This window comes from Micropterus salmoides, unplaced genomic scaffold (genome assembly GCF_014851395.1).
Source record: "Micropterus salmoides isolate LMB-PRFRI ecotype aquatic unplaced genomic scaffold, ASM1485139v1 Ms_hic_scaffold_20, whole genome shotgun sequence".
NCBI lineage: Eukaryota > Metazoa > Chordata > Actinopteri > Centrarchiformes > Centrarchidae > Micropterus > Micropterus salmoides.
Window position 1 is genome coordinate 1,918,386 of NW_024041151.1, and position 72,089 is coordinate 1,990,474.

The following is a 72,089-nucleotide window of genomic DNA, read 5'->3' on the forward strand; positions in this document are numbered from 1 at the left end:
CAGAGGATCTGTGCCGACGCTTCACTTTTATTTGAATTTAATATAGAACAGGACTCGGCCGACATTGTTCCAGAAGGACTTCCAGATCGGCCTGGGTCGGCGCGGCTTTGCTTCTGAATTGTGCCGGGTGTTTGGACCCCGATACTTAGTTTTAAAATGAAACTATATATTTGTGAGGACTTTTTAAAGAGTGGCGTCTTCAGAAGGAACCAATGGGCTTTGTAGCGACAAGCGGCCTTCTGCAAGGAAACCCGCTCTCTCGGGTCACCAACTCCGGGCGCCCTTAGCGCATTATGACTTCAGATAGCACTCAGGAAAAAGGGCGACCTCTGATAACGAGCTAGTTCAGTACTAGGTACTGGCCTGAGCGTCTGTACTGAATGTCTGACTCCAGATTCAGAAGTTTCCTGGTCAGCCACTTCACTCCTCTCTCACTTTAGGTTGCAGAGAGTAGGGCCCTGAACACATCACCTGGAAGGAGTTCCTTAAAGGAGCAGTTTGCTGCTGATCTGTAATGAGCTGTGTTAATGTCGGCAGTGTGGATGTTAAAGTAGAAGAATACTAACTTACCAGTCCGGAAGAGGAGGAAGAAAATGAAGACAAAAAGAGACAAAACTCTTTCTAGTTTCTTCAGGCGTGCACCCAAAGAGAAACTGATTTATTTTCAACAAATGTAAAAACAGAAGCCCCCAAAAGTTCCCCCTTTTCCTCCTCTTTCGCCCCTTCTTTATTTTCCCCTAATTCTTCTTGAGCTCTGGGGTCAGCAACTGAAATAATAATGGGCAGGAAGGACCTCAGCCCTTTTCCAAACGTTCATTGGCTGCTATAAGTTAGCCATCACACTGATTGGTTCTTACATTCTGACCTCACATCCTTCCTCTTCTTTATAGGTACCGTACACTTCCTGCCAGTAGTTGCAACACCCCTTTGCTCTCGTCACAAATGAACAAGAAAAATATAAAACATCATGTACAAAACTGTGATTGTGTAATCTTCTCATTTCCAAAGCATCCAGAGCAGATACAGCAGGTCTCAGTTTAAAAACAAGACTAAATGAGCATTTCTTCTCTTCTACATCTTAAATGCATCACACAAATGAAAATCACACACAAGAAGCAGAAAAGACATCAATCATGGGTTGTCACCATCTTTTTTAAAGAAAACCTTCTGTTCTTTAATCTCAAAATGATGTTGCTTTCATTTTCACAGTGGCTGCTGACGTTTAGGCAAATAGTGCCTTCTTTCCTGATTAAAATGATTATCTTGATGTCATCAAGACAAGTCTTACCGTTGACTAAAAATGATAGAAGCGTAAAAAGTAAAACTCTTGACCTTCCCCTCTGCATCACACCTTTTTTCACACCTCCCCTCATGTGCGCTAGATACACAAATGCGTCGTCAGGGACGCTTTAGCTTTTGGTTTAATTTACAGCAAAAGAGTGGACCTTAGCTTCCTCTGTACTGGAAACTAGCGTTATTTTGAGACTTGAGACATGTCTGTCCGTACCCAGACAAAGGTTTCTAGAGGCAAAGATGAGGTCCGGCACAAGATGCAGAGATACAGGACTTATTAAAGAAATAAAGACAGTATCTCAAATTAAACATCTTTCTTCAAATGTTCTACTTTTGTAATCTGAGCTCAGCAGTTAACCATTATCACTCTGAAAGCAAATCATGTTACTATATGGCTTGTAAATGTGTCAGGCAGTCAAACTGTGTCTGTGAAGGCCCCCCAAGAACCAGAACCAGAGGCTTATCCATCACTAGAAAAGAGTAAAATCCTGGACTGAGCTGATGGTGGGTTGTGAGGCAGCTGAGATGAGCTCCTTGGAGGTCCTACTCTGCTCCCTGAGCTCCTTCCTCTTCAGTCGGCCCTCCTTCAGCTGCAGAAACACCCGGGTTATAATAATCCAGCTCGATGTCCTCCTGCCTGCCCGGCTTCTGCCCCCTGCTGGCCTGGAGAGACATGACAGCACACACATGTGAGTTAGTGCATCACTCCTCCTCTTCTTCAGGTCAGTAAACACAGAGCGAGTGCTTCATCTCAGGCCTCTAAACAACAGACGTGTGTCAGTACCTTACGGTAGAAACAAAGGGCAGCGATCACCAACAGCAGAGTCAGCGGCAGGACGACCACTTTGATGAGAAGACCTGTTGGATCTGATCAAACACATGGACAGACATCACATCACACACATCATGAGTCCATCAGCTCCCATTAAACACAAACTGTAGAGACCTGAAATCTCCCAAAACCACTTCAGTCCGTCAGGAATCTCTATCAACACATATCTGAACGCAGAATCTGGAGAAACAAGCAGAGCCGTCGCAACCAGAGAAGAAGTTCAACTGCCTAAAGCCTCCAGCTGAAAGGGGGTCCTCGAGAAGGGCTGATTATGTAGGCCTACTTGATCCACAGCAATGACACGTGTATTAGCACCTTCTAAATACTATGATCAGTCGTAAGCCGGAATTCCCCTAACGAGGCCCCGCCCACTAGTTTGCAGCGTAGAAACCTCATGTGGGCAGTGCCCACCTGTAAAGAGCTTTGTGGTGGCAGAGCGAAGAATCTGGGGGCAAGAAACAAGCAGAGGGGCAAAGAAGTTCAACTGCCGAAACAGTTTATAGTTGTTTTACACTAAACAAATATAATTTATTGTGCTTAAAACGCAACACAAATCCAGCTGCTGCCCTTACAGCCAATGAGAAGGTGGAACAGCGTTGTCATGGCTACCAGCTACAGGTGTGCTGGAAGCTGCAGTGATGTTGACAGGTACGCGTCCTGCGTCTCGAGTCATTAAAATATATATTTATAATAATATATTTAAAATGTTCAGTTCTAATCCTGAATTTATTCTAGTTAACGTAACGTTAATCGTGATTATTTGAGGGTTCATGTGTTTATCGTTGTTGTTGGACAGAAGTAGGAGAACATGGTCTGGAAGCTGAATAAGCAGCGACATCAAGTCTGTCATCAGAAACTAATCAGTAGATCTCTGCAGCCTTTGTAATGAAGTTCGACTCTGTTTATGTAGCTGTCATGATAAAGAGTGAAATCAATAAGAAGATCTGTGAAGGTGACGTTTCAGCTGCTCTGCTTCAGCTTACCTGAGACAGTGAGAGACAGCCGACGGCTCTCAGAGGAGAAGTCATGAGAAAAAACATGGACGTGATAAACACAGCTGTAGCTTCCTTGGTGGGCGGGCTCTGCGGCAGGAAACAGGAAGTGGGCAGAGTGATTGACAGCTGGCAGGATGTAGTTGTGTGATGTGATGGAGGAGGTGAAGGCGAGCTGGAAGGAGCCTCCTGGGTACTGTGGCTGGATGGAGCAGCTGATGGTGAAGGTGGAGCCCCTGGACACCTGAAAGCCCTGCTGCTGGGCCTCGGAGACCCCGTCCACGGAGGAGGACGCAGAGATGTTGGGCTGAAGCAGCAGGTCTGTAAACACACAGATGATGAAAGGTCACATTCACCCTCCGTTCAACAAAATGGCCCCTGAAGAAGGAAGTGATGTCACAGGTCTGACACGGGTAACAAACATGGAGCAGAGCGATGACAGACTGTAAAAGGAGGGACTGGATCCACCTGGTGGGACGTCCCCAAACACAGAGACAGACAGACAGACAGGTTCCTCCAGGTGTGTCCTGTCAGGTGAAGCTTCCAGAAACAAGCCCACCTCTCTACACTTTAGGACGTCACTGTCCTGGAGAACTTTACAGTTCAGTCCAATGGAAACCACTGAGACACTGAGACAGAGGAGAGGACACACTGGAGACATTACTGTCATACATGATGTCATACATGATGTCACTGATGGGCTTACCTGAGCAGGTGAGATCCAGGATGGAGGAAGAGGAAGATAATGTACACACTCCCTCAGATTAGATCCAGACTGAACACAGTCAGACCTGATCCACCACACAGGTCTGACTGAGGACTCCTCTCTCTGTCCTACAGAAACAGCAGAGCCACAGTCCAGATCTCTACAGAACAGCTGCTGTCTCCAGGGTCCAGAGAGAGAGAAGGTCACTCATTGGTCTCCAGTCTCCCTGATTTTTCAGCTCCAGTGTTCCTGCACAGCGACTGGCTCCTCCCACCAACCTGACAGGCTCTGAACAGAAACCAGAGAGTCATCAGTAAAACAATAAAGTGAGTTTCATCAGAAGAGAAATGAAGCAAATCAAAGCTGCAGCTCCTCTTCTACCTGAGCAGGTGAGTCCAACAGCTTTTCCAGGTGAGCAGGTGTTTCTAGCTGAGCCTGAGCTTCTACAGTCCAGGAGAGCAGACTCATGGCCTCCACACTGGAACTCTTTGGTCCACATCGGAGCCTCCACTTCTCCATAGAGCGCCCCCTGGAGGACTGAAGGAGCCCCACAGCCAGCTCCCTACAGACCACCTCTGCATCCTGCTGGTCAAAGTCAGCTTCACACACTGAGGACCACCTCTGGTTAGACTTCACCTCCAGTCTGCCTGAGCACAGACTAGTCCCGTCCAGCAGCCTGACAGAGTCTGGAGAGATATAGAAGATGAAATAGAGATAAAGACAGCAGACACAAAAGAAAAACATGTCATGAAACAACAATTCAGTGATTCAAGGTGGACTCAGCACAACTCCAACATCAGTTCATCATTAACAACAGAACACATCTTTCTACCAGCACAGACTGCAGCAAGTTCACCAGCACATTTCCATTTAATACTCTGTCACACTTGTTCTCCACGTCTGAACACTTTCAACACTTGCTGGACTCTCTCCTTTGAAGGAGCTGCCAGGGTGGAGGACGCCACGTGGGCGTGGAGATACTGACGAGCCCCCGGCTGAGCTCAGCTGCTCAAAGTTGTGGCCAGTAAGCAGGGTTGGGGAGTAACGGATTACATGTAACGGCTTTACGTAATCGGGATCCAAAAACAGTAGCTGTATTCCGTTACGTGGCACACCTGAGGTAGTGTGAGCACATTTCACCTGCTTTCATACAGGTCGGTAAACTGTAAATAACCCAGAACTACTGACTTTATAACATCAGGCTTTACTAACGTGATTGTTTGTTAAACGTTTAGAGTATGTATGATGATTTCTGACATGTGTAAAGAAAGGAAGTCAGTTTGTCCTGTCAACGTTTTCCCGCGATGACGCCATGTTGGCTCTACGAATACCGGACATTTAAAGTTTATGGTGGGAAAGTGTTGTGACGGCTCCTGTTCACTGTAGATATTCCAGATGTCTGTTTGATAAGATGTTTATAATTAATATACCTTGCCAAAATGACTGACAACAGGTACCTGAATATTGATACGTCTGTTTTCTGCTAAATATATGGTTAGAACATGTAACATGAGCATTTTCTAGTTACATTTCAGTGGACTGTGATTATTACAGAAGGTTATTGTCAGTGTTGACACATTAAAGGGGCAGTACGCCTCAGCTCAAGTTAGATTAGACGTATATTAGACGTAAATGGTAGTGTTTAGAGCAGTTATATCCTGTAAGGAGAAAAGGTATTTAAATGACTAAAGATGTTTACTGAATGTGAAAGTCAATGGAAATGTGTTTATCACAGAAACAGTAAGTGACCAGAGTGAGAAGAGGTTTTATTGAAACGGTGAGAGTGTTAATATGTGATGAAACTTTATTGGACCTGGACATTGAACTGAAATGCTCAGAACAGAAACGTGTTGTGTTGACATGATTTTGAGTTGTTTAATAAAACAACCAGAGAAGCAATCTGGAAGGAAACGAGACGCACCGTCTCTTCATTGCTGCTGTTTCACCTGCTTTCATACAGGTTACATATCTGTGACTGAGGTACCCATCCCTGGGCCCCGTAACAGGTACAGTACAGAAAATAAAGACGTCATCAGATTACAGGTACATCTGGGATTACTCATAGGGATTACTTTAAGCAGGAAGTTTCCATGAAACAGAAACGCAGTGCTGTTTGCCTCCGTATATGTTTTTTATCTGCAGTCTGTGGTGTCAGGGCTTAAAGCAAGAAATCTTTCTGTGCTTGAAATGTGTTCGGGGTTTACTGCAAAGATGGAGGGTGGGGGGCCAGAGCCTGACTCTGTGTTGAAAAGTGATGGGGACATAGGGGCTCAGATTAGGGGTGTCCCAGGTGAAAAGAAATATACTTAAGCACTTTTTTTGGATGCACTTATCACATTTTAATTGTACTATACTAAGTGTATATTCAATGTGTTATTTTAAAAATACTCTCCAGTCATCCATCCATTGTCAACTGCTTATCCTGCATACAGGGTCGCGGGGGTCTGGAGACAATACCAGCTGACATCAGGTGAAAGGCGGGGTACACCCTGGACAGGTTGCCAGTCTATCGCAGGGCCTAATTAGTCAACTTTAAGATAATTGCACTATAGTTTAATATACTTAGTTGTGTTAAAATGGAACCACTTTAAGTACTTTCACTGTAATTTAAATATACTTATTTAAATTTAACTTGAAATACCCTTTTGTGCTGTACAGTTTAAATATATTTTATATGAAACCATTCAGTATGAGAATAATTCATTATTAATGCATTAAAAATACCTTGCAAAATGCCCTTTTAGCATAATAATAAAAGTCAGTAAAACATTTATTTTATAACAGACACATACAGAAAACTAAAATGCTTTAATTTTGTGGACATTACAAAATAACTTCCTGTACATTAAAAGGTACAGCAGCATGTATCACATCTTGACCAAAACACCTTTAAATAACATAAAATCAGTAAAATGAAAAGTACACTACACATCCCATCATTAATGTTACCCATGGGGGTCCCTCATACGGTTCGGACTCTGGGCCCGGCTCAGACGACCTCACAGCAAGCCGTCCCACTTCTGACACCATATGCGGCCAGAGGCGAGAGCAGTCACCCTGCCCAGATTCAAATCCAGGTCTACAGGGTACCAAACATGCAACTTTGACAGCAAGGCCAAAGAGCCAGGCTCGTTGGTATGGCAGTCCAAGCGCTTACTCAGCTGTAGTGAAGGTACTCAGTCACAAGCATGCAGTACAAATGGTGGAACCAAACTGAAACGGGTCACAATCCTTATCCTTGGAGTGGAGGGTCGCTTATCTTTGAGTAGGACTCATTGCATTGACACTATGGGATTTTATCACACAGCATCTGTGGAAGGGAAAAGGAAATATTTTGTCTATACCAAAGCAATATTACCTCTAATTAACAACCACTGTCAGATTTTTCATTTTGTTTAAAGTTGCTTAAACACAATGACATTACGTACACATGGAGTGAGTAGTGGTGCAATATAAAATGATTCTGTAGTGGGAGCATTATTATCAGTCATCAGAATACGCTACCCCTGAAATGATGTTATAATATAATCAAAAAAGAGAATATGTCATAATACTGTGAAAGTTATAGCTTTATGGGATTGGAAAAGGTAAGGTTTTTGATAGGGCAGAGCGACTCGATAGACTCGATAGATTTGCGCTACGGTAGTATTTTTCGACAAGGCAGCATAGATCGTCAGAACACAGGCAACCGCGGCAGAGCAGTAACGCGCCGTAGCCGGAGTCGGTGGATTTTAGGGATTAGTCATCTGTGAGTGAGGCGACGATCCCAGGAAGCTCTAAAAGAAAAGAAATGCAGTTGCAAATGAGATATAATAAATATTCAGTTAGGCCAGTACGTCCACCTAGTTTAGGTCTTCTTTTGCATATCAACACTGTAATTCTATTCTTATAGCAAATCCTTATTATCATTCTTCATTTACTTTTCTTGAGCTAAAGCAGGAAATTCCAACTCTGGGTTTAGCATTAAGTTGGTTAAAGTTGGCAAAGGGTAGGTTCAAGTTTTAAAAGTTGAATACAGGATCTATGACCACATAAATGGACATAAAGTTGAGCAGTATTTTATAAAACATCACATGCTATTATATTGTGTGGTGGCACATTGCAGGGCACAAAAACATTATATCAAGCGCGTCTTAAAACAATTCTCACATACCCGTGTACACTTTGACATTGCTGTTATAACTCAGTTATTGGTCACTGTAATGATTAACGTTACCCCCTCCGTGGCTGCAGTGAAGAGAAATCTCAAAAAACAGTGTACATTTAGAAGATAGACTTTTGAATAGTCTAACACAGATGCTTAGCTGGTGATTCATAGTAGCTTCAGTTAAACTTTGGAATGAATTTATACAAAAATGACAGCTGTGGTTATTGTGATGTCTTTACAGACTGTATGGGCAGGAATAATGATCACAGTGACCAATAACTTCCTGTAAACATGGAGTTTACGTGCGAGTATTAAGGTAGACTATAAAAATGCGAATCTTTAGCACACAGACAGCAACATATTAGTTGCATTTATTACTCTGATAAAGACCTCACTGGTCATTTTAACAGTGCAAAAGCAGAATTGTGGGCTCACACACATGCACCTTGTTAAAATCTCATTCATCAAATTCCAGGGTTACTGAGACTGTACATTACCGAAATTTTAGTAACATTAAAAATTGCCTTACAGCAAAAAGCAATACATTACTGTAATGTTAATTGCGTTACTTTTGTGACGAGTTACTTACAACACTGTTTATAAGGCAGACTAAAGTCACTGTTTCAATTATGAAGCTATTAAAATGATAACTAACGTTAGCTAATTAATTGGCTATATTAATCCACGTGCTAGCATTAGCTACACCAGAGCTATCCACCAAGGAAAATATTTAAAAACCCAGAGTGAGCTCAACTTTTGTAAACTTACACAACTGTGTTGTCTTGCTAACAATAAGAAACTTACCAAGATAGACTATTTTTTCCGGCAGTATCTGCGTCTGTCCTCCTGCTTGTACTTGCCAGGCACGCCTCTATAGCTCTTTTCACATTTAACTTCTGCAGGGAGCTGACCGGATATTCTTTCTTCTGTGTTCTTTTCTTATTATGTCTGTGTTGTCCACATTCGCCAAGTCCGGGTCGGTAAAGTAAAGCAAAGGAAACCTGAGAAACAAAATGATTTCTGTAGTGGAGCCTCCCATCGTGCCCCTCCCACCCCCCAAGCCCTCTGTGTCTAATGTGTAATTAAAATTGAGTCCTCCCCACTGGGTCCAGATTCCCATCATTCAGTCTTGTCCCCCACCCCAGGACGGGTCCAGGGGGCCCAGCCGCACAGATCCGCCCCAGACCCAGAGGTTCCAAAGCCCCGAGCCCCAGAACCCCACACCACCCCCAAGGCAGCTCAGTGCAGCCCCGACCCAAAGCCCAACAATCCCCCGCCCTCGCTGTGGCCCCTCCGGCAAAGCACAGAAGCGCCACCACATCCGCACAGCGTGCAAGTCAAAATCACCACCCACGCACCTCCAACAACCGCGCAACACCCAAGCAGAGTGGCTACCCACCCCGCAGTGGCGGCGTGCCGAATACAGGGCAAACACCAGTCCCTCTGTCAAGCCTGCGCCCCAGGCAGCCCCAGCGCCGCACCATCGCCCCCCGCCAACACCACACCATCAATCAACATTCAAAAAGACCAAAACAAATACAATCCCTCAACACCTGTCAATCAAGTCAGAATCCCCCACTCCCACACCGTGATGCGTCCAAGAATCAACCCACCCCCAGGAACACCTACCGGCAGCATGGGACCCTGAGCAGGAAGGCAGTACACACCCACCCCCACTAAGTGATAAAGTTGATCAAGTGGGACCAGAGAGACTGGAATTGTATCAATGTGTTTTTTTTTTATAGCAGACATTTTCTCCATGCTAATGTGATCTATAAGTGAATTCCTATATTGGGCAATACTTATAGTCTTTTTGGCCGTCCAGTTCATGAGGATAGTTTTCTTGGCGATGCATAAGGTAGTGAAAAGCATGTATGATGTGTCAACCTCTATACTAATGTCACTTAGGTCCCCCAGCACGCAGTGATGGGGAAACTGGGACGGGGTAACTTAGCCATATCGATAGGTCTTCACAAATCTTCCGCCAGAACTTTTGAACAGGTGTACATTGCCACATAGCATGCATGTAACTATCAGATATGTTACCTGAGCAGTTCTGGCAGATGTTTGACTGCATAAGACCCATTCTGAACATCCTTTGTCCAGTGTAGTGTGTTCTATGGAGAGTTTTATACTGTATGAGTTGTAGATTGGCATTTTTAGTCATTCTAAAGGTATTTAAACATATCTGCATCCAGAAGTTTTGGTCTGGACTAATGGATAGATCTGTCTCCCACTTTAAGAATGGGAGAGAGATTGAACTATCTGTTTTTAACAGTAACATGTATACTTTTGATAACAGTTTTGGAGGCGAGAGTTTAAGAAAGTCTGTTATCATTGGAGGTAAATCTAAGTCCATTATGTTATCCTTAAATCTAGCATGAATTATGGATTTAAACTATTATGGCTAATTCCATATTGTGCAACTAGATCCTGGAATGGAATAAAGTTACTGCCTTGCAATTCATGCTCTAGATGTCTTATCCCTTTGTCATACCACAGTGGGGAATTTAGTGTTTTCTTATTTTTCAGGATGTCAGGATCATTCCAGATGGGGTACATCTGCATGGGATAGGTGAAGACCCAGATATTTTGAGAAGTTCCCACCAAGCTGCCAAGGAAGTGCTTATATTAATGCTTTTAAAGCAGGTATGACGTTTGATGCTGGAACTGATGAATGGCATATCGGACATTTTAATTTCCTTACAGAATGTTTGTTCATCATGTCCATCCATGAGTGGTCCAGAAGGCTCTGATTGATCCATTTTTAGATACATTGTAGTCTACTGGACAGGAAGTAATGATAAAAATTTGGCAGTTCTAAACCACCACAAACTTTTGCTTTTTGCATAGTTTTAAAACTGATTCATGGGGGTTTATTTTTCCACAAAAATATTGAGATATTTGAGTCCAGTGATTTAAACCAGACAGCAGAGGGTTTGGTGGGTAACACTGAAAACAGGTAATTGATTTTAGGTAGGACCATCATTTTTATGGTGGAGACTCTTCCCATGAGTGATATAGGTAATGATGTCACCGTACAAGGTCATACTCCATTGATTTAAGTAAAGATATGTAGTTCAGCCACGTCACTTCTGACAGCCTGGAGGAAATAATGACACCCAGATATTTAATATTCCCAGACTTTAGCATTGTGGTAGATATACTCTGAAAATCACACTTTACAGGCAAAACTATGGATTTACTCCAGTTAATGGAGTGCTCTGAGATGGATGAGAATTTATCTATGTGTGATTGTCTCAGAGAGAGAAGTTTGTGAGTTTAGGAGGAAGAGTACATACATCATCTGTATAAAGGCTTCTCTTGTGGTGTATATTTTCTGTTTGAATTCCTTTAATATTATTATTTTGTCTGATAGCAGCTGCTAGCGGTTCTATAAAAATGGCAAATAGCGAGGGAGAGAGTGGGCAACCCTGCCTGGTACCCCTCTGGAGATTAAAGCATGGAGTGGTATGATCGTTTGTTCTGACAGAAGCTCTTGGGAACTGAATCTATGAAAGAGTTTCCAAATCCAAATTTGAAAAAAGTAGCGACTAGAAATTTCCAATTTACTCTGTCAAATGCTTTCTCTGCATCTAAAGAAACAACTGTAGTTTCCAGGGTATGAATAGTGGCATAGTCTATTACGTAAGAGAGAGAATTATACATAACATTCCATCAAACTCATTTTTGACAGCTATTTCCGGTCCCGCCCCCACACCGGATGTCTGTGTGTAACTGATAAGAGGGTTGCGTACATCCTTCCATTGTGTGTTTTTGACTGATAATTGGAGGAGGTTTTTCATTGATTTAAAGACTTTATTAAGTAATAAAACTTGAATGAATTACTTTATCATTATAAAAGTATAGCAGTGAGTTATAAGTAAAGGAGGAATCTCCGGGGCCAGCAAAGGATCAGTAGGAGGTTTCTTCATTGATTTGGAATCAAGTCAGTCTTTATTATTAAAAACGTGAAGAATAAATTGAAATAATTACAGTAAAGCAGTAAAATGGTATAACGGTGAGTAAAAATTTAACAGCATTATAAATTACCTTCAACAGCATGCAGCAAAATAAGAGTGAGCTCCAAAATTAAACTTAAGTTAAACTAAAGTAAAATCTTTGCTAAAGCTTTGTGTGACAAATTTACCATCATTAAAGAACTAAGGAATAAACTGAAATAATTACAGTAAAATAGTATAACAGTGAGTTAAAATTAAACAGATTTTTAAATTACCTTCAAAAGCATGCAGCAAAATAAGAGAGTTCCAAAATTAAACTTTGTGAAATCTTTGCTAGTGCTTTGTCTTACAAACTTGCCATCATTATCACTCCAAAGCTGTAGCCTAGTCTTAAACTTGTGAGTCTTAAAACTTTAATCCTTCTAGAGTCTGTGTCTCTTCTTCTCTGTCCTCTCTCTTTCTGGTGTAGCATAGGCTGTCCAGGGTGAATTGAGGAATGTGCTCCACCCCCCGCACCTCCTTCCATCCCTCCCCTCCCCTTAAATATTTGTCTAGATACTGTTTGGTCCACACTGTCTTTGGTGTGCATTTTAGTGCCATCCATGTTGAGTTCAATGTTCATGTGCACTAGAGTAGCTCTAAGTTCTTCACCAAATTAGAAGTGTAATTTGCTAATGAAAATGTAATTTCATAATCAATACTGTTGTCAGCACAACGGTCAACTTGAGGAGGGCTCCTCAGCAGTACCAGCCTTGGAAAAAGTGAACCCTTTTCCCCTCTTATGTGGCGTGGTGTGAGATGTAAAGGGGAGTATTTTAATAAATAAATGTTGCATTCATGAATGCTCAACTTTAAACATAATAAGTAATAGTCTTTTCTCTTCTGTTAGAATGCTATTTCTGTGAAGGTGGTAGTTAAGTGTTTTAATTTAACTTTTTTAAATCTTTGGTTCACCAATATACAGTCTATTGGAACTTGATACGTGCAAAGCAGCAAATATTATATTTACATAGGGTAAAAACTTCCTTGTGGTGTTAATTTATTGTGATTCTTCATATGCATCACTTTACAAATTTCTACAATAATCCTCAAGGGTGGGTTCACAACTTCTCTTATCTTTTAATTTCTTTTGGTGTAAGTTTTATGTTCGATATTTATAATCTAGACTGTTGCAGTGCATCCAATTGTTTTCATTTCCCTTTTAGTGGTTTGATTCAGGAACCGGACCTTTAGGTGTGAACCCACCCTTGAGGAAACTTCACAAAAAATTGCCATCACTTTCATGATGTCCCTTGATGACTTAATACACCTCCTAGCCAGTTGCTGTAGAAAACTCTGAAGCTAATGAAAATGTAATTAACATTGCTTTGAAGTTTTAGATTTATAATATCCTGTAACTGACATAACACTTGTAGTAAAGTTGTAAATATTTATACATATGTATTGTTTTGGTTAGAATGGATAAGATTTTTTCTTTTTCACCGTGTAACAAGAACACAGACGAGAGGGACAAACAGGCGAACATGAGAAGGGAAGGGCATGAACCCCATGGTAAATACACAATACAAATACAAAAGTATGTGTTTTACTATCAGTTCAGAGTCATAGTGAGCCATCAACTCAGTTTTTAGTGCCACAACAACCGGTGGGACATACTAATGTATTTGTCATGATATGTAATTCTGTTACTCAAAATGCTTCTTCACAGCAGGGGGCTTCTTTGTTGTTCTGCAATAACCTAATGTTGACATGTAAAACCACTGTCCTGCTTTAAGACCTGTCTCCCATTGCTATCTAACTTTGTGATGACACACTCACGAACGTTAACTTCGCAAGACACCCTCCAGGACACGTCAGTATGGGATCCTTCTTGTGATCAGCGGCCCTCCTGCTTAACACCAATGCCGCTACTCATTGCTTCCATGAAACCACAGCCCCGGTCATCCTGGATAAACTCCCGGAACTGCTCCACTCACTCCCAACCTCCATTTGCCGTGTAGTCTTGCATGTCGGGGGGAAAGATTGTAGCTCGGGGTGCTTCTGAACTGACAAAAAAGGATTTAAACAAACTTCTTAAGTTCTTAAACGGCTGTGGAAAATCCGTTTTTATTTCCGGCCCTATTCCCACGCTCTGTCGCGGAACAGAACGTTTTAGTAGACTTCTTTACCTTCATTCCTGGCTCCAGCCAGCTTGCAAAACTCATGGCTTTGATTTAATTGACAATTTCAATCTGATCTGGAACCGTTCCATGTATTTCTGGACTGATGGGGTTCATCCCAGCAGATTAGGGAGCTGCAAGTTGGCTGCTAATATCCAGCACACTGTACAATGCGCCCCACGTGTCTGCCTAGTTACGCCACACACCCCCTCCACAGAAGCTGCCACTTTATGTCCACAGCAGCACAGACCTGCGCTGTTTCCATCAGTGGCTCCTCCTGGCAGTTACCCTCATCTTTGATTTTGACAAGTATAAACATGCATCACTCTCATATTCCCATAGTAACGGCATCTGTTCAGCCACCTAAATCAAAAGTGAACAGAAAAACAGCTGTGCCTAACAACTTATTAAAGATTAATACAACTGCTCCAAAAGAACATAATAGCATGAAAATTAAGTGTGGGCTATTAAATGTCAGATCCCTCTCTTCAAAAGCTGTACTGGTTAATGAATTAATATCGGATCATAATATAGATTTGTTCTGTTTGACTGAAACCTGGCTGGGACATGATGATTGTGTAAGCCTCAATGAATCCGCTCCTCCCAGTCATAGTAATACGCACATACCTTGAGGCAACTGGCCGAGGTGGTGGAGTTGCAGCTATTTTTCATTCAGACCTTTTAGTCAAGTCAAAACCCAAACTAAGTTATGGCTCTTTTGAAATACTTGTTCTTGGTATTTCAAACCCAACCTGGACAAATATGTAGCAGATTTTATTTATCGTGTACCGTGCTCCTGGTCCTTACTCTGTTTTTATCAGAATTTGCAGAATTTTTATCTGACTTAGTTCTTAAAACAGACAAAGTAATGATAGTAGGTGATTTTAATAATCATGTGGACGTCAAGAATGACAGCCTCAGTACTGCATTTAGTTCACTGCTTGATTTGGTTGGCTTCTGTCAAAGTGTTCATAAACCCACACACTGTTTCAACCATACCCTTGACCTAGTTTTAACATATGGTATTGAAATAGAAAACTTGGTGGTGTTTTCTCATAATCCCATTTTAACTGACCACCATCTATTATCTTAGATTAGTTTCAATTGTTGGACTTCAAGCCAATATGCCTATACTAGATCCCTATCTGATGGTGCTGTAGTTAAGTTTAAGGATTCAATTGCATCAGTGTGTACCTCTATTACGTGTCTCATAAAACCTCCTGTAGACTCCTATGCTAACGTCCATCCCTCACAAATTAATCCTTTACAAATCAATCATCTCATGGACAGCACTACAGGACTGCTCCGAATGAAACTGGACACTGTTGCTCCTTGGAAAAAGAAACTGATTAAACACAGAAGACACGAGAGGAAATGGCGTCTTGCACATCAAGAAGATTCTCATTTAATATGGCAGGATAGTTTGAAAATGTATAGGAAGGCCCTCCGCAGCGCCAGAGCAGCCTATTACTCAGAATTAATAGAGGAAAATATTAACAATCCCAGGTTCCTCTTCAACACTGTAGCCAGATTGACAGGAAGTCACAGCTCAAAGGAACAAGGTGTCCCTCTTGACCTCAGTAGTGACATTTTTATGAACCATTTTAACGACAAAATTTTTGTTATTAGAAATAAAATTCAGCACCTCCTGTCTTCAATGGATGCCAACCTGCCCTTAGTCTCCTTAGAAGCACCTTTAAAACTCAGTAGATATTTGGACTGTTTTGCTACCATCAACCTTCACCAACTTCAGTTGTGTCCTTGTCCAAACCAACGACCTGCCTCACAGACTCCATCCCAACCAAACTGCTCAAAGAGGTTTTGCCATCAGTTGGTACTTTTTTGTTAAAGATTATCAACCTTTCTTTAACAACAGGCTATGTACCTCAGTTTTTTAAGGAAGCGGTTATTAAACCACTTCTTAAAAAGACTATTCTTGATCCAGGGGTTTTAGACAGTTACAGACCGATATCTAACCTTCCTTTCATATCCAAGATCCTTGAAAAAATTGTGGCAAATCAACTCTGAATTTTTGCATAGCAACAACTCATTGGAAAAATTTCAGTCAGGTTTCAGAATGCATTATAGTAGAGAGACAGCACTGGTAACAATTTCTAATGATCTTTTAACAGCATCAGATAAGGGATTAGTCTCTGTATAACTCTTATTAGATCTAAATGCGGCATTTGATACAATTGATCACCATATTTTACTACAGAGACTTGAACACTTAATCGGCATTAAAGGAACTGCGTTAAGCTGGTTTGAATCCTACTCATCAGATCACACCCTGTTTGTACATGTAAACGATAAGTCTTCTCTGCACAGCAGAGTCACCCATGGAGTTCCACAAGGTTCAGTCCTTGGACCTATATTATTCACCTTGTATATGCTTCCGCTAGGTAATATCATTAGGAACGACAGTAAAATTTTCATTGTTGATGACGTTATACCTTTCTATCAGACCTGATGAAACCAACCAGTTAACTAGGCTTCAAATGTGCAATAAGGATGTGAAGACCTAGAGGTCTAATAATTTCTTGATGTTGAACTCTGAGGTTGTAGTACTTGGACCCAAACTCCTCTGAGACACATTGTCTGCAGACATAGTTGCCTTGGATGGCATTGCCTTGGCCTCCAGCACCACCGTGAGGAATCTGGGAGTTTTTTTTGATCAAGACCCGTCTTTCAACGCACACATAAGCAAACTACAAGGACTGCCTATTTTCACCTCTGCAATATTGTGAAAATTAGAAACCTTCTGCATCGAGATGATGCAGAGAAACTTGCAGAGAAACGCATTTGTTACCTCAAGGCTTGACTACTGTAACTCCATGCTTTCAGGCTGCTCAAAAAAATCTCTTAAGTCTCTTCTCTCCAGTTAATACAAAACGCTGCTGCACGCATACTGACAAGAACCAGTAGGAGAGATCGTATCACCCCTGTTTTAGTAACTTTGCACTGGCTCCCGGCAAAATTGAGAATTGATTTTAAAATACTTCTTCTTACATACAAAGCCCTTAATGGTCAGGCACCATCCTATCTGAGAGAACTCATTACACCATACTGCCCCACGAGAACACTGCGTTCGCAAAATGCAGTAGTAATACTTGTAGTGCCTAGGGTCTCCAGATGTAGAATAGGAGCCAGAGCCTTTAGCCATCAGGCACCTCAGCTGTGGAATCAGACCCCTTTTCCATATTTAAGAGTGGGCTACAAACTTTTCTTTTTAGTAAAGATGTATTTTGTGAGAAGGCTTATAGTTTGGGTTAGGGTATCTTATGAATTTGTATACATTTTAATTGTCTATTTTATTGTATTTATTATTAGTTTTATAATTGTCTATTTTATTGTTTTTTTAATGTGTGTTTCTTTTTTCTGCAAATTCTATGTGTCTCTGTTTTCTGTAAAGTGTACTGGGACCACACAGCTGGTGATTTTACACTTTAATAAACTTTGACTTTACTTGACTCACTCCTTTTTGAAATAAAATCTAGGTCTTTAAGCAACAATGCATTAAATATCCAACTTCTAGTTGGACCTTTTTTAGTAAGAGTAATAGAAACTGATGCATGGTCACTGATAGTGATAGGGTGAATATGAGTGTCCGAAAGGTACGTCATAATTGAGCTGCTAACCAAAAAATACCCAAGCCGAGAATACGAGTAGTGGACTGGTGAAAAGAAGGTATATTCTCTATGAGTGGGGTGGTGAGAACGCCAAACATTGCAGATCCCAAAATCGCTCATGTATTGTTTAAGGGTATCTGTTGATTTCCAAATACGGTGACCACCTGGTCACTGAGGGATTTAATTGAACCTTTGAGGACCTTGTTTTCCACCGCCAGCTCAACCACCTGTTTCTGACTGAACTCCAGGGATTCCTGCAGAGCCTGAAACTCTTTGTGAAGTACTTCCACCAGAAATAATCGGGCATCAAAGCTAGCTCGCTACGTTAGTATAAAATGTGTTGACAGCTTCCCAAAGCATCTTGTGCCTAAACCTAAGTTAGCAATTGTATGCATGTTGACCGGCTAACCCTGCTGCTAGCACATCGGCCTGACGCAGCTGGGGTTAGCCTCCTTTGTGTTGCTCATTATTAAAAATTAAAAATGTACTGTTGAATAAGGTTTTTAATATCTAAAGTGTAGTTCTATTACATCATAGTGAACAGTTTCATCTCCAGTGATTAAAAAAAACATTATTTCATCTCAATATGAAAGATTTAGTTGGATGATTTTGAAGAGGCAGATTTGCGGTGACCTTCTTTGACTGACAGAAGTGAGAGAGAGAGAGAGAGAGAGAGAGAGAGAGAGAGAGAGAGAGAGAGAGAGAAAGAGGGCAGGAGAGGAAAAGAGAGCAAAAGAGAGGGATGGAAGGAGAGAGAGAGGGGAGGGAGGCAGCCTACACAATATACACACAGAGGTACAGACAGTAAAGGTGATGTTGCAAGTGACTAAATGAAAAATGGTACAGATATTTATAATAGTGTTAATGATAACCATCGTAATGTTAATGATTATAATAACAGTAAGACTAGTAACAATAGTTGTTGCAGCAGAGGGTGTTGAGCAGGAACAGCAGACATGTTTCATATGTACATATATATATCTTGGTGCATTCAGCTCCTGATTTACTGAGGCAGCAGCTCATTAGACTCCGTCATGGCTGCCAGAGACAGTCTGCTGCCATTCTAGCTGCTGAGTGTGAGTCAACCTGGGTACATTACTGTCAGAGATGATGTCATAGATGATGTCACTGATGGGCTTACCTGAGCAGGTAACAATCAGGATGAAGGAAGAGGAAGTTGATGATACACACTCCCTCAGAGCAGATCCAGACTGAACACAGTCAGAGCTGATCCACCACACAGGTCTAAGTGAGGACTCCTCTCTCTGTCCTACAGAAACAGCAGAGCCACAGTCCAGCTCTCTACAGACACCAGCTGCTGTCTTCAGGGTCCAGACAGAGTCACTCACTGGTCTCCAGTCTCCCTGATGTTTCACCTCCAGTGTTCCTGCACAGCGACTGGCTCCTCCCACCAACCTGACATCATCAGGCTCTGAACAGAAACCAGAGAGTCATCAGTAAAACAATAAAGTGAGTTTCATCAGAAGAGAAATGAAGCAAATCAAAGCTGCAGCTCCTCTTCTACCTGAGCAGGTGAGTCCAACAGCTTTTCCAGGTGAGCAGGTGTTTCTAGCTGAGCCTGAGCTTCTACAGTCCAGGAGAGCAGACTCATGGCCTCCACACTGGAACTCTTTGGTCCACATCGGAGCCTCCACTTCTCCATAGAGCGCCCCCTGGAGGACTGAAGGAGCCCCACAGCCAAGCTCCCTACAGACCACCTCTGCATCCTGCTGGTCAAAGTCAGCTTCACACACTGAGGACCACCTCTGGTTAGACTTCACCTCCAGTCTGCCTGAGCACAGACTAGTCCCGTCCAGCAGCCTGACAGAGTCTGGAGAGATAATAGAAGATGGCCTTTCCTCATTTTCTGGTTTAATAAAACAATTTAAAATCTGAAACTGTAACAGAATATAATGCAGAGCAGCTCTCAGCTTTCAGATATGTTTCTCCTGTAGATCAACTTTTATATCATCACTGCTGAATCAACGCAGACGTGACTGATTGAGGTAACCTCTTTAAATTTGCCTGTGGCACCTTTTTATCTCATCAATAATAAATGAAATCATTTTAATTCAGTTAGAAGCTCCTGGACTTTAATAGCTCCTGTGTTTCAGCAGTTTTCTGCTCATGTTCAAAGTTCTGCACATTCACAATCTAACTGGGTTCTCTGACATTTCCAGAATAAAGGATATTTTGAGAGGTCAAACAGGATAAATCATCATAAATTTTGTAAAACTTTGTAATCAATCCGCACCGTGTGGAAGGGATCCATAGCACGGGTTGCACCACTACTATCCATGGTAGTGTGGGGATGTTTTGTTGTGCAGGATCACAGCTCCTGTGTGTCCTCATGAGGAAAGTTCAAGATGGCTATCTAAAAATGGGCTTTCTATTGCATCAGACTAGGCAACTTGATGAGTTTATTTTTTTTAAGTAGCCCATTAAAATATTCCTGCAAATGCAGTGAAGAAGTTCAAGTTCTAAAATTTGTGATTTACTTTCATTCATAAAAACGTCTCAAACCATCCCACTATTTCGAGCCAACACATCTATGGACGCACATCATTTTAAAACAAGACAGTGATCTGGTCTGTCTTTCAGTCAAGGTTTAGTTAGTCTGGGCTAATGGAAGTTTCCCCTTCTGACAGAAGCAGAACCTGAACTAGACTGAACTAGATGAGACAAGGAGGAGGAACAGGAATCTCATAGACCTCATCTGTGCTGTCTGTCTCATGTTCACCATGGCAGCACTAGTAGGTCTACTGGTGCCAGTGGCGGGTAAAGTACTCAAAATCTTTACTCAAGAAAAAAAAATTACTCAAAGAGTAAAAGAAAAAAACTGACAAACCTATTTCATCTGCTGTTCATCAGGTTAGAAACAGCTGCTGTGCAACATGGTTATTTCCAGGGAATGCAGTTTGTTTTGCCTGCTGATTATCTGTAATTTAGCTATTTCTACAATTATTTTCCTTTTTAAATCTCCATGAACTTATTGATAAGATCACTTTAAAATATCACTTTTGCTGCCCAGCCAACTTTTGTTACCTGTGCCTTTTATTATGGACATGTAGCCAACCAAACCTGTTGCTTTGCAGCAGCACAGGCTGCCAGTAAAATCTGATTATTCCTAAAGCATCTAAATAATCTTTAGAACAAAGAATGATTGTGGCAGTAACAGGGAGCAGCTTTTGCTGAAGCAGGTAAAGCTTCATACAGAAGAAGCTGTGCGTCATGCGTAAAACCCAATAGGACTGTTTTATCCACCACATTCTCTCTCTCTCTCTCTCTCTGAAAAATAAATAACAGCTGGTAGCTGCTGAGTGAAAGATGCATCTGTAAAATGCAGATTACAGACTGGAAGTTCTGAAGGTATGAATGGAAAATGTAGAGAAATTAATTAATGCTGCAGACATCATCACTGCTGCCTTCAGCTAGAAGGAACAGCAGCACAAAGAAAAGTCTGTAATATTGAGGCACTTTGCAACAACAAGTTATGTCCATCAGGAAACTCTGGGAATCACAGAGTTGAGGCAGAGAGAGAAAACTAGAATATATTTTATTCATATATCTTTTTTTTTTTAAATACTGGTTTTATTTATTAAGTACAGGATGGTCACATGGCATAGTCTGGAGAAATAAAGAGCAGAACAAACAGGCAAACAAAACTAATCAATCAAAAGAAACAAACAAACACCAACTTAGGCTCATATAGATAAGAAAAAATAAATAAGAAAAAAAATAACCACAAACAAATGACCCTCGGGGTTACAGTAGTGTGCTGTATGAACAGTCAAGAAAATCCCTGCAGCATGATATTAGAGACACCAGGTTCTACATACTTCAAATAGGGTTCCAACATTTTATAAAAATGGTCCGCTTTGGAATGTAATATACATGTAAGGTACTCTAATGGTACAAAATCAAACACCACTCTTTGCCAGCCTCTAACAGTTGGTATTTTTTCATTAACCCACTGCAATAAATTATTCTTCCTCGCTGCATAAGTAAGAATACAATACAGCCTCTTATTATGTTTTGATGTTAAGCATCGGCTTGGGAGGCCCAATATGAGAGACAAAGGGTCCATCTCCAGTTCTATATCCAATATCTTTTCTATTTCGGATAATACTAGACCAATCCATTTGCAGTTTCGAACATGACTAAAAACAGTGAGTTAGGGTACAAATTTCTGTCCTGTATTTAAGGCACATGGGTGAGATAGCAGGATGGAAGTGATGCCTGCGGTTGGTGGATATGTGCACTCTACGTGTAATCTTTAACCAGGCAAGTGCACACATAGACATCAAAAGGGGCTTGAGCAGCTGCCCTTTTTATTCCTGGAGAGAAAGTGCCCTTTTTTCTGTGGTGCTTTTTTTAAAATTTTTGAAAAATAATATATATTCCTGTTTGCGCACAGCTTCCCTGTCAAACAAATATATTTATTGAATAGTATATCTCAATTTCAGGACAGGAGTTCTGAAGCGCTCCCTCACTCTCTCTCTCCCCACCTGCGCCTCTGCGCAGTGGCGCACATCTGCACATCACACACAGACCTGCAGGCAGCAGCAGCGGCCCCTCCCAGCAGTGTTTTTCTTAGCTTGTGTTGAGGTGAGTGGCGATGAAACAAAAGATTAAACTACCACTGCCTCGAATTTACTGCTGATTAGCCAAAGACAAATATAGTTAGCCTGTGTCTTGCTAGCATGCATGCCTCATGAGCTAATAGCTAATGTAATAAGTTAGCTACAGTTTAGCTAAGGCAAATAGATCATGGCCATACAGGCCTACTGTACTAAATGGGGACCCTACAGGTGAATACAGTGTGTGTGTCTAATAATGTCATCACATCGCAAACTAGGTGTTAACTAATTAAAATGCGCACATTTGCATCTAATTGACAGGGCAATGCAGGCAAATAGGATAAACAAAATAACTAAAGCATATCACCACAGAACTTCCCCAGTTAATGACTTACATCGAGAGTCTTTCACCCTGAAATTTAGAAATCTGAATTGGTGAATTTAGAAGAAATCTGCAGATGCAAACATATGGAGGATAGTAGGTTTAAAACAAACTCCATCTAAATGTTGATTTTGAAGGTTTTATTTGATGATGATACAGACAGTCTTCCCTCAAATGTGAAACTAAGTCACCGTCAGTTATTGTGTGTGTGTACGTGCATAGCAATAATAATAATGTATTTGATTAATACATTAATCTATTCAGGCAATTCAGTATTCTGTTGCTTGGTTGTGTGAAGCTAAAAAGTTATTTTGCTTGTGAAACAAAAAGTATTTAAACAATTAATTTTAATCATGCCTGCAGCACAATGCCAAAAAAAGAAAGGATGCAGAAAAGGAAGGAGAAGGAGCGCCAGGAAACAGCCAAGAGTAGTAAATCGCTAAATGCATGGTTAAAACCAGGTACCAGAAGCAAAACCCAAGAGAGAGCAGATAACTCAGATGGTGAAGGTGTTACACCTGAGAGAGCAGTTGAAATCTCCAAAACAACAACTGAAAGACAAAAGGAGGCTATAGAGGCAACGACTGACACAGATTACAAAGATGATCAGGAAATCACTGTCCGTGGTGAAGAGGGAGAGACTATATTGAAGGGGAAACGGTGGATAATGTTGAGTTTGAGGAAGCAATAGAAGATGATTGGGTTGAGGAAACTGTTGGTAGTGTAAAAGGGGCCATATAAAAAATTGCATCCTTAAAGTATCCAAAAGATCCCGCACACAACACTCCACTTCATTACCCTTTTCAACCTGGTACAGAAACTCTATGCATTTCTCACCAGCTCTACGAAAACACTGCATTTGTGAAATGCCAAAAGTCCCTGAACCCTGGAGAGCATGTAATCAAACTGCAGAAACTCTGACACACATTGGGCATGCAGAAGAAAAAGCCCAGAAGGCCCTCCATAAAGTGACTGACATTACAGAGCAGGAGCCTCCAGATACTGCTGCTGGAGATGCCAGGATGTACCTTAAAGCCATAGACTTTGAGTTTTTGCTCTGTCTTGAGATTGTCACTCCTGCCCTTGAGATTGCCACTCCGGCATCAGAGGAAGGGATCAGCATTCCCAAAAAACCCCCGGGACAGCAAAGGCAGAGGAGTGTGCCTGCAAAGTACAGCCGAAGTACTGGTGCAGCCACAGAGAGCCACTCCTTCCAGTCAGTAGAAGACTACTACAGAGTAAAGGTGTACTGTTCATTCTTAGATGTTCTTTCTCAGGAACTACAAAGAAGATTTAGGGGAGAAGGTGACTCACAGTCCAGTAAAATACTGAACGGACTCCACAGTTTGACAAAGGCCAACAACTGGATAGGCAAAGACGCAGTGGGTCCTGACTCTCTTGAGGCCATTCACACACTGTGTGAATTCTATGGAGGAGAGGAGCAGAAGTTGAAAACAGAGCTCAGGGTTTTTCGTGCATCTTTCCCAAACACATCCACCATGAAGGAGATGTTAAAAACACTGAGAGATAACAGTGGACAGGATATCTTTCCAACACATAGAAATCTGGCCAAGTTTATTAGTGGACCAAATCCATGACAACCCAGAGTTGAGACCAGGAGGCAGAGTCGCAGTCTAACACACTTCTCTGCTCCTCCATTTCAGGAGTTACTTAGTGAAAATCCTATAGTGACGGTGTCTGCCCCCCGACCATCGAAATTATTTAAAAAGGTAAAGAGAAGAGGAGCTGTGCATAAAAACCTCATAAAAATTAAAACCACAAGAGCAATAGTGCAAACGAATAGGAGAGTTAAATGTGGACCTCTTCTAAAGGTGTACTAGTAAATGAACTAATATCAGATTATGATATTGATTTATTTGGTCTTACTGAAACCTGGCTGGGTGATGGAGAATATGTTAGCCTAAATGAATCCACCCCTCCCAGTCATATTAATACTCACATTCCTCGAGGCACAGGCCGAAGAGGTGGAGTTGCAGCTATCTTCGACTCTACCCTACTAATCAGCTCTAAACCTAAACTAAATTATAACTCATTTGAAAGCCTTGTTCTTGGTCTTTCGCACCCAAGTTGGAAATCACTGCAACCAATTCTCTTATAGTGTACCGAGCACCTGGCCCGTACTCTGAATTCTTATCTGAATTTGCAGAGTTTTTGTCAACTTTAGTCCTTAAAACGGACAAAGTTATTATTGTAGGGGATTTTAATATTCACATGGACGTTGAGAATGACAGCTTTAGTACTGCGTTTATCTCTCTGTTAGATTCCAGTGGCTTCTCTCAGAGTGTTCATGAACCAACTCACTGTTTTAACCACACCCTCGACCTTGTTTTGGTGTATGGTATTGAAATTGAACATTTAGTGGTGTTCCCACAGAATCCCTCTTTGTCCGACCACTGTTTGATAACTTTTGAGTTTGTATTGCTGAACTACACGCCATTGGGCAAAAATTTATATACAAGATGTCTGTCTGATAGTGCTGTAGCTAAATTTAAGGATGCGATTCCATCAGCTCTAAATTCATTATCAAGTCACAAAGTAACAGAGGACTCCTATGCTAGTTTCAGTCCCTCCCAAATCGATCATCTTGTTGATAGTGCTGCAGGCTCGCTGCGAATGACACTCGACTCTGTAGCCCCTCTTAAAAAGAAAATACTAAAACAAAGACGGTTAGCTCCATGGTATAATACTGAAACTCGCAAATTAAAGCAAATATCGCAGAAACTTGAGAGGAATTGGCATTCCACCAAACTGGAAAATTCTCGTTTAATTTGGCAAGATAGTCTTTTCAGCACTGTAGCCAGGCTGACAGAGAGTCACAGCTCTATTGAGCCAAGTATTCCCATAGCTCTCAGTAGTTATGACTTCATGAGCTTCTTTAATGATAAAATTCTAGCTATTAGAGACAAAATTCACCAAGACCTGCCCTCAACTGGCACCAACTTATCTCTTAACTCAGGAACCTTTGAAACAGCTGTACAACCAGATATATGTTTAGACTGTTTTGCTTCCCTCAATCTTTACCATCTAACTTCAATAATTTCTTCATCTAAACCATCAACCTGCCTCTTAGACCCCATCCTGACTAGGCTGCTTAAAGATGTTTTACCCTTAGTCAGCACCTCTATACTAGATATGATCAATCTATCTTTATCAACAGGCTATGTACCACAGTACTTTAAAGTAGCTGTAATTAAACCTCTTCTGAAAAAGCCCAAACTTGATCCGGATGTTTTAGCCAACTATAGACCTATATCTAACCTTCCATTTCTCTCTAAGGTTCTGGAGAAAGCAGTTGCTAAACAGCTGTGTGACTTTCTACAGAGCAATAGTTTATTTGAGGATTTTCAGTCAGGATTTAGAGCTCATCATAGCACAGAGACAGCACTGGTGAAAATTACCAATGACCTCCTTATTGCATCAGACAAAGGACTTCTCTGTACTGGTTTTATTAGATCTTAGTGCTGCATTTGATACCATTGACCATCAGATCCTATTGCAGAGACTGGAACATTTAACTGGCATTAAAGGAACCGCTCTAAGCTGGTTTAAGTCCTATTTATCAGATCGATTTCAGTTTGTACATGTTAACGATGAGTCCTCCATGCATGCCAAAGTTAGTCATGGAGTTCCTCAAGGATCTGTCCTCAGACCAATCCTCTTCACTTTATATATGCTTCCTTTAGGCAATATTATCAGGAAATATTCCAGAAGCTTTCATTGTTATGCAGATGATACTCAGTTATATCTATCGATCAAGCCAGATGAAACTCATCAGTTAGCAAAACTTCAAATGTGCCTTCAGGATGTTAAAACCTGGATGACCTGTAATTTTCTAATGCTAAACTCAGATAAAACTGAAGTTATTGTTCTGGGGCCTAAGCACCTCCGTGACGCATTATCTAAAGATATAGTTCCTCTTGATGGCATCGCCCTGGCCTCCAGCACCACTGTGACCGCCTTTTTTCACCTACGTAATATTGCGAAAATCAGGAACATCCTGTCTAAAAATGATGCAGAAAAACTAGTCCATGCATTTGTTACTTCTAGGCTGGATTACTGCAATTCTTTATTATCAGGCTGCTCGAAAAAGTCCATTAAGACTCTTCAGCTAATCCAGAATGCTGCAGCACGTGTTCTGACAGGAACCAGGAAAAGAGTCATCAATCATATTTCTCCTGTTTTAGCTTCTTTGCATTGGCTTCCAGTAAAATCCAGAATAGAATTTAAAATCATTTTTCTTACCTACAAAGCTCTTAATGGTCAGGCACCATCTTATCTTAAAGAGCTCATAGTACCTTACTACCCCACCAGAGCACTGCGCTCCCAGAATGCAGGGTAACTTGTGGTTCCTAGAGTCTCCAAAAGTAGACTAGGAGCCAGAGCGTTCAGCTATCAAGCTCCTCTCCTGTGGAACCAGGTTCCAGTTTGGGTTCAGGAGGCAGACACCATCTCCACATTTAAGAGTAGGCTTAAGACTTTCCTCTTTGATAAAGCTTATAGTTAGGGCTGGCACAGGTGAGTCCTGAACCATCCCTTAGGTATGCTGCTATAGGCCTAGACTGCTGGGGGATTTCCTATGATGCACTGAGCTCCTCTCTCCTCTACTTTCCTCTCCCTCTGTATGCAACCTCATCCCATTATTGCATGTTACTAACACAACTTCTCCCCTTTCTGGTAGTCTTGTGTTTTCTCGTCCCTCTGCTCTCTCCTCCTATCACTTCCTGCAGGTTTTCTGGCTCTGGAGCTGTGGAGTCTGGATCTGTGGTTGCGGGTCACCTGCTGTCCCCGTGTTCCTGCTCGACACCCTCTGCTGCAACGACTATTGTTACTGGTCCTATTGTTATTATAATCATTAACATTACAACTGTTACCATTAACACTACTATAAATATCTGTACCATTTTTCATTTAGTCTATAGCAATATCACCTTTACTGTCTGTACCTCTGTGTCTGTATATTGTGTAGACTGCCTCCCTCCCCTCTCTCTCTCCTTCCATCCCTCTCTTTTTCTCTCTGTTCCTTTCCTGCCCTCTCTCTCGCTCTCTCTCTCTTCCCTGTAAGGGAGGAAGGAGAGACAACCAAGATTTGTAGACATCTTTTGAATATGAAATAATTGCGTGAGTGAGAGGAAGATAAAATTAATTTGTAAGGAAGTTGTATTAATATATAAATTTTTGTTTAAAAAAAGTAAAAAAAATACGTAATTATGAGAAGTGCCCTTTTTTTTCACTTGAGCCCCTGCCCCTCAAAATGTCTGTGTCACTGGGGACAGCATATTTTCAACCATTTGATCAAATGTCATAACCACATTATCATCAAACGTTGATTTATTTCAGTAATTCCATTCAAAAAGTGAAACTTGTATAATGTATACATTCATTCCACACAGACTGATATATTTCAAGTGTTCATTCCTTTTAATTTTGATGATTATAACTGAAAACTAATAAAAACCCCAAAATCAGTATCTCAGAAAATTTTAATATTGAGAAAAGGTTCAATATTGAAGACACGTGGTGCCACACTCTAATCAGCTAATTAATACAAAACACCTGCAAAGGCCTTTAAATGGTCTCTCAGTTTAGTTCTGTAGGCTACACAATCATAGGGAAGACTGCTGACTTGACAGCTGTCCAGAAGATGACCATTGACACCTTGGACAAGGAGGGCAAGACACAAAAGGTCATTGCTAAAGAGGCTGTCTGTTCACAGAGCTCTGTGTCCAAGCACATTAATAGAGAGGCGAAGGGAAGGAAAAGCTGTGGTAGAAAAAAGTGTACAAGCAATAGGGATAACCGCACCCTGGAGAGGATTGTGAAACAAAACCCATTCAAAAATGTGGGGGAGATTCACAAAGAGTGGACTGCAGCTGGAGTCAGTGCTTCAAGAACCACCACGCGCAGACGTATGCAAGACATGGGTTTCAGCTGTCGCATTCCTTGTGTCAAGCCACTCTTGAACAAGACACAGCATACTTCCTGCTACTGTAGAGAGCAGTCGTGCTTTTCCTACACTCCCCTCTTATCTTGGCTTGCTCCTATTTTCTGTCTACTTTGGTCGTGTGGAAACTTTTCTCTTTGGACCACCTGCCTACTGTTCTCCTGAAACCATCAAAATGGAATTAATCAACTGGTCACTCAGCGCTATTGACAAGATTTTCACCCAGAGACGTGCTTCACCGGGTGAGCCGAACTGTCCCAGTGGAACATTCGCTGCAGGCTACGCTCGCGACTCGTGGGAGACCTGACAAGCGGTTTGCTTGGATGTTTTATCTGTGGAGGACATTTTTGGATTTATGGATAATTGGAATTTTGTTAATGGGCTTCCTGATTACCAGGCTTGGAATCTCCCTAATATATCGTAAAATTGGTAAGACAGCCGCCAGTAAATTTACCCAAAAGCTGTCTGGGGAACTTTAAGAGTGCTTAAATGGGGTGAACGACAAGCTGAAGGTTTTACATCAAAAGGCTGATCAGAACGGTGAACTGTTTCGTAACATGTCAGACCTGTCTGTGGAAGCGCAGAGGAGGATTGACACCATCGGGGCGCAGTCTGGTGAGCTGCTGAGAGTAACCACTGGTCTGACAATGAAATTAGAAGAAATGTCGAAATCACTACATGAACTGGATGCACGTATGAGAGCAATTGAAGGACACTGATGCTAAATGTTAACGAATCAACCTAAATTGGATTAAAAATTATTGTCTTAGTGCCCCTTCCCTCCCCCTCCCCTCCTTCACCCGAGCGGGAAAACAACTTGCAGCTGGCCTTCCTATCTTCTCCTGCGCATTGGTTTATCTCTCCTTAATGACAAGGCCAATGAACTGAACTTTTCTTTTTAACAACATAGTCAGTCTGAAGCCTCATACTTCACAAACACAGACTCATTATCTTATTCGCACCATACTAATTAATTCTTTTCTGGGAAGTGAGTGGCGGCGCGGAATATAGCTGCGGCCCGGAGGCATAATTTCTTGCAATTTCCCCACTGTGGGACAAGTAAAGGATTCATTCATTCATTCATTCAGAAGCGTCTCGCCTGATGAAAGTACATTTTGCATTTCCTTTGGCAAATAAAGGTCCCAGAGTCTGGAGGAAGAGAGGAGAGGCACAGAATCCACGTTGCTTGAAGTCCAGTGTAAAGTTTCCACAGTCAGTGATGGTTTGGGGTGCCATGTCATCTGCTGCTGTTGGTCCACTGTGTTTTCTGAGGTCCAAGGTCAACGCAGCCGTCTACCAGGAAGTTTTAGAGCACTTCATGCTTCCTGCTGCTGACCAACTTTATGGAGATGCAGATTTCATTTTTCAACAGGACTTGGCACCTGCACACAGTGCCAAAGCTACCAGTACCTGGTTTAAGGACCATGGTATCCCTGTTCTTAATTGGCCAGCAAACTCGCCTGACCTTAACCCTATAGAAAATCTATGGAGTATTGTGAAGAGGAAGATGCGATATGCTAGACCCAACAATGCAGAAGAGATGAAGGCCACTATCAGAGCAACCTGGTCTCTCATAACACCTGAGCAGTGCCACAGACTGATGGACTCCATGCCACGCCGCATTGCTGCAGTAATTCAGGCAAAAGGAACCCCAACTAAGTATTGAGTGCTGTACATGCTCATACTTTTCATGTTCATACTTTACAGTTGGCCAACATTTCTAAAAATCCTTTTTTGTATTGGTCTTAAGTAATATTCTAATTTTCGGAGATACTGAATTTGGGATTTTCATTAGTTGTCAGTTTTAATCATCACAATTAAATGAAATAAACATTTCAAATAGTCTGTGTGTAATGAATTAATATAATATCCAAGTTTCACTTTTTGAATGGAATTACTGAAATAAATCAACTTTTTGACAATATTCTAATAATATGACCAGCACCTGTACACAGATAATGGCGGAGGCCGTAACACAGTCAATACTTCCTCTCTGGAAATGGGGGCTTTAAGATTGCCTTGCTGCTCTGCCGATATAGTAGGCAGACTGAGCTGAGAAAAGAAATCTTCCATTAAGTCAAGTGTGTCATCCAGTTGTTCAGATGTATACAGTCGACAATAAAATTCCTTGAAGGTATGGACTTGTCATATATGCGATTATCCTGAGCATCATGAATGGCTGCAATGGATTGTGATTCGGATCTTTTTTACAACAAGCTATGCCAAATATTTTCCAGGTTTATTCCCATGCTCATAAAATCTTTGTCTAGTAAACTTTAGTTTGGTCTCTTCATCCTGAGTAAGGAGGTTATCTAAGGTTGATCTGACTGCATATTTTTCTTGCAATAAAGCAGCAGTTGGAGAATCAACATATAGTCTTTCCCTTGCTCATTCATCAAGAAATTTTGCCTCCTCAATTTCTGCCGCCGCTTATTGCTGATAGTGAAATAAAAACCCCTCTGGCATTTGCCTTAATAATTTCCTACAGGAGGGAAGGGTCATCTGTTGACTGAGAGTTAACAGAAAGAAAATATTTAAACCCATTATTGAAATAGGATACTAAAGTATGGTCTTTTTACATAGTTGTATTCAGTCTCCAGTATTTTACTCTATTCCCTATACCCTTCAGAGAAAGATCCAGCACCACGTTGGCATGGTCTGAAATGACTATTTATACTGCCTATTACACAAGACAAGACTGAATGTAAAGACAGCCCAGGTAAAAAAAAGTAATCAATCCTAGTATGACACCCATGGGGTGCTGAGAAAAAAGTGTACCCTTTATCCAGGGGATGGATTTTCCTCCATACATCAACAAACCCTAAATCTTCACATATAGAAGTGAGTGATTTAGCTTGTGATTAAAGAAATGAAGCTCTGTGGGGGAGTCTGTCAATGAGGGGATTCAGTATACAATTACAATCCCCACCCACTATGGAAATGGCTGAGCGAATCTCTGAAAAATCCAAGAATACTTTAGTTATAAAATCTGACAGGTGAGCAGGGGGGTAATAAATATTCAATACGTAAATAATAGTGCCTTGTAAGATCCCCTTGATTATAACATATCCAACATTTTTGTCTTTAACACACTATTATCGAAAAGGGAAGATTCTTCCTCACAAGGATTAAAATACCTGCTCAATCCCACCCTGCTGTAATTTCAGGTGTTCTACATCATCCAAATGTGTTTCTTGTAAAAGTGCAATATCAATGTGTTCTCTTTTCAGAAAGGTAACCATTTTCCTTCTTTTAATAGGACTATGGACCCCTCTTACATTCCATGTACACAAGCGTAGTTTATTACCTGCCATACCGATCAAGCTGACCCTCTATATAGATACATAACTCACAAAGAGCAAAAGCCTGAAACTGCACAATACAAACAGTCGCTGAGCTGGGCGAACAAATCTGAACAGGAACTATTATACAAAAACAAAAAAGCACAAATACAATGGGGCCTGTCTCTGCCACCTGACTTGCAGGGCTTTATAAACTTCTTCCACCCCGCTCTCTGCACAAACCTCATTAAAAAACAGAAATAGATCTGTCGCTAATAGACTAATGAAGCTGTACCCTGTTTTCCCTTGGCACTCACCCATAGAATAAACAAAAACCTATGCTTGCTCACAGCGGCCGTAACTTGGTGCATGAACAAAATCGACCCATACATAAACATACAACGTTATACGCACATACATATATGGATTGTCAAATCTTCTCTGGGTTCCGTTCACAGTCACCTTCAGAGTAGCCGCATATAGTAACACATAGTCCATGTCCATGTTAAAGAAGGAAATCCTGGGCCCCTTGCGTGTGGGGTCGTCCTAGTTAGGTCAGCAACCTCCAACGACGTCGCTACGGCCTCCACATCAGCAATCCGTTTCTCTGCTTCGCCCACCAGCTGTTAGGTCTGTTCTTTATTTGCCTCCAACACAGTGGAAATCTTGGTGTCGATTACTTTAGTAAGGTTATCAGTTATTCTGTCCAGGGCTTGAACAATACCTGGTTCCATAGAGCCGGAGTTAGCACCCAAACTCGGCATCTGAGATGCGGCACTTAATGTTAGCTCTCCCTCACTGTCCCCTACTTTTCACCTAGTAAAGAAGTAATATAAACTGACAAATGCCACCGGAGTTCACTCAGCAACAGTGCTTACTCTACGACGCCATCTTGTCCCTCCGTTATTCCCATTTCTGATATTTATCCATTAAATATGATCCAGTTACACCAAAATCAGTGAATAAAGTTTTTTCTGTGCAGTAATCAGTGGGGCCCGGGCCCAGATACACTCAGCTGCTTCAGCAGCGTCTGGTTGAGAAATCTTTGCATTGGACGCTAACAGAAGTGCAGAATGAGTCATCGACGTTTTAAAATGACAAACTCTTAAATATCATCAACGACACCTACAAAACACATTTTTTGTCACTGATGGGTCAGAAACTGCCACAGTGGTGACATAGTGCAAAGCAAATCATATAATACATTTAAACATGGACTTTGGGAATGGAGGATTTTGTTGTATGTTTCACTAAAAATCCCCTGAGCAGACAACACATCACTGATCCTCTTAAATTAACCTATTTGGCATTGAAGTAATCCAAAAGTAACTCAAAGTAATCAGATTACATTACTTTTATTTTGTGGTACGTTACTGATTACATTTCTAAAGTAACCCTCCCAACACTGCCAGCAGGTCACTGGTGCCTGTTATGGAGACAACCAAAGACCCTGCTGGTGGAAACCAGTGGCTAAGAAAGCCGTCAAGCTGAAGGAGGAGTCCTTTCAGGCTGGTTGGTGGTTGGCCCCGGGGCCTCCTGAAGCAGCAGACATGTTTCATATATACATAAATATATCTTGGTGCATTCAGCTCCTGATTTACTGAGGCAGCAGCTCATCAGACTCCTTCATGGCTGCCAGAGACAGTCTGCTGCCATTCTAGCTGCTGAGTGTGAGTCAACCTGGGTACATTACTGTCAGAGATGATGTCATAGATGATGTCACTGATGGGCTTACCTGAGCAGGTGAGATCCACGATGAAGGAAGAGGAATATGATGTTACACACTCCCTCAGAGCAGATCCAGACTGAACACAGTCAGAGCTGATCCTCCACACAGGTCTGTCTGAGGACTCCTTTCTCTCTCCTACAGAAACAGCAGAGCCACAGTCAAGCTCTCTACAGACACCAGCTGCTGTCTCCAGGGTCCAGACAGAGACAGAGTAATCCACTGGTCTCCAGACTCCCTTATGTTTCACCTCCAGTGTTCCTGCACAGCGACTGGCTCCTCCCACCAACCTGACATCATCAGGCTCTGAACAGAAACCAGAGAGTCATCAGTAAAACAATAAAGTGAGTTTCATCAGAAGAGAAAAGAAGCAAATCAAAGCTGCAGCTCCTCTTCTACCTGAGCAGGTGAGTCCAACAGCTTTTCCAGGTGAGCAGGTGTTTCTAGCTGAGCCTGAGCTTCTACAGTCCAGGAGAGCAGACTCATGGCCTCCACACTGGAACTCTTTGGTCCACGTCGGAGCCTCCACTTCTCCATAGAGCGCCCCCTGGAGGACTGAAGGAGCCCCACAGCCAAGCTCCCTACAGACCACCTCTGCATCCTGCTGGTCAAAGTCAGCTTCACACACTGAGGACCACCTCTGGTTAGACTTCACCTCCAGTCTGCCTGAGCACAGACTAGTCCCGTCCAGCAGCCTGACAGAGTCTGGAGAGATAAAGAAGATGAAATAGAGATAAAGACAGCAGACGCAAAAGAAAAACATGTCATGAAACAACAATTCAGTGATTCAAGGTGGACTCACAACTCCAACATCAGTTCATCATTAACAACAGAAAACATCTTTCTACCAGCACATTTCCATTTAATACTCTGTCACACTTGTTCTCCACGTCTGAACACTTTCAACATGTTTCCAAACAACAGCACAACATCATCATCTGCAGATTTCTCTGCTCTGTTCCTTCTGCTCAGCTACTCCACAATCTTTGCTCTCCACACAAACAAGTTCAACACTTTTCATTCTGTCTTAATGTTCTAAGAAGATCTGGAACCCAGAAGAAAAAGCTGCTTAGAAAATGCTCCAACAACTCTAACAGGGATAGGGGCTGGACTCTCTCCTTTGAAGGAGCTGCCAGGGTGGAGGACGCCACGTGGGTGTGGAGATACTGACGAGCCCCCGGCTGAGCTCAGCTGCTCAAAGTTGTGGCCAGCAGGTCACTGGTGCCTGTTATGGAGACAACCAAAGAGCCTGCTGGGGGAAACCAGTGGCTAAGAAAGCCGTCAAGCTGAAGGAGGAGTCCTTTCAGGCTGGTTGGTGGTTGGCCCCGGGGCCCCCTGAAGCAGCAGACATGTTTCATATGTACATATATATATCTTGGTGCATTCAGCTCCTGATTTACTGAGGCAGCAGCTCATCAGACTCCTTCATGGCTGCCAGAGACAGTCTGCTGCCATTCTAGCTGCTGAGTGTGAGTCAACCTGGGGACATTACTGTCAGACATGATATCATAGATGATGTCACTGATGGGCTTACCTGAGCAGGTGAGATCCACGATGAAGGAAGAGGAATATGATGTTACACACTCCCTCAGAGCAGATCCAGACTGAACACAGTCAGACTTGATCCTCCACACAGGTCTGCGTAAGGACTCCTTTCTCTCTCCTACAGAAACAGCAGAGCCACAGTCAAGCTCTCTACAGACACCAGCTGCTGTCTCCAGGGTCCAGACAGAGACAGAGTAATCCACTGGTCTCCAGACTCCCTTATGTTTCACCTCCAGTGTTCCTGCACAGCGACTGGCTCCTCCCACCAACCTGACATCATCAGGCTCTGAACAGAAACCAGAGAGTCATCAGTAAAACAATAAAGTGAGTTTCATCAGAAGAGAAAAGAAGCAAATCAAAGCTGCAGCTCCTCTTCTACCTGAGCAGGTGAGTCCAACAGCTTTTCCAGGTGAGCAGGTGTTTCTAGCGGAGCCTGAGCTTCTACAGTCCAGGAGAGCAGACTCATGGCCTCCACACTGGAACTCTTTGGTCCACATCGGAGCCTCCACTTCTCCATAGAGCGCCCCCTGGAGGACTGAAGGAGCCCTACAGCCAAGCTCCCTACAGACCACCTCTGCATCCTGCTGGTCAAAGTCAGCTTCACACACTGAGGACCACCTCTGGTTAGACTTCACCTCCAGTCTGCCTGAGCACAGACTAGTCCCGTCCAGCAGCCTGACAGAGTCTGGAGAGATGATAGAAGATGAAATAGAGATAAAGACAGCAGACACAAAAGAAAAACATGTCATGAAACAACAATTCAGTGATTCAAGGTGGACTCAGCACAACTCCAACATCAGTTCATCATTAACAACAGAACACATCTTTCTACCAGCACAGACTGCAGCAAGTTCACCAGCACATTTCCATTTAATACTCTGTCACACTTGTTCTCCACGTCTGAACACTTTCAACATGTTTCCAAACAACAGCACAACATCATCATCTGCAGATTTCTCTGCTCTGTTCCTTCTGCTCAGCTACTCCACAATCTTTGCTCTGCACACAAACAAGTTCAACACTTTTCATTCTGTCTTAATGTTCTAAGAAGATCTGGAACCCAGAGGAAAAAGCTGCTTAGAAAATGCTCCAACAACTCTAACAGGGATAGGGGCTGGACTCTCTCCTTTGAAGGAGCTGCCAGGGTGGAGGACGCCACGTGGGTGTGGAGATACTGACAAGCCCCCGGCTGAGCTCAGCTGCTCAAAGTGGTGGCCAGCAGGTCATCGGTGCCTGTTATGGAGGCAAACAAAGACCCTGCTGGTGACTACAGTATAGAGAACACAAATATACAGACTATAAACAGAAACCATATAGACAGATTAAGACAATAGTGCAGTGAGCAGAGTGCAAAGGACGCAGGAGTAAATTATTATTATTATGATGTACATGTCGGAGGTGGATGTGATATATAGGTACACATACATGCATACATGTACACGTACACAGTGCAAAGGATGCTGGAATAGCTAAGTATTATGTGCAGGTGTTATTTACTTCAGGTAGGTGGATCTGGTATACACTATCTACAATATGAAACAGTATGAACAGCTCTGAAATAGAGACATATACAGGGGCGTAGGGGGCGCTGAAATGCTGAGGGGGGTTTGGAGGCATGTCTCCCCGATTGTAAAGAGAAAATAAAGCACTTAAATGCTCATTTCTAATGACCTTTGAAAACAGAATGTGCTTATTAGTGTGACTGAAAGAGGTTTGAGATGTGCAGTGAGAGAAGATGGAGAACAGACTGGGGAGGGGAGATTATGAAGTCTCAGGAGCACAGTCAGAGACGGAGCTTTGGCGATATTGTTATTCTACATTCATGCCAATAAAGCTGATTTGAACTGAATTGACAGAGAATAATATAACTACAACAAAACTGACTGCACACCATAAAAAGATGGAACAGCTGCTAGTTAATGTAGCCACAGCTCAAATGTATTCACGTAACGTTACACTTGGGAGCTGTGATATTTCCTGTCTCTCTTGGCCCTGACTCTCCCTGCAACACGTTTGTGAACGCAGAAATGTCTTCAGTGCAAACTCTGATGACATGCCGTTGGTCTAACAAAGTCTTTTACTACGTGAGTTTTAGAATAGACCGTATGTCTCCTAGCTGTCTCCACACAAGTTTCTAAGGTCGAGGACGGTCAGGGGCGAACAAGTGGCCCAGGAGTTTGTCCCTGGTCAGCCCGCTCTCCAGACAGAGCATGTGTCGGGGCCTCTGGGTCTTTACAGACCTTTATTCCTGCATTCTTGAGAGTTTTATCCAAGTAGAGAACATAAACTAAATGAGCCTTTAAAATACATCTTCAAAACTAGAAACTCCTCTCTAACTCTCCTGAAGTAAAGAAATCATCTCTGCTGAGCCCTCGAGTACAATAAATAAATAAAAAAAGCCATATCATCATCAGTCTTACCATAAACTGCTGCTCTGACTCTGTTATTGCCCTCATCTCTGCTCTGTCTCATGTTCACCATGGCAGAGCTTGTACTGGTGTTGCTGGCCAGCGGCGGGGAGAGTACTCAAAATCTTTACTCAAGGAAAAGTACAATTACTCCCAAAAAAGTAAAAGACAAACAACAACAAAAAAAACTTACTCCAGTAAAAGTTACAGGTTATTTCCAGGGAAAGCAATCTGATTTGCTGGTTGATTATCTGTAATTTAGCTGTTTAATATCAAGCTGTTTAAAATATCAGCTTGCTACCCAGCCACGATTGTTTAATCCCCGTAGGGCAATTCAGTTTTAGCATACCAGTCGTATTAAACAAGACGAAAACAAGCACTGACAAACCCTGCCAATGACATTGCATTTGGGCACCAGAACAAAGCAGCGAATACCCAGGTCACAATACATGGACTAAGCAGGGCACATAGTTCAAAGAGATAAGCTAATACCAAACTAAATAATAAATAGAGGGGCTTACAATGTCTGGCACATGTCTAGTTGCTGCTGTCAGCAGTATTTAAAAGCCTGATGGCAGAAGGAATAAAATAATTTGCATATCTTTTAGTTTTCCTGTTGTCTTACAGACATGCAGGAAACCAAACTTGTTGCTTTGCAGCAGCACAGGCAGCCGAAACAATCGGATTATTCCTAAAGCATCTAACTAATCTTTAGAACAAAGAATGATTGTGGCAGTAACACGGAGCAGCTTGTTGCTGAAGCAGGTAAACCTGCATACAGAGGAAGCTGTGCGTCATGCGTAAAGCCCAACAGGACGGTTTTATCCACCATATTTCCTCTCTGCGCATCAGAAAAATGATTGGTTCCTGAATAAATAACAGCTGGTAGCTGCTGAGTGAAAGATCACTTTCACTGGGGGTGAGGCCTCACACACATAATAGGAACAAAAGTAGTTTATTTAACAGAGTTGATGGTGTGGATAGATATGAGGAACAGTCATATCAGAAGTGTGCGGATGAGTGAGAATGAAGTGTAATGCATGTTGGTGGGTGCAGCAAATTAAACAAATGAACAAAGGCTGAGGTTGAAGCAGCAGCCCAGCAGAGAGACTGATTCCTAGAAAGGCAGCCCTTTTATGCCCTCTAGGAAGCCCAAACCAGAGGGGCAGGTACATGCATTAGACCCTGCCAGCTCCACCTACAAGCCACACCCAGAATCTGCAAGCAGAGAAGACACACACAGGCAGGATGACTGGGGGAAGTCGTCACACCGGCCATCTTATTGTTTTCAGCCTAAGTGTCTTTTTTTGGACAACACAGGTTTCTTCTATATTTCCACTGCAAGCTTACTGTGCAAATAAACCTTTCTCATAGCATTTTAATATTTCTTGGTGCAAGCTGTTTTTCAGAACATTTTTAACAAATGCTTTCAAAAAGGGGTGGCTCCGTGTCCACAGCGTCCCCAGTGTAAATCAGCCTCCCTCCCTACAGGCTGAGCTGCTCCATGCTCACCGCTTCACCTGCTCTCTCTCTACCTCGGCCCAGTCGCTTTGTCACTCCCTAACACCATAGCCTGGCAGGGGCCATGGCTATCCTTTACTCCTTCACATAAAATAACAAAAATAAAATAAATACAGAAATAAGTAAATGCTCAATAAATAAATAAGCATCCAATTAAATAGCCATCTCACTGTATGAGGGGCAAGATCGTTGATGTCTGCAGGCAGAGTAGGCCTAGAGCTCTCCTGTCTGACTGGTCCACCAATAGGAGAGAAGATGACCCCTTTGGACACAGCCCCTCCTCATTTGCATAATGAAGCAGAAATGCATACAGAAATGTAAAAAGGACAGGCAGAAATAAATACCATGGGTGAAAACAAATAAGGTAAAAAAAATACAAAGGAAGAATAAAACAGACAAAAATATTAAAACACACACATAAATAAATACATTTAAAAAATAAGTAATTAATAAATAAAGTTGAAGATTATAACGGACAATAAATAAATAAGGTAATTATTACAAAGGTGAATAAGTAAAGGCGCTAATTAAAATATATACATTTATATCTCCTTGTATAATTTAATTACTACCTACATTTATTTATTTACTTTATTTTTTTGTGTATTTAATTGGATGCTTATTTATTTATTGAGCATTTATTTATTTCTGTATTTATTTCTGACTGTGTCAGGATCGGTCCTCCATAGCAGCGCGGGAGAGTTATCAAGCACGTAAAGTTTGGTTCAGATGTGAGCATGTACACTGAAGTTACAACAACTTCCTGTGTCATGGCGAAGAGTTGATCTTTGACGCCACGCCACGGACACGCCCATTGACGAAAACTCACAGATAGCACAACTTTTCATCTTCAGTGCCTTTAGAAGGCACAGCACAAATTTGAAGTCGGTCGGACAAAATCCCTAGGAGGAGTTTGTTAAAGTACGAAGTGTGTAAATCATCCAAAAATGACCATAAAATTCAAAATGGCCAACTTCCTGCTGAGTTTAGGATATGGTTTCTTGAGGTTTTTTTGTGCGTCTTGATATGATACATGTCCCCAGAATATTTCGTGCATGTAGGTTGAACGTGGACGAGGGGCAAATTTTTTCAAATTTTCTAGGTGGCGCTAGCGAGTCATTTTGCCACTCCCATGCGTATTGTCTAGACCCAATACATCCTGCCAGTACTCATGGAAGGATTTGCAAAGTTTGGACAAATGTCCGGCTACAAAATAAATGCACAGAAAACACAAGTCCTCACTTTCAATTATAGCCCCTCTGAAGCTGTTAAAGAAAATTATGAAATTAAGTGGAATTTAAAATCAATGAAATATCTTGGAGTTAATTTAACAAAAGATATTAGCCAATTGAAATCAGCAAACTATGACCCATTAATATCCAAAATAAAAGAAGACATTGCGAGGTGGAATTTAATCCCCTTTATGACTCTTACATCTAGAGTTGAGGTGGTCAAAATCAATGTTCTCCCCAGGGTGTTATACCTATTTCAGAATCTTCCAGTGGAGATACTGGACAAGGAATTTACAGAAAGGGACAAAATTATCTCAAGATATATCTGGCAAGGAAAACAACCTAGAATAATATATAAAACACTACCACTGCCTAAGGCGAAGGGGGGATAGCTCTCCCGTGCTTAAAAAGTTACTATCAAGCAGTGTAAATAAAGCCTTTGCTGAATTTATGTAATCCCTCCTACTCTGCTAGGTGGAAAGAAATTGAAATGAAAATGTCAACTGAAGCTCCAATACAGGCATTAATCGGGGACAACAAACTCCGGCACCAATCGAAACATGTATCTAATCCATGGCTTGACATTTCCCAAGTGTGTCAAGTGTGGTTTGAAATTGTTACAAAAAATAACTTGACACACAAACGCACACACGCAATAAGCAGCTAAGGTGGATAGGATATGATACAGAAGTTTCCCCTAATATAAGAGATAATAGAATTAAAAATTGGGATCAAGGCCCACATATGTTTTGGGAACTATTGGAAAAGAAGAAGTGTAAAAGTTTTGAAGAAAGAAACAGTTTGGTCTGGTAAATCAAGATTTTTATAGATTTCTGCAAGTGAGGCATTATTTAGAGCATGATATAAAAAAGGAAAATTTTGACGTGGAGTTAAACATTATAAAACTCTTTATCTCCCCATACCAATCTAAACTAAACAGGAACTTAATTTCAAAGATATATTCAGGGATAGAAACTTTAAAAAGGAGAAGATACACACTACATAAAACAAAAATGGGACATTGAAGCAAACATAAAATTGACGGATGAGGAATGGGAAGATTTTACTCAACAAATATGGAGATTGACATCCTCCTTAACTTGGAGGGAACATGGATGGAAAAACTTAGTGAGATATTTTAGAACTCCAGCTCAGACAAAATATCGGGATACAAGCTGTTGGCGGGATGTGGGAAAAAGAGTGCAAACCATGTTCATATTTTTTGGAGTTGTCCTTCGATTGTGAAATATTGGATGGAACTTTACCAATGTATGGATAAGATTTTACATATTATGATATAGGATGATGTAAGACAAGATAAAAATAATGTATTACATGACCAAATGTGTATTTATGTCTTGCAACATCAATGAAAAATAAATAAATAAAAAGTCCACATCTGATAAACACTGTCCATCCACTTTGTGTTTGAGCACCAAGCAGGTCGGAGGCGACTTGTGGAGGTTTGTGGGGTGAGGAGTTCCCTGAGGTGGGGCGGGGGATAATAAATACATAAATGCCAATTTGTTTTTTTACTGATAGGGGAGGAGCTGCTCTCATAAAACACAGGAGGCCTACAGCAGCTTCATCCTGCAGTATTTCCCCTGTGAAAGCCTAATGTTGTTAAAACATTTTTATAACTGTTTAACACCGATTTATGGAGGGAGGAGCTGCTTGGTCAGGTCAAAGTTCAACTAAAAAGCCAAAGTAGTCTTTTTTGAATTATAACTCTGTTTTTTGCTTGTATTTGTTGGCACACAATATCAGCCAGAACATTTTAAACTACAACTACTCAACACCTGACTGACGTCCTGAGAACACGTTCACAGTGTTGACAGCCTGTTTTTTAAACAATTTAATTATGTTTTCTTTCTTTTGAGGACCTAATAAAATGTTCTGCAGCCACAGATTGTACATTCAATGCCACTGAAAGTATTCATGTGCTGTGTATGTTGAATAAATGTTTAGGACTTGTGTGGATTCTCTTCACTTGCATTAAACAATGGGAGTGTTGGATGTTACACACTGGAATGTGTATGGAGAAGAAAGATTCACACAGTAAATAGCACACTGGTAAATCCTTCTTTTGGCCAGATGGTGACGTTTCTGAGGTGAGTTTGTTGTCAGAGCTGCTAGAAACTGACAGCAGTGTGAGAACCAGGTTAGAACAGAAGGGCATGCAGGTTTAACTCTGGGCTGAGGGTGAATGATGAAGGTGATAACTAGGCTGCAAATAAGACATAAAGATAAAAACCAAATGAAATGAACAACAATAAATACATCTGTGTCAGTAACCTGGATTCAAAACAGTTAATAAAGACACAGTACAGGCCTTCATTTAAATCCTGCCACCTGCTGGTAGAAAGGGGGAACAACTTGGTTATTAAAATATGAATTTAATATTAAAAATATAGCGCTTCTTAGGTTAACCTATATTAGCCTACCAACTGTACTGCACCAAACAATGCGCTTAAAAATAGTGACTCTTGCTGTTTACATGAATAAATGCACAATATTATAGTGCATATGTGATCATACATTCATCATTGTTCTTTCAAGATGGCGCCGCAGACGGCTGCCTCGGCATTACGCTCCGTAATGCTTTTTGTTTGTTATTAACGTTGTTTTCTGCCATCCCGCTCTGGTAAATTTTACCGGAGAGGAGCATTAAACATTGGACTTTCAAATGCTCATAATAATCCACCGCTCTTTATTGACCCTGGAACTTTCCCAGAGTTATTATTTTGGAGGAGCGGCAGCTCTGTTTGGGGTCTTCTGTAGGCATCGCAGGATCGCTGGTTAAGCTGAGACAGCGGGGATTTCACACTGCACTCCCTTCAATCCACCTGGCGAATGTCCGCTCTCTGGACAACAAAATGGACGAACTGCTGCTCCTCAACAGAACTAACTTGGACTTCTGCAGATCTGCCGCCCTCTGTTTCACATCCTGGACAGCGCACTTCACCTACCGGGATCGCGAAAGGGAGCTCACGGGAAAAACACGGGGGAGGCGGACTCTGTTTCTATATAAACGAAGGTTGGTGCACAGATGTCACAGTGTTGAAGAGATCATGCGGGCCTCGCCTAGAGACATTATTTATAAACTGTAAACCTTTTTATTCACTGCGGGAGTTTTCCTCCTTTGGTGTTACTACACCTGGTCGACCAGATCACTAACATGGAGAAAAAACACCCAGACTCCCTGCTCATTGTTCTTGGGGACTTTAACAAAGCAAACCTCAGCCATGAACTTCCAAAGTACAGACAGCATATTAAATTTCCCACCAGGGACACTAACACACTGGACCAATGTTACACAACATTAAAGGACGCCTATCGGTCTGTTCCCCGTGCAGCCTTGGGACTCTCTGATCACTGTCTGGTTCATCTTATCCCGACACACAGGCAAAAACTGAAATCTGCTAAACCTGTTGTAAAAACTGTGAAAAGATGGACCAACGAGTCAAAGCTGGAGTTACAGGCCTGATTTGACTGCACTGACTGGAGTGTTTTTGAGGCTGCAGCCAATGACCTGGACGAACTAACCAACACTGTGACATCTTAAATCAGTTTTTGTGAGGACATGTGTGCTGACTAAAACCTTCCGCACATACAACAACCAAAAACCCTGGGTCACAGTGAAACTCGTCTTGCAGCTTCGTCAGACCAAAGAGGAGGCCTTCAGAAGTGGGGACAGAGTCTTGTACAACCAGGTCAGGAACACGCTGACTAAAGAGGTCAAAGCTGCAAAGAGGTGCTATGCTGAAAAGCTAAATAACAGCTTTGCAGCCAACGACCCTGCGTCAGTGTGGAGAAGCCTGCGGACACTCACAAACTACAAGAGACCATCCCGCAACACTGCTGGTAATCAACAACTGGCAGACGAGCTGAATGGTTTCTACTGTAGGTTTGAAAAGCCCAGAGTCACACCTCTCCCCCACTTCAACACCATCTTCAAACAGTCACCTTCCCCCTCTGACCTCTCACCTGCACTCAAGATCTGTGAAGAAGACGTGAGCCACCTCTTCCAAAGACAGAAGATCAGGAAGGGTCCTGGACCTGATGGTGTCTCACCATCGTGCCTGAAAATCTGTGCGGACCAGCTGGCCCCCATCTTCACTCAGATCTTCAACAAATCACTGGAGCTGTGTGAGGTTCTCTCCTGCTTCAAATGCTCCACAGTCATCCCGGTCCCAAAAAAACCCTCCATCTCTGGACTAAATGACTACAGGCCCGTCGCCCTGACATCTGCAGTCATGAAGTCCTTTGAAAGACTGGTGTTGGCCCACCTGAAGGACATTACAGGCCCCCTGTTGGACCCCCTGCAGTTTACCTGTTTACCTACAGGGTTAACTGTAGATGATGCTGTCAACTTGGGTCTGCATTACATCCTGCAACACCTCGACTCTCCAGGGACATATGCTAGGATCCTGCGCATGCGTTGGCGTCTGTAGCCACTTGTCGGAAGTTCCGTCTTAAACCGGACTTTCATCCAGTTTAAATCTACTCTTTTTCGTTACATTTTTATATCCTTTTTATTTAACTTAAGTTTTACGTGGGTTAAGGATTTTAGTCATCCAACATGGATTTTAAGCTAGATGACCGTAAAAACGCCATCAACGCTACTGATCGCAACAAAGCTCTGGTGACTATGCTAGCCGAGATAACTCTGCCCCATGAGGACTGCGCACTCCTTAAGAAAGCGAACAAGAAGATTGCTGACCTTATGGAAGACATCCGACGACTTTCAGAGGAACTCAAAGAGAAAGATTCCCTGCTGACTGGCTTTATGGATGTGGCTTCAGTACAAGCCAAACAGATTGTTTCTCTTAGCGCAACCGCTAACATCCAGGACACCGTGTTTTGGGACCCCTCTGGCCTACCGAGGCTTTCTTCCTGCTGGACTTGAAGCATCAGTCAACCTGGGCTGAAGTGGCGGTCTGTGGCTGCAAGAGAGGCTTGGACGGGGCTACCTCTCCTCCGTCCATCGGCCTCTCCAACCGCTATGCAGCCCTGTCTGACGACACTCCGGTCCAACCAGCGGATGCACCTGCGGCTTCGAGTCTCCCTGATACGGATCTCTTTCGGCACACAGTGCCTGCCGACACTGTTGCATCTCCTCCACTGGCTACATCTCCTGCACTGGGCTGCCAGTCTGCCGCTGGGCCTGATCGGCGGCCGTCATCCTGGTCAATAACCTCCGCTTCCCAACATCAGATCCTAAAGGAGGCTGTGCTCAGACGCTCCGGAGGCCGTCTCTACCCTGCATAGTCGGGTAGCCCTTCTCTCAGGTCTGTTACTGCTACTCCAACACAACACTCGGCAGCTCACACACTCCATCCTCAGTCCGCACACAGTGTTGAAGCAGATTCTGCTCAGTCCTGCTCTGGAACCCCACAACCGGCATCTCTTCGTCCCCTTTTCTCCCCAACCACACTAATAATTGGTGACTCCATAACCAGAAACATAAGTTTCTTTAACGCTACCACTCACTGCTTCCCCGGTGCCACTACAGCTGACATTTTAAAAAAACTCCAGGACCTAATGCCATCGCTCCCGTCCTCCATCACAAGACTGATAGTCCATGTCGGAACAAATGACACAGCTCTTCAGCAGTCTGAGCTGACAAAATCAGATTTTAAGCGTCTTTTTAACTTGTGGAAAGTCCTTTTTATCTATGGTCCCATTCCCACCATTGGTCGCGGTGCTGGCCGCTTCAGTAGACTCCTTGGCCTCCACGACTGGCTCCAGTCCACCTGCAGGGCTCAGCGTGTGTGTTATGTGGATAATTTTAATATTTTCTGGCAAAGAATGCCTCTTTTTAAGACAGATGGACTTCACTCAAACAAACGGGGGTCAGAAATGTTGGCTGCTCACATACAGCATGTGATGCGGTCCACACATGACTTACCTGAATGACTAATCATTCATGCAGCACACCTGGACACACCACCGCTCACTGAACAGATCTCTGCCTCACTGCCACAAACAACTGTCTCCACCTGCTGCCATGTAAAGCCATCTGCTCCCAGCGCTGTTCCACAGACTTCTATTCCTGTCATCATCACGCATAGACCAGTAAACTGAAACGTGCACATCCCACACAGAAATAATAATAATCTCTTTAGGATTAGGACAACTGCACCAACTCCAGCACCCAGAACAAATTCATTTAAAATGGCTCTCTTCAATGTGAGATCACTTTCAAGTAATCTTAAATGATTTTATCTTGTCTGCAAATCTAGATTTTATGTTTTTAACTGAATCCTGGTTGCAAATGAATGACTATAGCCAGCTAGCTGAACTGTGTCCGCCTCAATATGATTGTTTTAGTCAACCGAGAGTCAGTGGTCATGGTGGTGGGCTAGTGAGCGTGCACAGGAAAAATGAAAAATGTCATCAAGTACGCTGTGATGAATTTAACTCCTTTGAAGTTCTCACTCTTAAAGTTGGAGGGCTGCAACCTATCATATTTGTTATAATTTATCGCCCCCTAAAACCGCCTGGAGGATTTTTATCAGAACTTCCTGAATTTTTATCTACTGTGGTTTTAAACTATGACAGAATTGTTCTTTGCGGTGATTTTAATATTCATGTTGATGACCCCAACAATGTTAATGCAACTGACTTTTTAAATATGGCCACTTCTTTTAACTTCAAACAACATGTCAAAGGGCAAACCCATAACCGTGGTCATACACTGGACTTTACCCTGGGTGTCAGCATTTCCTCTGTGGAATTAGTGGATATGACCATATCTGACCACAGATGTATTGTTTTGAGCTGCAATTCGCCTGTTACTCATGCCGCCTCACCAAGCTCCGTATGTTCTCGCGTCTTTAATGAACAAAGTGTTTCAAAGTTTTGCGCATTCCTTCAGAGCCAAAGCCAACACCTGTCTGATTCCAACACCAACAATCTGGTCGATCACTTCAATCATATCTGCTTGTCGTCACTAAATATTACTGCTCCTCTAAAGGTTAGGCCTACGTCTAAAGCTAGTAAGCAACCCTGGATAAATGACAGCATTCGCAGCCTAAAAAGGGAATGCAGGAAAGCAGAGCGCAGATGGAAAAAATCCAGTCTACAAGTCCATTACCTCAGTCTGAAGGATTTATTAATTAAATACAATAACTTGGTTAAGGATGAGAGAACACACTATTTTTCTGAACTCATTACTACACATAAACACAACCCCAGGTTTCTATTTAAGACTGTGGATCAGCTGGTAAACCCAACCCCTCCTTGTGCCTCAGCTGGAAGTAATGATGACTGTGAATTGTTTTTATCTTATTTTACCAATAAGGTGGTGTCAATCAGCCTCTATTACCCCCGCGGCCTCTTACTCAGAGGTCCATCACCAGCAACAAGAGAGTTTTATCCCATCGACTTGTCTGAGCAGTATCACAAATGAGAGTGTCCTCCAGCCCACTTGATGTAATACCTACAAAGTTTTTACTGAAAGTAATAGATTCTGTTGGGCCCCATTTGATCTCTGTTTTCAACAGCTCCCTATCTACTGGTTGTGTCCCTGATTATTTTAAAACGGCTTGCGTGAACCCACTTTTAAAGAAACCTGGTTTAGATCCCTCCCTCCCACATAATTTTAGACCAATTTCAAAACTGCCTTTTATTGCAAAGATTCTAGAAAGAATTGTGTCCTCACTGTACTGGAAAATAACAAAATATTTGAAAAGTTTCAGTCTGGTTTTAGGTACCACAGCACTGAGACTGCCCTGCTTAAACTCACCAATGACCTTTTAATGTCTGCTGATGATGGCATGTGCTCAGTCCTAGTACTCCTGGACCTTAGCGCTGCTTTTGACACCATTGATCACAACATCATGTTAGACAGACTGAGGCACTGGGTGGGGATCTCTGGTACTGCCCTAGAATGGTTTTCATCCTACCTGTCAAATAGGAAGTTTTGCGTGTCTGTAAACAACTATGTCTCCTCGTTCCCCTTCGAGGGAACGAGACACTGCGTCGGTTACGACACTATGGGAACGCCTCTAGGCGAAGCAGGTCTGAACGTGAATGAAATCACTCCAATCCTATTGGCTTGTTGCTAGAACGGTAAGGTGTGATGGAATAACCGGAGGAGTATAAAGCACACCTGTACACACTCATCATTAGCTTTTTTCTATTCAGCAGGCGCTCTGTATGTTGTTTGAAGAAAGCTCCAGTCCTACAAGCAGTGTGTCTTACCTGAAGAAGAAGTCTACCAGCATGTCCGGCAACCAGATGCACAGAAGGTGTGTTTTTTTCTAGCCCTCGGTACATCACGGATGGAGATTCTCATGAGATGTGTGTCTCATGTTTGGGGATGGAGCACGCCCGGGCAGCTCTCGAGGGGGCTGCCTGCGCCCGTTGCGAAGCCCTTTCCGTGCGGGTACTGAGGTACAGAATGGCTCTCTTTTCCGAGGATGTCCGGATGTGTTTTCCTTACGGTGTGGGCCCTGCGGCCGCTGAGGCGTTCCCATAGTGTCGTAACCGACGCAGTTCGAGTTCCCTCGAAGGGGAACGTCTCGGGTTACGTATGTAACCCTGGTTCCCCGAGAAAGGGAACTAGACACTGCGTCGGCCTGCCGCACCTCTCTCCCCGCCTGAAGCGCCTGCTTCATAGTTTAAGCTAATGATGAGTGTGTACAGGTGTGCTTTATACTCCTCCGGTTATTCCATCACACCTTACCGTTCTAGCAACAAGCCAATAGGATTGGAGTGATTTCATTCACGTTCAGACCTGCTTCGCCTAGAGGCGTTCCCATAGTGTCGTAACCGACGCAGTGTCTCGTTCCCCTTCTCGGGGAACCAGGGTTACATATGTAACCCGAGATGTTCTGTCCAGTTAAATATGGTGTGCCTCAGGGGTCGGTCTTAGGACCCATTTTGTTTTCATTGTATCTGCTTCCCCTTGGGCATATTATCCATAAAAATGGCATTTCTTTTCATATTTATGCTGATGACACACAAATATACTTGCCCGTCAGATCCACAGACCCTGGAATGCTGAGTTCACTTAACAACTGCCTTTGTGAAGTTAAATAATGGATGTCAAATAATTTGCTCCAGCTGAACTCAGACGAAACAGAAATCCTGGTCATTGGGTCCCAGCAGATGGCAAATCAAATACTGCCATCTGCTGGTTCCCTAGTAAATCACATTAAGAACCTTGGTGTCTGGTTTGATAGTAATTTAAATTTCGAGCAGCACACCACAAAGCTTGTTCAATCATGTTTTTATCAACTTAGAAATATAGCAGAAAATCGATCTATGGTAACTTTTTAGGACACCGAGACCATTTTACACGCCTTCATCGCATCACGCCTGGATTATTGCAACAGCCTTTTCACCTGTTTAACCCAAAAATCTATTGATCGACTCCAGACTGTCCAGAACCCAGCTGCCAGGCTTTTAACCAGAACAAAGAAATATGACCACATTATTCCTATTTTAGCTTCATTACACTGGCTCCCAGTATGTTTTAGAATTGACTTTAAAATTCTATTCTTCATGGCCTCTCGCCTTGTTATATTTCTGACCTTTTAGTCCCATAAAAACCAGCACGTACCTTGAGATCCGCGGGCAGAGGTCTGCTATGTGTTCCAGAGTCTCGACTGAAAACGAAAGGGGACAGAGCGTTTGCTGTCAGGGCCCCAAGGCTCTGGAACAGCCTGCCCGAGGAAATCAGGTCGGCTGAGTCAGTGAACTCTTTTAAGTCCCTTCTTAAAACATACTTTTATAGGAGAGCCTTTCCCGATCCTTTTATTTTATTGTATTTTTACTAATTTTATATTTATCTTATATGTGTATTTTAGTCTTTTCAATGTTTTCATGCTTTTATCTTGTATTGTTTTTGTATTATTGTCTTTACACTTGTTAAAGCACTTTGTAACTTGTTTTTGAAAAGTGCTCTACAAATAAAGATTATTATTATTATTATTGGATCCTGTTCGTGGACTTCAGCTCGGCGTTCAACACCATCATCCCGGACATCCTCAGCACCAAACTCACCAAGCTCACTGTGCCAGCCTCCACCTGTCAGTGGATCACAAACTTCCTGACTGACAGGAGTCAGCAGGTGAGACTGGGAAACATCACATCCAGCTCCCGGACTATCAGCACTGGCGCCCCCCAGGGGTGTGTGCTCTCCCCACTGCTCTTCTCCCTCTACACCAACGACTGCACCTCAGGAGACCCTTTTGTCAAACTCCTGAAGTTCGCTGGCGACACAACGGTCATCGGCCTCATCCGGGAGTCGGCCTACAAACGGGAGGTTCATCAGCTGGCTCTCTGGTGCGGTCAGAACAACCTGGAGCTTTACAAGCTCAAAACTGTGGAGATGAGTGTGGACAAAGGATATCTCAGTAACTAACGTACCTCAAAGGCCGAGGAGCGAGGAGGCTTGTTGGAGGAGTTATAAGCGAGGATACACCGGCATATCCTTTGCAGAAGTCTTTTTGGTAGCCGGGATATTTGAAAGAGGCGTGACATGCAGCTGTACGCGTTCCTTGTTAAGAGAGATGCTATGCTGTTTACACATGAGGCTCAGAAACTTAATATTTAAATCTACCAATACGCCGACAAGATGTGTCAGGATCTGATGTTAATTCAGGTTCTGTGTTCTTCTACACATCCAAAAGGTCTGAGACAGTCCAGGTTCATACAGGGAAACAGTTTAGAGTGAAGCAGCTGTCCTGCTTATCAATGCTGACTCCACTTGTACCGAGCTACCACATGCCATCAGAGCAGGGGCGTCCCTCTCTGACTTCAAGAAGATTCTGGAAACTTTGCAGAGAACACTTCCTCTGAAAACACCTCCAACCTCTAACATGCACTTGTGCTCTTGTTCTTCTGTCTCCTTACAGGCCTCTTGTATTGATAATACTATTTTGTTAACACGTACAGCATCAGTGGGGTAAATACGTACGGGAAGAAGTAAGAGCTAACAGCTCTTACGAGTACGTTTGGTCAGTTGTAGATGTCTTACTGTATTGATGCTTGTAAGCTGTTCCTCAAATGCAAGTCGCTTTGGAAAGAAGGGTCTGCCAAATGAGGAATTAAATGTAGATGATGTCACTGATGATGTCACTGATGGGCTTACCTGAGCAGGTGAGATCCACGATGAATGGAGACGAATCTGATGATGTTACACACTCCCTCAGAGCAGATCCAGACTGAACACAGTCAAACCAGATCCACCACACAGGTCTGAGTGAGGACTCCTTTCTCTGTCCTACAGAAACAGCAGAGCCACAGTCCAGCTCTCTACAGACAACAGCTGCTGTCTTCAGGGTCCAGCCAGAGACAGGGTCACTCCCTGGTCTCCAGTCTCCCTGATGTTTCACCTCCAGTGTTCCTGCACAGCGACTGGCTTCTCCCACCAATCTGACATCATGAGGCTCTGAACAGAAACCAGAGAGTCATCAGTAAAACAATAAAGTGAGTTTCATCAGAAGAGAAAAGAAGCAAATCAAAGCTGCAGCTCCTCTTCTACCTGAGCAGGTGAGTCCAACAGCTTTTCCAGGTGAGCAGGTGTTTCTAGCTGAGCCTGAGCTTCTACAGTCCAGGAGAGCAGACTCATGGCCTCCACACTGGAACTCTTTGGTCCACATCGGAGCCTCCACTTCTCCATAGAGGGTCCCATGGAGGACTGAAGGAGCCCCACAGCCAAGCTCCCTACAGACCACCTCTGCATCCTGCTGGTCAAAGTCAGCTTCACACACTGAGGACCACCACTGGTTAGACTTCAGCTCCAGTCTGCCTGAGCACAGACTAGTCCCGCCCAGCAGCCTGACAGAGTCTGGAGAGATGATAGAAGATGAAATAGAGATAAAGACAGCAGACACAAAAGAAAAACATGTCATGAAACAACAATTCAATGATTCAAAGTGGACTCAGCACAACTCCAACATCAGTTCATCATTAACAACAGAAAACATCTTTCTACCAGCACATTTCCATTTAATACTCTGTCACACTTGTTCTCCACGTCTGAATACTTTCAACATGTTTCCAAACAATAGCACAACATCATCATCTGCAGATTTCTCTGCTCTGTTCCTTCTGCTCAGCTACTCCACAATCTTTGCTCTCCACACAAACAAGTTCAACACTTTTCATTCTGTCTTAATGTTCTAAGAAGATCTGGAACCCAGAAGAAAAAGTTCCTTAGAAAATGCTCCAACAACTCTAACAGGGATAGGGGCTGGACTCTCTCCTTTGAAGGAGCTGCCAGGGTGGAGGACGCCACGTGGGCGTGGAGATACTGACGAGCCCCCGGCTGAGCTCAGCTGCTCAAAGTGGTGGCCAGCAGGTCATTGGTGCCTGTTATGGAGGCAACCAAAGAGCCTGCTGGTGGAAACCAGTGGCTAAGAACACCGTAAGGCTGAAGGAGGAGTCCTTTCAGGCTGGTTGGTGGTTGGCCCTGGGGCCTCCTGAAGCAGCAGACATGTTTCATATATACATATATATATCTTGGTGCATTCAGCTCCTGATTTACTGAGGCAGCAGCTCATCAGACTCCGTCATGGCTGCCAGAAACAGTCTGCTGCCATTCTAGCTGCTGAGTGTGAGTCAACCTGGGTACATTACTGTAAGAGATGATGTCATAGATGATGTCACCGATGGGCTTACCTGAGCAGGTGAGATCCACGATGGAGGAAGAGGAATATGATGATCCACACTCCCTCAAAGCAGATCCAGACTGAACACAGTCAGACCTGATCCACCACACAGGTCTCCGTGAGGACTCCTTTCTCTCTCCTACAGAAACAGCAGAGCCACAGTCCAGCTCTCTACAGGCAAGAGCTGCTGTCTTCAGGGTCCAGCCAGAGCCACTCACTGGTCTCCAGTCTCCCTGATGTTTCACCTCCAGTGTTCCTGCACAGCGACTGGCTCCTCCCACCAATCTGACATCATCAGGCTCTGAACAGAAACCAGAGAGTCATCAGTAAAGAAGTGAATTCAAGAGATTAAACTAAACCTTGGCTGCTGATTCTGCTTCTGTGATTCTTTCCTTCTCTTTTCTTTCTCTCTTTACCTGTTGAGGTGTGATTTCCTTCAGCCTGGAGTCCTGTGATTAGAGCACAGCGGTGGACAGAAAAAACACTATCAGCTCAGAAACATCTCAGTGAACTCCCTCTGAGTCATTTTACCAGTTTACTGTAGGTGAGATGAACATGTGAATACACAGAACAGCAGCCAGCAGACTGGTTTATATAGAGTTAAAGTTCAGCATTCAGTGAAGTATGCTCGCTCAGCTTCACTTTATTCATAGTGCAACATCACAAACTGAGTGTCTTCGCACACTGTCAGATTAAATTGCACAGATGGAAATGTTTCTACAGAAGAACAAGAATCAGGTCCCACCCCCTCCTGTCACCTGACTCCCAGCTGAAGAAACGACGTGTTACATGATGATATATGATGCTACTGTTAGATTAAGGGTTCACACCTAAAGGATCAGTTCTCCAGCTGGTCCAGTTTGTGTTAACAAAGGCAAAACTCAAACTGTTCGATTATTGGTCATCCAGTCAGCGGGTAAAAAAAACAAACCCCTCCAAAGACACTGCAAACCAGATTTCTTTTCCTAAAAAGATCACAACTTGAACATTTATCCTTACAATATGCTTTTTAATTGTAGAACATTTACTTCTTCAAAGTACTAAGAGATATCTGTGTTGATGTGAAGACTTATGGCAGTATAAAGAGCACAGCAGGGAGCTGCAGGACAGTGCAGCGAGAACTAAACAGAGATCCAAGGCAATCTGTTTTATGACCTGATGCCTGCAAACAACAACCAAAGTCAGCAGGATCCATCCTCTCGGGACCATCAGTGTCTAAACAAAGTCATCACATCTTTGTACTGGAGGGAGGCTGAACGCTGTCTGTACGGCTGTCAGACCGGGCCAAAGTAATACTTACAGTAGTGACGGGGGGTACGAGAATTAAAAAGAACAAAATGTTGGAACAACATGCTCCAAATTCACCTTTCAGTGGTGGAACAGTGACAGGAACAGTGTGCAGGGCTGGGTAGGCAATGATATTATGCTTGGATAGAATTAGAAAATGGATTATTGTTGCTCATATTAATTACTGATGCTCCTCTCATGCTCAGGCTTGCCTGGTTCAGCAGGCCCGACGTTAGGAATTACGGAGGGGGGGGGGCAACATTTTCCAAATTTGGCCCAGTGGCAGGTGAAGATTCAAAACCCAAAACACTAACAGGATGCAAGTCTTTCTGCTCTCAGATCTGTTTCTCCTGTAGAGCAAATCCTTTATTATCTGCATAGTCATGATTTAGTCTTCCCTCCTCTTTGTCTCTTTGTTTGGGGAAGTAACCTCTTTAAATATGACTGTGGCTCCTTTTCACCCCGATCGGATAAATTAATTTTAATTCAGTTAGAAACTCCTGGACTTTAACAGCTCCTGGGTTTCAGCAGCTTTTCTGCTCAGGTTCAAAACTTTCTGCACATTCAGGATCTCTCCCACAGATCTGTGCTTCGATACGTGTTTCAAACCCTGAACATAGAACCGCTGGTTCAAAGCTTGCTTTGGTGTTAAAAACAGCTTCTTCACTGACTGAATGAATGACTGGTTCGCACACCCAACCTATGTCATATTTCCCTGCACTCTCCTCAACAACACAATACATGCTTTCACCAATCTGTATTTGGAAATAGGAAATGATGTTCAGTCTTAATGTTTGTCAAAGAATTTTTAAAGTAAAGATAACTTAAATCCAAGGGTGATCAAAGCAAAGATGCTTCAGAACCAAACGTCTTTTCTACAAAAGTAGTTTCCAGCACGTCTCATGGAGGCGTGCATGTTAAAGCCTCCTGTCCACCAGCTAGCCGGCAGCCTTGCACTTCAGCAGCAGAAGTCTCTGTAACTGAAGCTTTGAGTAATGAACCCATGTTCGAAACAACTGGCTCAAGTGGTTTAATGCTTCACAGAAGCTTCATTTGTCCATCACTATCTGTGTTCTCTGACAGGTCCAGAGAAAAGGCACAATATTCCCAGACTAACATCATCATTAATGAGAGCTTATAATGTTTTTTAGTCTACCTGCTCTAGACTCTGCTGTGCATTACATTATTGCTCCGCTGGTAGTTTCCCCATGAGACCGTCTGACAGACACGGAACTGTTTGGGACTGTACTGGATGAGACGAGGAGGTGAAAAACTAACTGAAATCTCACCACATATTCACACGTTAACCTCAGCAGCTCTGACAAAGTGCAGCTCTCAGAAGCTTCATTGGGAAGCATCCTGCAGCAGAGAGATGCTCAAAAACAGTCGCTCTCTTCAGCTGCACTCTTCACTACACATGGAACTCAGAATGCATGCCTCTTTATTCCCTTTGAAACAATAGAAGCAATAAAAACACTGTATAGCCACCGTCTCATGTCTTATGGTGCAGCCTGTACAGGAACATAACCCTTCTTATCTTCATGGATCCATACTTAGCTTTTAGATGTTCAGATGGGAAAAGATAAAGTCATCAAACCATTTTTAGATTTCTTATTTTACCACTCTGTCACAAACTGTCTGTGACTCACAGCACTAGTGCAGGTCTGCTTGATTACGATCACGGCGTACGCTGGTGTCGCTTCAGCCGGGCGGAGCCGATTCACGCCGCAGGCTGACGTTATCAGTTCTACATGTTATCAGTCGTTTTTCACTACGTGACTAAATTGATGTTTCGGCGCGAGAGCGTGTGAAAGTGTTAACAGACTGTGGATGATGTTTTAATGCTCCTTCATGGTGGGACAGTGTCAGACTTCTTGAGTTTCATGTTTAAATATCAAGTTTACAGTTTAAGAGCTCGATGTGCAGCCGTCACATATAAGCAGGAGACAATCAGAGTGCGTCCAACAACGATTTTCAGCCAGCATCCCTCTCTCGCCTTCTTTGCAGCAACCATTGGTCCATTTTGTACAGAAGAAGAGTCACATGATGCGTCAGAAGTTAATGGGAACGAGCACAGAGCCTGATGAAGGTAACGAAGATGATCGCCGTGGTGAAACCCGTTATCTCTGACTGCAGTTTAAACCCTTTCACATGACACCTCTTCCTTTCAGCCTGCAGCTGAGAAAGCGTCTGTATTCCCCTGTTTATTTCTGTTCTGTGCATATTAAATACGTTCCTGGGAACCTTTTGCAAGCACAGATTTCTCGTTTATAACTGTTACTAATTTGCATCATACTTGAATTTAAATCTTTTCTATGAACAATCTCCACTTAATTTAACGTCAGCTTGAAAACAAATGGAAACACAAATAATCTTTTTAATTTTTTTATTGTAAATAAATTCAGCCGTCAGTTTAAGGTTTCGTCAAGCTGAAGCCAAGAAAGCCTGGATGTGTCCAACCTGCTTCGTAGTACAGCCCTCTGAACACCTGATACACCTGGACACAACTGAACATCTGAGGCTAATGTTTAGCAGCAGAAAAAGAAGAAAAAGAAGAGAAAGGATCGTGCTCCAGCAGCTTCACCGCTTGGACTCCTACTAACACATGCTGTTTAAAGTCCTACCTGAGCTCCACAGCAGCAGCAGCACCAACAGGTGATCCATGTCCAGGTAGACCGTCTCTCTGGCCGTCCGCCTGCTCTCTGCTCTGATCATCATGTGCTGTCCTCAGTGTATATCTGCATACAGGAAGAGGTGGAGCTTTACTGGAACACAGCTCATTCAGCTGTCTTTAGTTTCACAGTCAAGAGTCCTCGTCTGAGTCTCTGACACAGGATCAGGGTTTTCTGCCGCCCATGTTTCCAGTTTGACCAGTGGACTGGACAGTGGTCACACTGGAGTCCAGACTGAGCCCAGTTCTCCCTTTGGACTGTGTGCTTCACGTCAAACTGTCGACTTCGTGTCAGTTAAACTTCAATATGTTGCTGTAAAAGGTGGATTAAAGGAAATGTTGATGTTGTTTCCTGTTTTATTTTGAAATGTCTCTGCTGTCTGTCTTTATTTCCTGTCTGTGTCTTGATTACCTGATGTGTCTCACCTGTGTTTAATCACCCTGCCACCTTGTGTGTGTGTACAGGTCTCTGTTGTTGGTCCAGTTCTTGGTTGTTCTTGGCTGTTTTCTGGGGATTATTGCATCTGGATTCATCCGGACTTCATTCCTGCCGGCCTCTTCCTCTCAACATGTTTGTGTTTCGGACTCCGCTCCTAGTTTTCCTCTCGCCTGCCTGCCTCATCATCATTGGAAGTTTGTGTTCACCTTGTTTTGACTTAATAAATCATGTTACAGAGTGAGCTGAGAGTCTGAGCCTGGCTCCTATCCTTTTTACCTGCTGCCACGTTTGACACCACCTGACCTCTGCTCCACCAGGTTCCTCTCTGACGGCAGCACCCGGGGCTTCAAACTGGTTTATACTGGTTGGAAACTGGGTTTAATCTGGTTTTGAAATGGTGTTAAACTGGGTGCACATTTTTTATTTTGGTAAATAAAGTTTTGTCCTTCAGGGACGACGTCGACACTCTGTGGTCTGTAGATTTCCTCTTTTAACTGCATTTCTGTGGAACTGATAAGAAGCTGCTGATTACTGACTACAGGCCGGTGTTACCATGGCAACCAGAGCAGGCTGAGGCGTCGCTATCAGATTAAAGCGGTCAGCGTCTTCTTCTTCTTCCTGCTAGATGTGTCTGATCCCACTTCCTGTGTGTTGCTATGGCGATCCAAACAGCATGTGAGCGTCTCAGTGTGCTTGTTTCTCCTTCCTGGTTCAGCTTCCTGTTATTTCTTAGTTCTGATGATTTAGTGAAGTTTTCACATTCGAGGAGGAAAACTGACTCTGAGGAAACGTTTGTTGTTTCCTCCTGTGGGAGCAGTGATGGAAGAAGTACTCACAGCTTTTACTGCAGTAAGAGTACTAATACCACAGTGTACAAATACTCTGCTGCAAGTAAAAGGACTCATTCTGCAGAATAAAATCTATTGTAGGATTCTGATTATTGCTGCGTTCATGTGTTCATCAGGTTCATGTTGCAGCTGGTAAAGGTGCAGCTCATTTTAATGACTTCATCTCCTGCTGGCTGCTTTAACCTGTAATAATACATCATCATTTTTAGCTGCTGATATTTTGTATCTGTAAAGTAACTGGTAACTCCAGCGCTCAGATAAATGGACTGCAGTAGAAGCAGGAAGTAAAGTAGAATCAGCTGAAAGTGGACTTTAATCCAGAACTTGAACATAATGAGCAGCTGGTTGGTTTGAAATCTGCAGACGTTCATATAATGTCCATCCCTGTTAAAGCTGAAGGGAAATAAAAGTCCTGTCTAATAAAAGCTGGAAGAAAAACAATCTTCTGGACTAAATAGAAAACAGGAGGAAATCTCTGGATCTCTGGCTGGAAGAGACGTTTCTGTTTGTGCTGGAAGCTCGCTGATTAAATCTGAGGGCGTATTAATCACAATCAGCTTTACTGACGTGTTCGCAGACGAGGAGTTTGACCTTTTGCTGCTGTCAGTGTTCTTCCACAGAAATAGAAATACAGGGAAACGCTGAACTGTTCTGTTCAGACAGTACATATATAAAAAGCAGCGTACAGAGACTAGAAGTCAGACTGTTCCAGTGGAAACAAGAAGACAAAGTGCAGAGTGCAAATCTGCTGCAGGAAACTCTGAGTGCTGACTTTGTGTACCTGCAGTAGGTGGATATGTACAGTACATGCATGTGTACAGTATATTCAGAAGCTTTTTCTCTGATTTCGCTGATGTTAAAGCTCAGTGTGGATTTGAACACTACAGATGAAATATATATAAAGCGTATTACTGTATAGTGTAGTATAATATTATTGTATAACTACTCTTTGTTTTTCTTATATACGTGTGATATTACTACATTACTGTGTTACCTGAGAAAGGTAAGCTTGTTTTCGACTCCAGCCTGTCCCTTATTAGCTGCTGCAGTGCAGGATGGATGAAGAATAGACCCGTTTCTCAACTTGTTCTTATTCTAAATCAAACAGTGAAGTAGAAGTCATGCATAATAAATCCCTGCAGTGTGGCTGGCCTTCTGAAGGCAGGACAGGATCATTTGTTTTATTGAACTTCCTCCGTTAGTACATTATTGTGTTTTGGTAGCACATCACAAGTGAGAAAAACACCATCAGAACATTTCATCCAGTTCCTCTGATCAGAAATGACTGAATATTGTTTGGGCTGTGTCTCTGTGGGTTCTGTGCTGTTGTCCTGTTGCTGTTTTCAGCCCAAAACAGCAGCAGCACTACAGAAGAGCCATCTAGTGACTGTTGTCAAAAAAGCACCAGAGTTTCGTCTCTTTGCTTCTTTTCTCTTTGATCTGCTGTTAAATTCTTATTTGCAGTGAATTTGAGTTGTGACGTGTGAAAAATGTAAGTCAGATTTTTTAAATTCTTCAGATCTCTCGTGGAAACATACCATTACTCATGTGGATGAATTCTTTTGGTGCTTTCACCTAATTTCAGAGGGACTGAAATAAAACAGTACTGTTTAATCACTTCCAACTACATATCAAGCTTTATGGGGATGTGTGCAAATAAAAAATAAGCATAACAACAAGCAAAATGTTTACTATGTGTATAAAAGACACACAGAAATAAAACACATTACTGATAATATTTACATAATGTACAAATTGTCATGTTTTAACTTTTAAACAATATTTATATATAAAAACTAACTATGTATTAAAAAACACAGAAAAGTCCCACTATTTACATAATTTGTAAGTTATGAGCATAGCCCTGTGTCCAAGCTGGTTGAAACCCGGAGATGGAGAGCGATGGCTGGGTCTTTGTCCATCTTCAGCTCCAAGGCAGTGGAGCTGGCTGCTGAGTAGATGGGGGTGCAGGTTGCGGTTGGGGTCCTGGTCGTGACCTGGTGGCAGGCACAGGTCATGCTGCCCGTGTTTCACTGGGCCCTGGGCAGCTGGGAAACCTCTCAAAAAAACAAAAACAAATTAGTATTTGCATTTTCAAATTCATTGAAAGAACGTTTACACATCCTCTCTGGTCTTCCTTTAGGTCCCCCTCACACACACACACATCACTTTACACCTAACAAGAATGTGGAGGCTTTGACAGATTTTCCTTCAGCTAATATTCTCTGTATCTATTCCAATTTATTATCTGTGCTGCCTGCCCTGTCCACCCCAAAGCAGGTAACACCTGAATGAGATGTGGGAATATTGTCTCTTCTATTTACACTCATTCAGTATATATATATTTCAGTATATACTGAACATAAATGGACAAAATGATATGAAAGACCACATCTGTACAAGTACTATGATAAAATAGTCAATGGCCAAAACATATTTACTCATCACTTCAAGAGATAATGTTATTCAAATTGTGAATGGAAGTGAAGATATATTACATTAGTTATCACAAGGATATCACATAGAACAGCCGACATACCTACAACATTATGATTTGTAAATGTATCCCAGTTTTACACAAGAAAATAACTTTTACACAAAGTAAACTAAAGGGGCACGCAATTTGTCAAAGTTCATGACAACTTACTGAAACATAAGCAGCACAGACGCAGCTTATTTGAGCCAAGATGGTCACAGTTAGCCAAGCACTAAGTGCACCATTGCCAACAATGTTTTATAAAATAAATACGCTTACCCGTCGACAAATGGATCTCTTATGTGTAATCCTCCTCATTGTAACAATCAAAACAGTCAGACCCCCAAAACTCGTCTCTCATCCTCGTCGCTGCTCTCCAAAATCCTCTTCTTTATACATTATACGTTTTTTCCATGTTTTTCTCGCAGACTTTTCCCCCCTTTCTCGTCAGCTCTGTATTTTCCCCACTGTGAGGTGATGGGTGGGTCCTTAGTGATTTTGAGAGCGTCTATTGGTTAGCTTCATACAAAATGCAGACAGACAGGCTAATCCACCAATTATGGAAGGTGAAAGGCCATTTTGTCTTTCCCCTAGCTCGTTGTGTGAGTCACGTACGATCTCGAGAGAATAAGGACTTTGAAGCTGAGAATCTCTCCATGAAGGCAATATCTGGACCTTTTCTGTGTGCTGTATGATCACGGAGATATTAATGGAATTAGTAAACACCGAGTTGACGCGCCTGTGCCTCCAGGAATGTGAGTATTAATATGACTGGGAGGGGTGGATTCATTTAGGCTAACATATTCTCCATCACCCAGCCAGGTTTCAGTAAGACAAAATAAATCAATATCTTTATAATACCTTTAGAAGAGAGAGATCTGATGTTTAAGAGTCCACATTTAACTCTCCTATTCTTTTGCACTATTGCTCTTGTGGTTTTAATTTTTATGAGGTTTTTATGCACAGCTCCTCTTCTGTTTACCTTTGATTTAAATAATTTCGATGGTCGGGGGCAGACACCGTCACTGTAGGATTTTCACTAAGTAACTCCTGAAATGGAGGAGCAGAGAAGTGTGTTAAACTGCGACTCTGCCTCCTGGTCTCAACTCTGGGTTGTGATGGATTTGGTCCACTAATAAATTTGGCCAGATTCATCCATCTATCATCTGTCTATCTATCAGAATCAGAAGGAGCTTTATTGTCAAGTAGTATTTTACACATACGAGGAATTTGCTGTGGTGATAAGATGCTGCACGCAGAACATACAGTCAACATAAATAAATGTGGAAATATATAAATATGGAATGGAAGAACAACATTGCAGATATATACATGTGCGTTATTCTGGGTCTGTGCCGTGCAGAAGTAACATAACGGAAGAGAATATTGTGTACATATAAATATATAAACTGACAACATAAAAATATACAACAACAAAGATCAACAATCAACAACAAATATGTGCGACGTGCCAGGTCTGAGCCCGACACAAGATGAAACGGTATTTACATGTGCAGAGACATTTGTATCGTTTGCAAGGGTGGAGTGTCAGTAGGGGACCCGGGCCTTGTTAATGAGGCTAGTTGCAGATGGGAAGAAGCTGTTTTTGTGGTGAGAGGTTTTGGTCCTGATGGACCGCAGCCTCCTGCCAGAGGGGAGAGTCTGAAACAGTCTGTGGGAGGAGTCAGCTGCAATCTTTCCTGCTCGCCTCAGAGTCCTCGAGAAGTACAGGTCACTGATGTCGCAAGAAAAGTGGGAATTAAATCCACTGGAGTTGTTCCCCTGATGTTCATTAGCTCCTCCCTGGTGAAAGAGCTCCGGGAATCACAGCCGAAAACTGAATTAACACACGAAAACAAAACAAAACAAAGTGCACCGAACACTGAGGCAGCTATACTCAACGCCATCTATCATTTATCTATCTAACTATCATTTGTCTAGCTGGAGCAAAACGGTTTGCCGATTTGGACTCGGGGTGGAATTTGCAGCGGGACTGGTACATTTTGCAGAGAATTGGAGAGTAGCTGTCAGACGTTGTCCCAGCCGCAGCATATGCGCCACACTGGGGACGGGAAATAACAGCCAGATTCCTTGCATCGTGGGGGCGGGGGCGGCACGGAGGCCCCTTGCATGTGAAGCTCTTGCAAAAGATCTTTACACGTTTTTAAATCCTGTCCCATTTACTAGTAAAATTCTGCTTCCTTGTTTTTTTTTCCGTACCATAACCCCACGCGTGGATCTCTCAGAAAGGCCTGATCCTGTTACTTCAGGAATATTTATGGTGATCCAGGCACCGGCAACGGATGGGACTTGAACCCACAGACTGCACCAAAGACAATCTCACCATGCCACCAAAGACCCTTCACAATTGTTCCTATTCTCTGGGTGCTTTTATCTCTTCACTGAGAAGTTGTGACTCAAAATTGGCTGTGCCTTCGATAACGATCAAACTCACAACCCCTGGGCTGTGAAGCGGAACACTATCTCACCGAGCAACAGGAACAGACAGTTGGGAGTTCAAAAATGTTCCACGTGGTCAGTGTTTGGGTCTGAACATTTAGAGTGTGAATGTTTTGGTAATAAATCCCTAATAAATATTAAAAGACAATGGCTTGTTTCATTTGTTATATTTGAACCGGGAAACATACAAGAGAGTGTAACAATTATTATTATTAGCAGTTTATAGAGACGGGTCTTCAGTAGCTGATATTTTACTTTAGAACAAAAGTCACAAATAAAACAACATATAATGTGCATATTTCTGTGTTAAATAAGAAAACATAGTAGATAATAAACTGGTTCTTTATAGCGGAGCAGCTAATTGCATTTTTGCAGGAAAATCTTTCACGAGTGGAAAGAACTACCAAAATTGGCACAAATACTCCGTGGGGACTGTTATTTTGATAAAACCTATTAGCCACGCAAAAATCAAGATATGGCTGCCATTTTTCCAAGATGACCGCCATTTCTGGCCCGGAAATACCGTTTTGGAGACAACGTTGTGTTGAATTGTCTAATATCTATGATGTTGCAATCAATCCATACATTTTTGACCACAGAAAAGCTAGATTTCTAACTTTGGAGAGGTTAAAAAACTTCCTTCTACCATCCTTTCTGCCATTAAAAAAAAAAATCTGCTTACTGAGCTCTGAACAAGGCATGAGCAGCGGCGGCCAGGCCACATTGTCAGCAGTGTAACGGGAATGAAACATTAAGTGAGTCTTGTGAAATAAAGAGTTCAGTCCCGAGGTCTTTGAAAGTCTTTTATTCTTTGCAAAAGGTCAGACAAACGTACAGAGAGCAACCAGTCTGGGAGTAGGAACCAACTGAGATGAAGGCCTATCAAGGATGGTCAGATATAATGCAGCATAAAAAGGTAAAACAGTAAACCCCAGTAAAATATCACATTTCCATCACAGCGGACAAGACACGGGAGGATTGAAGATGACTTTATTTTGTCCAAACAAACAGATGTAATGCACTGACACCACACAATAATAGAACAAAGACAAGGTTTTTACGACGCTTCACTTTTATTTGAATTTAATATAGAACAGGACTCGGCCAACATAGTTCCAGAAGGACTTCCAGATCAGCCTGGGTCGGCGCGGCTTTGCTTCTGAATTGTGCCGGGTGTTTGGACCCCGATACTTAGTTTTAAAATGAAACTATATATTTATGAGGACTTTTTAAAGAGTGACGTCTTCAATAGGAACCATTTACATTTAGCTGACGCTTTACAATTGCTATACATGTCAGAGGTCGCACGCCTCTGGAACAACGAGGGGTTAAGTGTTTTGCTCAGGGACACAATGGCGGATGGGTCACAGTGGGGGATTGAACCCGAGTCTCTCACACCAAAGGCATAGTCTTCCAATGGGCTTGGAGCTGAGAGCCACAGACAAGAAGTCTGAAAAGCCTAACACACTGTTGGTTTTGCTCTTTTCTTGTTGAGAATAATAAAAATAGTGTCTAATGTAATCTAATAATTCCAGCTGTATTGTTTAAAGGGAACATCAGTATAAAAGAGTAAAATCCTGGACTGAGCTGATGGTGGGTTGTGAGGCAGCTGAGATGAGCTCCTTGGAGGTCCTACTCTGCTCCCTGAGCTCCTTCCTCTTCAGTCGGCCCTCCTTCAGCTGCAGAAACACCCGGGCTATAATAATCCAGCTCGATGTCCTCCTGCCTGCCCGGCTTCTGCCCCCTGCTGGCCTGGAGAGACATGACAGCACACACATGTGAGTTAGTGCATCACTCCTCCTCTTCTTCAGGTCAGTAAACACAGAGCGAGTGCTTCATCTCAGGCCTCTAAACAACAGACGTGTGTCAGTACCTTACGGTAGAAACAAAGGGCAGCGATCACCAACAGCAGAGTCAGCGGCAGGACGACCACTTTGATGAGAAGACCTGTTGGATCTGATCAAACACATGGACAGACATCACATCACACACCATCAGTCCATCAGCTATTGGAAGTATTCTAGTTTCCACTTGTAGTCCATTTATAGTAGCTTCTCTTACCACTGCTATGCAGACGATACGCAACTCTGCCTATCCTTCCTGTCAGACAACCCCACCATCTCGGTGGGTTGTGTGAAGAGCAAAAGAGGTGGAACGCATCAGCCCAAATGCAATCTGTGAACCCATGGGCTATTGTCTGATGATGAATTGGCTTTTGTTTTTGTTCTGATTCTTCTTCTTTCTTTCTTTCATCTTTTTCTGTTTTGGCAGCAAAAACTGCTGGACGAAAACTCATCAAAATTGGCACGTAGGTTACAAATTCCACCAACTACTCAGGCAAAAAACCTCATGGTGGTGCTACAACAATCAACTTTACATTTTTGCAATTATCTTGAAAACAGCTTTGTTTAGAGTCAACGTCTTTCATTATTTTCATCTCTGGATTCTCATGCATCTTTGCTCCAGTGGTCTGGTGACTTTTTATCACTTTTCTCTAAAATCTATTTTTGCGAACTCTTCCCAGATGGTCTTGCCAATCGACCTGAAACTCATCTACGGACGTCGCTGATCAAAAGTTCTTAAAAGAATTTTGATAAGTCAATCTGTTTTTTTTCATAAACTTTTACTTTTTTGTATTTACATAAAATTTTACATAAATGCCCGTAAATCAAAATTGGCTTAAGCTATTGTAACCAAACTTGACGTGTCTGCTCAGATGCTCGGCCCGAGCTTCTCTGAGCAGTCCTGGGATATTCTTCCTCTAGGTGGGGAGCTACACTTGCAAAAAGTTTATACCTCGTAATTCGCTGGATGGATTCGTACAAAATTTGGTCATTTGATTAATGATTGCGCAAAGTGGGCGTGGTTAATTACCAAAAATGTAAATTTCTAGACTTTTCTCGTTAATCTTCAAAAAAGAAAATCATCTGTATGTCCTAGAGAGCACATCCACTGATTTGTGACTAACGGTTGCCTCACTGCAACCTATGGTCGACTCAGAAGTCAGTCATTTCAGAATATGCTAATTCAATTTACATCTATATCTCCACAAGTCTTTCTTCAAACGCTACCAAACTCGACAGAGTCGAGATGGATGATAGAAAGTGTTTCAAAGGGTTTTCAGATCGGTCAGTTCAATTCAATTCAATTTTATTTATATAGCGCCAAATAACAACAACAGTTATCTCACAGCGCTTTTCATAAAAGAGCAGGTCTAGACCGTACTCTGTGATGCTATTTACAGAAGCCCAACAGTTCCCACCAAGAGCAGCACTAGGAACAGAGGCAAGGAAAAACTTCCTTTTAAGAGGCAGAAACCTCGAGCATAACCATGGCTTAGGGTGGGCGGCCATCTGCCTCGACCGGTTGGGGGTGAAGGAGAGAGAGAGAGAGAGAGAGAGAGAGAGAGAGAGGAGAGGCAGCCTACACAATATACACACAGAGGTACAGACAGTAAAGGTGATGTTTCTATAGACTAAATGAAAAATGGTCAAATGGTGAGTCTGCAGTGATATTTAGTATCTTGCTGTAACTTGTACAGTATGCACAAATTTTCTTTTTTTCTCAGTTTTGGCCACCAAAATAATTAACACACACACAGAATGATGTGTGATTTTGTTCAGAATTTTCTCACTAACATCTTGTAGGCGTTTTAAGTTTAAACAGAAAAAAACTACCTGGTCTGGCACATGTGACGTCACTACCTCAACTTGTGAAAAGGAGTGTGTCAGTAAGTTACCTACTCTGGACATCTGAAGCTCCAGGGTTCAACTCCCCAAGTAATCGAAGCAGACTTGCTCACAATGGGGGTGTTCAGATCATAGTGGGTGTAAGATCTCTATTTTTGGATCCCGAGACACTTTCTTCTTATTTTTCTCTGCTAAAAAGATTATGCAGCTTAAACTTTAAATCTTGGAAACAAAAAATGTTGCAGATGGGTTGAACATTTCACCTAGTAGTCAGATACATATAATGACACTCTCTGGTGATGCTATAAAAATCAAGTTTTTTTTTTATTTATCTCAAAGTCCAAATTCTTTCATCACTTTAATCTCTGAAGTCGTCTGTGTCTGTTCTTCTCCTCTGAAAATTTCATATGTTGCGTTTTTCGCGACTGTCTTGGATCCCAATCATTGCCGCTTGCGGCAATATTTAAAAATGTATCTGCATTTAAATCGTCAGGCGACAGACAATGGGTTCCCAGATTTGTCTGACAGAGACTTATCTCTTAATCTTCACTAATTCCACTTCATAATTACTTCGTAAACATTCGCACTCAATATGGTCCATCTGTCTACTCTGTAAAGAGATCTATTTACTGCCTAAAAATTTGTTTATCTGAATCGAGGCTCTAAGGACAGAGGGTGTCCTTTGTTGTACAGACCTGAATATCTGAATATTTTTCTGTTGGTATTCTATTTTTAATTTTGTGATTTCATTATTTGTTTTGTTTCGCACATCTGACATCCCTTTTACAGCAGTGAACATCACGCTTCAGTTCACTTTGAAGGGAAAACAAACTACTGAAAACTTCAGCTGTGTGGGAGCACTTTAAATTCAGTGATTTTGGCATTTTGGCAGTTATGGGTTTAATAATTTTACAATTTTTTTATTTCATTGCAGACAGAAAAGTTAAATAGCCTACATTTTAATGTTAATCGAAGTTAAAAGCAAAGTAAGCATGTATTGTTTTAGTAACGCTACAGGAAAGCGTTTATCCTGTGTCTCCCTGGGCCCCCTCCCAGCTATACTACCTGGATTCTGCTCTGGACCTGTTCGGCTCAGCCTCTCACACTCTCATTCTGCTACGGATCCCCCCTGCCCTGCACAGCAGCCACCAACCTGGTTCTGCAGGCATCTAGCCTTCCACACTGCTTCGCTCTTCCCCGGCTCAATATCCTGTCCCTTCAACCCTGCAATATATATTCATCTATCTCCAGTTTCGTCCCTTTCTTCGTCCTGCACTTGGGTCTGCTAGCCTACCAATCTAACCTTAACAACGTTTTGGTAACCTACACCATGAGAATGAAGAAAGAGAGCACTTTCTCTCTCTCTCTCTCTCTCACACACACACACACACACGCCGTTATCTCTCCCGCATCTGATTCTCCCTCTCTCAAGTCATTGCCTGTGCCAGAACTTCTGCTCCGATCTATCCATCTATCAAAGAAATAGATCTAGCTATATGTATAATCTACACTGCTCAAAAAAATAAAGGGAACACTTAAACAACACTATGTAACTCCAAGTCAATCACACTGCAAGCAACACTGATTGACAATCAATTTCACATGCTGTTGTGCAAATGGAATAGACAACAGGTGGAAATTATAGGCAATTAGCAAGACACCCCCAATAAAGGAGTGGTTCTGCAGGTGGTGACCACAGACCACTTCTCAGTTCCTGTGCTTCCTGGCTGATGTTTTGGTCACTTTTGAATGCTGGCGGTGCTTTCACTCTAGTGGTAGCAGGAGACGGAGTCTACAACCCACACAAGTTGCTCAGGTAGTGCAGCTCATCCAGGATGGCACATCAATGCGAGCTGTGGCAAGAAGGTTTGCTATGTCTGTCAGCATAGTGTCCAGAGCATGGAGGCGCTACCAGGAGACAGGCCAGTACATCAGGAGACGTGTAGGAGGCCGTAGGAGGTCAACAACCCAGCAGCAGGACCGCTACCTCCGCCTTTGTGCAAGGAGGAGCAGGAGAAGCGCTGCCAGAGCCCTGCAAAATGACCTCCAGCAGGCCACAAATGTGCATGTGTCTGCTCAAACGGTCAGAAACAGACTACATGAGGGTGGTATGAGGGCCCGACGTCCACAGGTGGGGGTTGTGCTTCCAGCCCAACGCCGTGCAGGACGTTTGGCATTTGCCAGAGAACACCAAGATTGGCAAATTCGCCACTGGCGCCCTGTGTTTCACAGATGAAAGCAGATTCACACTGAGCACATGTGACAGACGTGTCTGGAGACGCCGTGGAGAACGTTCTGCTGCCTGCAACATCCTCCAGCATGACCGGTTTGGCGGTGGGTCAGTAATGGTGTGGGGTGGCCTTTGTTTGGGGGGCCGCACAGCCCTCCATGTGCTCGCCAGAGGTAGCCTGACTGCCATTAGGTACTGAGATGGAATCCTCAGACCCCTTGGGAGACCATATGCTGGTGCGGTTGGCCCTGGGTTCCTCCTAATGCAAGACAATGCTAAACCTCATGTGGCTGGAGTGTGTCAGCAGTTCCTGCAAGAGAAAGGCATTGAAGCCATTGCTATGAAATGGCCCACCCGTTCCCCAGACCTGAATCCAATTGAGCACATCTGGGACATCATGTCTCGCTCCATCCACCAACGCCACGTTGCACCACAGACTATCCAGGAGTTGGCGGATGCTTTAGTCCAGGTCTGGGAGGAGATCCCTCAGGAGACCACCTGCCACCTCATCAGGAGCATGCCAGGCTTGTAGGGAGGTCATTCAGGCACGTGGAGGCCATACACACTACTGAGCCTCATTTTGACTTGTTTTAAGGACATTACATCAAAGTTGGATCGGCCTGTAGTGTGGACTCCGAATCCAGACCTCCATGGATTGATAAATTTGATTTCCATTGTCAGCACATTCAACTATGTAAAGAAAGGAGTATTTAATGAGATTATTTCATTCATTCAGATCTAGGATGTGTTATTTTAGTGTTCCCTTTATTTTTTTGAGCAGTGTATATATATATACACACACACACACACACACACACACACACACACACAGGTGCTGGTCATATAATTAGAATATCATCAAAAAGTTGATTTATTTCAGTAATTCCATTCAAAAAGTGAAACTTGTATAATGTATACATTCATTCCACACAGACTGATATATTTCAAGTGTTCATTCCTTTTTAATTTTGATGATTATAACTGACAACTAATGAAAACCCCAAAATCAGTATCTCAGAAAATTAGAATATTGTGAAAAGGTTCAATTTTGAAGACACCTGGTGCCACACACTCAGTCTAGCCCTGTAGGCTACACAATCATGGGGAAGACTCCTGACTTGACAGCTGTCCAAAAGACGACCATTGACACCTTGACAAGGAGGGCAAGACACAAAAGGTCATTGCTAAAGAGGCTGGCTGTTCACAGAGCTCTGTGTCCAAGCACATTAATAGAGAGGTGAAGGGAAGGAAAAGATGTGGTAGAAAAAAGTGTACAAGCAATAGGGATAACCGCACCCTGGAGAGAATTGTGAAACAAAACCCATTCAAAAATGTGGGGGAGATTCACAAAGAGTGGACTGCAGCTGGAGTCAGTGCTTCAAGAACCACCACGCACAGACGTATGCAAGACATGGGTTTCAGCTGTCGCATTCCTTGTGTCAAGCCACTCCTGAACAAGACACAGCGTCAGAAGCGTCTCGCCTGGGCTAAAGACAAAAGGACTGGACTGCTGCTGAGTGGTCCAAAGTTGAAAGTAAATTTTGCATTTCCTTTGGAAATCAAGGTCCCAGAGTTTGGAGGAAGAGTGTAAAGTTTCCACAGTCAGTGATGGTTTGGGGTGCCATGTCATCAGCTGGTGTTGGTCCACTGTGTTTTCTGAGGTCCAAGGTCAACGCAGCCGTCTACCAGGAAGTTTTAGAGCACTTCATGCTTCCTGCTGCTGACCAACTTTATGGAGATGGATTTCATTTTCCAACAGGACTTGGCACCTGCACACAGTGCCAAAGCTACCAGTACCTGGTTTAAGGACCATGGTATCCCTGTTCTTAATTGGCCAACTGGCCTGACCTTAACCCTATAGAAAATCTATGGGGTATTGTGAAGAGGAAGATGCGATACGCCAGACCAACAATGCAGAAGAGCTGAAGGCCACTATCAGAGCAACCTGGGCTCTCATAACACCTGAGCAGTGCCACAGACTGATGGACTCCATGCCACGCCGCATTGCTGCAGTAATTCAGGCAAAAGGAGCCCCAACTAAGTATTGAGTGCTGTACATGCTCATACTTTTCATGTTCATACTTTTCAGTTGGCCAACATTTCTATATATCCTTTTTTTGTATTGGTCTTAAGTAATATTCTAATTTTCTGAGATAATGAATTTGGGATTTTCATTAGTTGTCAGTTTTAATCATCACAATTAAATGAAATAAGCATTTGAAATATATCAGTCTGTGTGTAATGAATAATATAATATCCAAGTTTCACTTTCTGAATGGAATTACTGAAATAAATCAACTTTTTGATGATATTCTAATTATATGACCAGCACCTGTATATAACCTATAACGGCCGTTGCTAGGCAACCAGGTGTTGCACGAATGTTAATCTTTAAATATTTATTGTAGATTACTACCCAAGCTCCAAAGCTCAAAACATGGTATTCAGGCCTGCCTTATGGCCTGCAGAAATAAAACTTGACTTTGGTGAGACTTTTACATGTGGGCTGACGTGGGTGTTTCCCTACCACACTAGTAAGCAGGTCCTCTGCATCTCTGAGTGGGAGTTAAACATGCCCAGGCATCGCTCACTGACTCTGTGACTACTGACTGTGACTACTCCATCAATAACTCTGCAACAGAGCTTCAGGGTGTCGGTGGCCTCAAAAACACCCCTGCCTTTCCCAACTGCAAAGCCCAGAGACAAAACGGCTTTGGCTAGTGCTAGCAACAAACAGTAGATCTCCTCGTAACACATACATAGCATTTAGAAAAAATGCTGCAGAGTGAAAAACCCAAATAGCCTACACAACTGCTGCATTTAGCACAGAAGACAATGGAAACTGGTTCCGGGGGATACTAGTGATGAACACATCAGGCACAGCAGGGACATGCCACCAAAACTTACATGTCAGCTCAGTTTCCAGTGTGTTGAGCTCTCAGCGCCATGACAGCAGTCACAGTGTCACTCAGAAACACAACATGCTGGAAACTGTCAGCTGATCAT

General features: G+C 42.6%; 1 protein-coding gene and 1 long non-coding RNA gene across 2 annotated transcripts; one reads left to right on the forward strand and one right to left on the reverse strand.

Moving 5' to 3' along the window:
• Positions 1-1,280: 1,280 nt before the first annotated feature.
• LOC119914850 (scavenger receptor cysteine-rich type 1 protein M160-like) lies at positions 1,281-57,089 on the reverse strand. Its single transcript, XM_038734394.1, has 14 exons — positions 56,895-57,089; positions 53,400-53,432; positions 52,994-53,284; positions 51,855-52,160; positions 51,462-51,761; positions 35,576-35,881; positions 35,186-35,482; positions 34,051-34,356; positions 33,661-33,957; positions 19,246-19,551; positions 18,862-19,152; positions 3,109-3,438; positions 2,078-2,160; positions 1,281-1,956 (listed from the first exon to the last, which is right to left on the reverse strand). The coding sequence occupies exons 1-14, from the start codon at positions 56,986-56,988 to the stop codon at positions 1,837-1,839; spliced, it is 3,360 nt and encodes a 1,119-aa protein (XP_038590322.1). The 5' UTR covers positions 56,989-57,089; the 3' UTR covers positions 1,281-1,836.
• An 87-nt stretch (positions 57,090-57,176) lies between these two features.
• On the forward strand, positions 57,177-57,841 carry LOC119914896. The gene is made up of 2 exons (XR_005446874.1): positions 57,177-57,263; positions 57,407-57,841. It is a non-coding gene; the product is annotated as an uncharacterized LOC119914896 (long non-coding RNA).
• Positions 57,842-72,089: the final 14,248 nt, after the last annotated feature.

What these genes read in the sequence shown, in the direction of transcription:
- LOC119914850 (XM_038734394.1), bottom strand. Translation starts at nt 56,988, where the DNA reads ATGATGATCAGAGCAGAGAGCAGGCGGACGGCCAGAGAGACGGTCTAC. An exon ending in TGTTGGACTCACCTGCTCAG is followed by an intron (nt 33,958 to 34,050) that starts GTAGAAGAGGAG and finishes GTTTCTGTTCAG; the next exon opens with AGCCTGATGATGTCAGGTTG. An exon ending in GCTGTCTCTCACTGTCTCAG is followed by an intron (nt 2,161 to 3,108) that starts GTAAGCTGAAGC and finishes GTGTTTGATCAG; the next exon opens with ATCCAACAGGTCTTCTCATC.